The sequence below is a fragment of the Lygodium microphyllum genome, chromosome 19 (assembly GCF_053477565.2).
Source record: "Lygodium microphyllum isolate KBCC chromosome 19, Lygodium_microphyllum_v1.1.10, whole genome shotgun sequence".
Classification (NCBI taxonomy): domain Eukaryota; kingdom Viridiplantae; phylum Streptophyta; class Polypodiopsida; order Schizaeales; family Lygodiaceae; genus Lygodium; species Lygodium microphyllum.
This window is the reverse complement of record NC_141153.1, coordinates 15,720,832-15,792,920: the sequence shown is the minus strand read 5'-3', so window position 1 is coordinate 15,792,920 and position 72,089 is coordinate 15,720,832. Positions and strand designations below refer to the sequence as shown.

At 40.3% G+C, this 72,089-nt stretch overlaps 1 protein-coding gene across 1 annotated transcript; it reads right to left on the bottom strand.

Moving 5' to 3' along the window:
* Window positions 1–14,598: 14,598 nt before the first annotated feature.
* On the bottom strand, window positions 14,599–46,017 carry LOC148019599 (PX domain-containing protein EREL1-like). Its single transcript, XM_087699603.1, has 10 exons — window positions 45,735–46,017; window positions 45,443–45,568; window positions 43,646–43,744; window positions 43,421–43,513; window positions 43,146–43,254; window positions 17,627–18,339; window positions 17,377–17,541; window positions 17,050–17,292; window positions 16,658–16,876; window positions 14,599–15,571 (listed from the first exon to the last, which is right to left on the bottom strand). Exons 1-10 carry the CDS (start codon window positions 45,825–45,827, stop codon window positions 15,263–15,265), a joined length of 2,169 nt encoding a protein of 722 aa, XP_087555729.1. The 5' UTR covers window positions 45,828–46,017; the 3' UTR covers window positions 14,599–15,262.
* Window positions 46,018–72,089: the final 26,072 nt, after the last annotated feature.

The following is a 72,089-nucleotide window of genomic DNA, read 5'->3' as shown; positions in this document are numbered from 1 at the left end:
TTTCCGTTGCTGCCGCCATGCTCATCTGACAGAGAGCTCTCTGTTTTTTGCCGTGGACATGGGCTCCAGGTAGGTGCACCCTGTGGCCATTGACACACAGGGAGCCGTTGATACACAGGAGCTTCCCTGTGTTGCCCGTTTCACCACATGCATAAATGTATACATCGTGAAGGTTCATCTCTCTGTATTTTTCTGGATTCATCATCCCTCTCTTTGCATGAAAATGTTCACATCATGAAGGTGGGAAGGCATATTTCAATCTGATGCATCCAGCCAGGTCTCTCTCTCTTCCAGAAACCAGTTCAAGGTTTAATCATGGCCAGCTGCTTGCATGTAATTTAACCAGTTCAGAGTTTGATCATGGCCAATTTCTTGCATGTAATTTGTAGGCTTCGCAGGTGATTCGCAAGCTTCAACCGAGGGTTTTCTCATATCTCTGGCTCGAAGGCAGAGGTCTTTATCAGATCGGTACTTCACAACATTCATAGGTATGCTCTCTCTCTCTCTCTCTCTTTGATTGCCCTGGTAATCATTAGTTATGATAAGAGCATTAGTTATAAGGAAGGTATGATATATAAAAAATAAAACAAGGCACAAGGAATCTATAGATTGTGTAAGTCGGATGTTGAAAATGCCTTTGACATATCCATTTTGTCTATAAGATAGCACTTAGGGCTTTTAAGAAAATATGAACTACCTTGAAGGCTGAGGACATCTTTACACACATAATGTTTTGTAACACTCGAGAAGTAGAACTTAATATTTGATGAATACATGCCTTCTCATTGGCCGGATTTAGTATTCGTGGGCGGCCGCGGACCGGTGTGTAACGGGCCTAAGATTTGATGAATACATACCTTCAGCACTCAACCCATACTCAAACCACTAGGCTATAACCCCATTGGCTCTCTTGTCCTTGAGAACCACTAGGTTACAACCCCATTTACAATCTTAAGTGTAAAAGGGTATGGGCTTGAATGGGGTACACACTAGTTATCCATATATAAAAGGGTATACTTTAAGTGCATGTGGCTCTCGGGTTAAGAGTATCTATATGAAGTCTCGAGTGATCGTCACTCGAGTCAAGAGCTATCCTACTATTTTGGTGGACTTGAGTTGAGCACTTTAGAGATGTTCACTTGAGCACATGACTTGATTGTGTTGTGGCTCCTCTTATCTATGGTAGTACTCACACCCTACAAGAAAAATGTGCTCTCTTCTTGCCTTTTGCTTGATTGGTCTATGTGTGCGAAGAGGAAGAAACATTAATTTCTTTTGGATTCTATGCCATTGCACGTAATGGGTGTAATTAAACTTTAAGTTAAATTACTCGAGCAGTAAATATGATGGTGATTGTGCAAAGGTTGTGGTTATACGGACAAGTAGTGGTTGTATGGCCTTAATTATTCTTTATTGGAAGTAGTGACTGTTATTGGGTTGAAACATGATTCACTAGGTACTTGGGCTAAATTACTTGGCCTTAATTACGTTGCGATGAATCCTTTCTTAGTTCCGCTATATATGTTTGGCATCTATTACAGGTTGACAATGGCTAAAACATCTTGTCTATTTGTACATCCCATCATTTTGTTTGAATCAATGTATATGTATAACGTTTCCTTTTCTTTATTGTTCTTTAACCATATTGTTTGATATATGTTCATCGTTGCAACGAATCCTTTTTTAGTTCCGCTATATATGTTTGGCATCTATTGCAGGTTGACAATGGCTAAAACATCTTGTCTATACATACATCCCATCATTTTGTTTGAATGAATGCATGTGTATAACATTTCCTTTTCTTTATTGTTCTTTAACCATATTGTTTGATATATGTTCATCATTGCAATAAATCCTTTCTTAGTTCCGCTATATATGTTTGGCATCTGTTACAGGTTGACAATGGCTAAAACTTCTTGTCTATACATACATCCCATCATTTTGTTTGAGTCAGTGTATATGTATAACATTTCATTTTCTTTATTGAAATCAATTATTGAAATGTAAATTTAAAAAAATGGAGTGCATTATGTGAAGAACAATAAACTTGTCTATACCTCACAATCAATTATTGAAATGTAAATTAAAAAAATGGAGTGCATTATGTAAAGAACAATAAACTTGTTTGTCCATTCACATAGTGTAAATGATGAATCAATTTTCATGCGTAAGGTGGACGATTGGAATGGATTCTCAAGAGAGCACTCCCATGGAAGAGTATCACCAGTTCGTGTCTCAAATGAGCCAAGATGCAATATCCAATAATGACTTCATGTATTTTTCGAGCCAAAGTGTGGGTGTTCCAAACCACATGCAAACCCACACCGCCATTGGCAATATCCCTGTAAATGTGTTTCCAAACCGCCCTCCTTTGATCAATCCTCGTCCTCCTCAATTCGTACCTTTCCAACGACCAAGACAATTAGGTATAGAGAGACCCACAACAGTACACAATAATGTATTTCTTCGTCCAGTTGCACATAGTCCTCAACATGGTCTCTCAACACCACGACAACAAGAACCACAAGCAATAAGTTCTTGTGATGCCAACCAAGACTCATGTGAAGAGGTTGACTTGGTTCAGGCTCAAGAACCAATGGTTCCATCTTCTGAGAATGCCACCAAACAACGTCCACGACGAACATCATCGGAGTCTGATGCTCCTAAACCTCCTAAACCAAAGAGGGCGCGGAAAAGAAAGAATCAAAACGACGGTCTTGAGACACAAGATCATACAATAGCCACAAAAAAACCATTTGCGCAATGGAAGGATGCATGGACAGTACAACTCATTCACATCCGAGGATCCATGAGCGTGGAGTTCTCAAAGCCACCGAAGCAAGAAGTGGATATATGGTCCAAGGTTGCCACCCAGCTAGCATCGCTATTTCCAAAGTTTGACAAAGATGGTGAGGCATGCAGAAAACGTTGGGGACGTGTTTATGAGTCATACAGAAAGGATAAGGCCCACAATGCCATATCAGGCAATGATCGCAGAATCATTTGTCAGTGGTATGATATTGTGGATGAATATATGTGGAATCGTGCCAATGTTGTTAGCGATGCACATGCCTCTTCTGTTGGTGGGTTGTCTTCATCAGAAGACAACAATACATCAGTCTCCAATGATCAAGGTGACCACACCCAAGAAGACATTGGCTCCAATGAGCCTTCGAAGATCGTGCATGATCAAACAACCAACCAAGGAGCACGCAATAAAAAGGGTAGAAAGATAGAGGAGTCTCTCAGTGACATGGCTACCACCACCCGATCAATGTTAGCCAACCAAAAATCAAACCTTGAGGAAAAAAAAACATTTGAAGAGCGCAAGCTTGTTATCATGGACACACTTGCCTCCTCAGTATCTGGTCTATTAGATGTAATCAAAAGTCTTAAAAAGGAATGATGAATTCAACTGTAGATGAATTTCGAACTTTTTAAAAAACAAGTTTTTTATTCTGCCTTCACATCTCTCTTCAAGTGTCTCATAAGGTTTCGTCTAATATTTTGACAGGTGAATGGACGACGAAAGTCTTTTGATAATGTGTGTCATCGGTGTTGTAGTCGTTGTCATAGCAATGTTTCAACTTTTGTTGAGTGATTTGGATGACGGGGACGATGATAGCATGCTATTGCATACTTTGATGGAGTGCATGGCTCGAGGTTACGTTGCACGTCGAGCCAGGATAGGTCAGCGAAGGCACGATCGACGGTCATGTTGGGCTTATCAAAGACCACAAACTTTTATGGAGCAGGGGCTCATGGGGAGTTATACAAACCGAATGTTTAAAAGCAGGTTACGAGTTAGCAGGAGTACATTTGAATATCTCGTCGCGAAATTAGCACCACAAATGCGACGCAAGAATACGAACTATAGAAGGGCAGTACCTGTGGAGAAGCGGGTCTGTGTCGCTCTGTATCGCTTGGCAAGCGGCTCAAGTTTGGGACTAATAGCCGATTTATACGGAGTCTCAACTTCGTTTACACAACTGGCTGTTTTGGACTTTTGCGATGCACGGGGTGCTTCTGGGTTGCATAGTATGTATGTAAAGTGGCCTTCCCCACAACAAATGCAAAAATATGCTGGTGCATTTCAAGCCCTTCGAGGCATACCATATGTTATTGGTGCAATAGATGGTAGTCATATACCCATAATTGCCCCAAGGGAGAACCATGAAGATTATTTTAATAGGAAGGGCTTCCACTCTATTATTCTACAGATAAGCGTGGCTGCCAATTGTGTTGTTTGGGACTATGACGTTGGCTGGGCAGGTTCTATGCACGATTGGAATGTTTTTCAACGTTCAGAACTAGGAAAACGATGCACAAACAAAGCTCTGGGACAATACTGTCTACTAGGCGATTGTGCTTATCCTGCACGCTTTTGGATGCTTCCTCCTTTCAAGGGTAGTAAGGATGGGCTATCTCTGGAACGTTATTATTGGAATTACATACAATCAAGTACTCGTATGCCAGTTGAAAGGGCATTTGGCATCCTTAAAGCACGATTTCGTATATTGTTAAAGAGATGTGACATGCTTTTACAAAATGTCCCAAAGATGGTGGCAGCATGCATTGTTCTACATAATATATGCATTGTGCATGGAGATGGTTTTGATGATGCATGGATACATGAAGCGACAGCAGAACTTGATAGAGAAAGTAATGCGGCTCATCAAGACATGGACCAGCAAAATAGTTTGAGGAATGGATTAGCGGAGGTTGCTATGCTAACTAACACAGGTACCACACAAGCAATACAAAGAGCTCAAGCAGCAGAGCCAACACAAGAGGCAATCCATCTTGGGGGGGCATCTCGAAGAGATAACATTGCTCGAGCCATGTATCAAGAGAGGGAGAGCGCAAATGTGAGAACAATATTTGGTGATTCTGACTCTGCGGAGGAGATGGACGACGAAGACAATGGTGAGTAAACACAATCACATCCAAGTAAGTAATTTTCAGCCATCCTTGCATGTTTTTTTTAAGTTTTCTGTCATCCTTGCATCTGCAGCGCAGGTGGAAAGGTGGAAAGAGGGGTGGTGTGCTAAAAAAATTTCCCTCTTTCCACCTTTCCGCAGAGAGCTCGGTAGAGCCATGCCTCAACAACATGGCGAAGGGGTTCAACTCCCCTGCTCTCTTGGAAGCGAGTGAGCTTCCAAAAACATGAATAGTAGTCACCATAGAAACAAATATATTGGCGCAGAAAGCAACGACGCAATAAGGTCATAATCTTGGAGTTCTTTGGTAGGAAAAACCTCAGATTCATGTTTTCAGTTTTTTTGGTGACTTTTTTTAAAGGTTTATTAGTCGATTTAAAGTGTTTAATCAAGCATTCTAAAAATAATTATTATGAGAATGATGATCAACATTCGTAGCGCCCCTTCATTCTCACATACAATTCAGGAAGTGTCCGCTGGTAGGTGGTGGCCGGTGTGTAAACTATTGTGGACGGAAGATGGACGGACACTTATTGATAACGAAAAGTGTCCACTGCCCAGTGTGTAAGCAGGTGGCAGACAGGTGACCGCCCAAGTCAAATTTTCCTGTGCCCACAAACTGGGCACAGATTGGGCGGGCAATGGCGGTGTGTAACCACCCTTAGATAAGTATGTGTTCATGTACTCAATAGAGTATTGCAAGCTTGGACCATGCCACAATACCATACCATAGTACTTGATATTGGAACAAAAATTTGTAAAGATCTAATCTCCCTGTGAATTTTGTGCCATGAAGGAATTGCATAAAGCTATTAAGAGTGTGATCTGTCATGGAAGAAGGGGTGTAGGAGGCAAGTCCAAGGGTGCTTGGGAGATGAGAAGTGGTTGGAGAGTTGAAAAATGAAAATAAGACCAAGTGAATGGTTTTTATAGGTCATGGACTTAAAGATTTAGTTTTTAAGAATCCATTAAATTTTTATAGAGTTTTGAAAAGTTTTAAAAATCACAAAACGATCCAAAATATAGAATGTTAGAGAATCTAAAATATGTATAAATAATCCAAAATATAGAACGTTAGAGAATCTAAAATATGTATGAACAATCCAAAACATAGAATGGCAAAGAATCTAAAATATGTATAAATCATTAAAAAATGAAATCCCTTGATCTATTCATTGTTAACTTTTTACACATCATTTTGCACGCAAATTCTAACTTATTATTATAGAGTACTCAATAACATATAATTCTTATCTATTATTTTGCCCATCTGAAATTTAAAAAAATAGGATTTGAAATACTATGTCCCAAGTAAAACAAAATATTCCAATATTAAACAAGCTCACCTTTCTACCACCAATACAGAAGTTAAAGCTCTCTGTATGAACGCTTCCCAAGACAAGATGCTCCGCAAATTTAGGAGACTCCAACAATCACTCGCAGTGATTAACTCGATCATTCCACCTGACATATGAATTTGAATATCAAATGCTTGTCCCATGTCTTTCATGGATTCCAAGGGAATCCATTGTCCTACTTTCTTCATCCAACATTGACAATAAAAGTGCATGTATAATTATGAACATGAAATCAAGTAACGAAAGGTAACACTAGAGACCACCACTCTACACAAAAAGATATCACATTTGTGCACCCCACCAACTTCATTCCGTTCTTCAAAATTAGAATTAAGAAGGTTCTCAATTATGTCCTTACAAATGAACATATAGAGACATTGATGCACATTAGTACTTTTGAATATATATGTAAAAACATGAATTGGTACAAACCAGGAGAGACCCACTGATCTTGAAGCTCTTCCAAATCTCAATGAGTTATGAATCTCATGTATGATCTTCATTTTTAATGTGTGAAGCGTCCACTCATCCAAAATGGACCATTCCAAAGATTTGAGAGGTGGACAAGGAAGTAATTTAAGAGAACCATACAAATCAACTGATGCAGGCACTATATACATGAACTTATAAAAGAAAATCTTATGATGTAAAAGATATTGTGATGATTTTCCAATCATTGTTGAGATTCAGCAATCACACTCACACTGACAGCCTCTTTGTATGGAGCTTCAGGGCCAAGGACATGTAGGCTTACCTATCCCATATGCGCAGTGGTGCCTACTGCAGTTTCCTACTTTCCTATAAAGCATTGTACTTGCTTCCTTTTCTTAATGCAATGATAGTACTCTTTTCTTTCCAGTAAAGTGTCAGTGTCATTGTCCACACACAAGACTGTGTTTATGAGTTCAAGTCTCAATCTTGAAACCTAATTCACTTGTGTGATAGTCAGTGTCTAAGTCATGTCTTCATGAGTCCTCTCTTCACTTTCCGTCCTCCATAACTCTTGCCATGCTCTAGATCCATGTACTTTCACAATCATCACTATCTCACCCACATCCACATGCAGAGCTTTGTATGCCCCCCCAAACAAGCTTCTCAAAGGGTGATCCTCAACAATATTTAAAAGGAAAATGTCTGTGACCAGAGAGGAGGTAAAAACCTCAAAAACAAGTGAGAAGTTAAGAACATAAAAGTAATGACTTATAATTTGAAGGAAAGAATTGTCGAATAGTTTGAGGAGGTAGCTTCAAGTCCTTCACACCATACACATGTTGAACTAATACAACAAGACCACCATCTCAAGCCTTCTGAAACCCGAGCACTTTGCCCCTCCAATGATTTTGTAGTACACCATGACAACAAACTTGATGAGGCCCTATTGCTGAAGGCGGCACATAGACCCATGAATCCTTGTTGAACAATGATCCTTCCCATTTTCTATGTTCATCCTTTGTATTGTGTACATAGACAACAAATATGGAATCACAAGGCTACCTTTGCTAACATGTAGATGCCATTGGAATGGTAATGGAAGGAGGGTTGTGCAGCTATGGCTGTGTGAGCACAAAAATATGAGAAATTTTGTGTAATGGAAGAAAGAAAATTACCACATAAGAAAGAGAAAAGTTGGGTGCTAGGTGGTTGTGATTGGGTGAATATGGGGGCTATGTGGCTATGGCTATGCTCAAAACAAAGAGAGAGGTTGGGTGTTGTGTGGCTATGGCTAGTAGGAAAAGCTGGGGGTTGTGTGGTTATGGTTGTGTGAAGATAGAAAGATGAGAATATTTGTGGAATAATGGAGATAAGAGAATTTCCCTAATGAATAAGATATAAAGATTAGCACAAAGTATCATTATCTAGTTGGTCAAATTAGTTGCTTGGGTGATTAAAATAATACAAAGGTTATATAGCTAATTAATAGTGTAGTATTGATGTCAGAGGTTAAAACTTTACTTAAGAAGAGTTTTTCCAACACCAAAAGTTATTAAAGTTCAAGTTGTAACATTAATCAAAATAGGTTAGCTAGTTAGCTGGTTAGCTATCTTATGTAGTAAATTAGTATCAATAAATTAGAATTGAGGCAAGTTAGTAAGTTAAGTTTCATAATATAAGGTTCTATAAACTTGCATAAACTGAATATATTTCTATCACATTGTAACGCACGGGCTCATATCATCTCTATCTCCCCTATCACAATTATGTCACCTTTCATGGCATAGCTATCTTCGCTAGGGGTGGGTATATTGTAGTTGATTTCAACATGTAAAAAATGTTAAAATTTTCCAAAACTTGTTGCATGCTTTAGAGTCTAAATTGTATAAAATTTCTAAGAATCAATAATTGCAACAATAATTCATCGATTTATCAACCCATACATAGTTTTGAATAGAATATTTATAAAACTACTTAGATATATCAAAATATGACTAAATCTCTCATGTGCACCTTGAAGTGATCAATAGATCACAAATATGTTTCATTTAAAACATGCCAAGAAGGGTTTGGGCCTAAGTCTATTGTATAGACCAAGAAAATGTCTCCAAATGCCAAACTTAGCCAAGCTCTTCATAGCTTTTCTTTTTCATGAAATAAATACATGAGCTATTGGCCACCTTAGGAGTGTGCCTATGAAGTTCCCTTGCATTCCAGTAAAAAATGGAGCTTTATAACCACATGTTCATTCGTGGATCAATGCTCCACCCCTCATGTAACTAAGTAGGTTATTGTTGTCTCTATTTTTATGAGTCCCACCATATGAGGAAAAGGCATAGGGGATTGCCAACCTAGCTTCATATATTTTCAAAGGGGTGCCTGCCCTTGGTCCTCCAAAGAGCAGCCATTACACCAAATACCATGTGTAATTCATGGACCTACTGGATATACATTTTGTGGTTAATCTTAATTGCATGCTTAAAAAACTATACATGCAAGGCTCTATTTATCATATCAATATGTGGCTCATTTTAGTAGCTACATCTATTTAGTGTATCGATTTGTAGCTCATTTTTAGTCACTACAACTACACTTTTATGTATGCATAGCCTTTAGTCTCATATGTTTCTTGTGTGCTATCAAAGCTTCCTAATAGAAGCACCCAATTGGAAAGCATAAGTTATCTATTGTACTCATCTTCAAACATTTTTATTCTCCATATTCTCTATTCATCACTTCCTTTTTTTTTTGCACTCACTGCCATCCTCTTTTCTTACAAATCATACATGTGAAACTGCATTTAAGTGTCTTAAGGTATGAAAGGGTTAATAGTTCATTTTCTTGATTTCTAAGGATCAATAATCGCAATCATAACTCCTGGATCATTAGTCCATGTAAAATTTTGAATATAATATTTTTAAAAATACCTAGCCATATCAAAATGTGACAAAACTTCGTGGATGCACCCATGAGGTGGTCACTAGCTCACCCTTCTTTTTTCATACATAGGCACAAGTCCTTCATGGCATATCTTTTTCATGAAAGAAAATAAGTGAGTTAATGACCACCTCACATGTATGTATGTGAAGTTTTGCTAGGAAAATGACTCCAAATGACATACTTAGGGCCCAAGCCCTTCATGACAATTTTTTTTCATGGAAAAAAATAAAGTGAGCTACTTGTCACCTCACAAGTGCACCTAAGAAGTTATGTCACCTTCTGATCAAAATTAAGGGCTTTACAATCACATGACCAATCGTACATATGAAATTGCATTTAACTACTTTAAGGTATCGAAAGATTAATAGCTCATCCTCCTTCTTGGTGCATTAAAATAAGTTGGCTTAACTGCATATCTAAGTTGAAAGGGTTAATATTGTGCAATTAAACCAACTTAGATGCACATTCTCTGAGAGGTAGTCCATTGGGCAATTTGTATAAATCAACTTAGATATCCATTCTTTGAGCTAGTTCTTAGCTTTATAGAGTTCAATATGTCCTATAAAAACTTTGTCTTTTTATAATGCATAGGTAATAATATTATTATCAAATAAAATATTTACCATGTCTCTTTAGGTAGATTTCAAGGTATGATGACCTTATGCCTTGCATAAATCTTTGTAGAAATCCCTATAGTAAGGAGTTTATCTAACTTAAAGAAATGTAATTCTAAGAAATTGAACTGTATGGATAAGATACTAAGGAAGAATCAGTAAATTAATCAAGATACCTTCTCTATATGTTTTTTATACGAGAGAAGAAAATACCCATTGATTAGTAATCGAAGATAAACCTTACAAATCAACAAAATACCTTACAACTCAATTATGGCTTTGAGAAAAATTAGTACTTTTGTAATCAAACATAAACATCGAAATAGAAACATGCATATATCTACACCTAATACAAAGTACAAATTTGCTTTAAAAGCATCACATTGATCAACATGTTAAATATGACTAGATAATGGTGCAAAATGAGCAACCATTGTAACAAGTAGTCTCTATGACTCAATACATTGCAATAAATGGATAATATACCACATGAGTTACATGGATGGCAGCTACAACAATATGCGTATCTAATTAAACACATTAGGCCAACACTCTAGCTTGTTTATGGCCCTTAATATACCATGATAGTTACATGAATGGTAGCCAAATGGCATCCAAAACCAAAGAGACACATTAGACTAACACTTTGGTTGATTTGTGACTAGATAATGGTGCAAAAGAGCAACCGTTGTAAAAAATAGCCTCTAATCTGACTCGATACATCACAATACATGGATAATATACCACATGAGTTATATGGATGGCAGCCAAACAGCATGCATATCCAAATGAGCACATTAGGTTTTTTAGCTAATTTATGACTCTTAATATACCATGATAGTTGCATGAATGATAGGTGAATGGCATGCAAAACCAAATAGACACATTAGGCCAACATTTTGGATGATTTGCTACTAGATAATGGTGCAAAAGAGCAAGATTTGAATAAATACATTAGGCCAACACTTACCTAATTTATGGCCCTTAACTTCCAGTTGACTTGGTGTCTCTAGCAAAGGAAAAAGTAACCACAACAAAGAAGATTATCTTCACAAGAGTTTTATGCTTCAACATTACCTTGTATTATACCTACATATTGTTAAACCAAGCACTTCAATACAAAGTAAAATAAGTAACCATTAAGAAATAATTGATCAATCACAAAACGATAAATCTACCTTTAAGGAAATAGGCATGAAGAGAAGGTGGGATCTTTGCCTTGTTGCCTAGAGTCGATTGGTGCAAAAAGAATAAATTCTAGAGTCATTGTTATTACTCAAAAAACTCAATTCTCTTATATGACACATCAAAGCCCAATGAAAAAGTGATAAAGAAGTTTAAATAAAGATTAAGCTATTTCCTCTTAGCATCAATCTCTAAATCAATCCAAGAATTGGTAGGATAATGAATGAGGAGGAGAAGTTTTCCCTTATTAATAATATTCAATAATATCAAGCTCTTTCCTCTTAGCATCAATCTATAAATCAATCCAAGAATTGCTAGGATAATGAATGATGAGGAGAAGTTTTCCCTTATCAATAACAACAATAATATTCACCACAACAAAGATACTCCTTAAGATGGGTAAAAGCTTCTTTGTGACATTGTATTGCATGTGCACTGTATAAGTCAAATACTTGACTAGAAACCCAAAAATGGTAATCAAATCCTAAAGCTTCATCATTAGGAAGTGAAAACCTACGCATACAAAGATATGGAAAGGAGAAAAGAAATACTTTACTCAATGTTTGATTGTTGCAATAAGAACAAAGGCAGGAGTTCAAATCAATGCTCAAAATGTACATTTTTCTTGAAATCAACATCCAACTCTACTAAAAAATAACAAAGAGAAAAAACAAAGAGAGAGGCAAGCACTTATGTTTTACCCAAAATCTTTTTTTGCAACTAGAAAAAATTGAAGAGTGTTTGAAACCCTCATTTCTCTTATACAAAGCTCCAACACAAATGAAAATTTACCAAATTAGAGAAAAGAGAAAAAGGAATCTATTGCTCAATTTCCAGGTCAAAGTGAGTTCATACAAGTGAAAAATATCAAAAGTCACCCTTTTCCCATCAAATGCTATATATGCTTTGGGCTGGGCAATAATAATGTCTCCTACCATGCCAAAACTTGCTAGTCACACCACTTGTAGTGGGATAAGTAAAAACTACACTATATAATAATTTATTATGGATTTGATGAATTTGTAGAGTCTGCAGAAGATATCTTAGCCATTTGCATTGGATTCAACATTCCTTCTGTACAAGGATAGAGATACTCAAAATCTCTACATTATTATTTTTTAAATCCCCTCTCTTTTTAAAATCAAAACCTCCAGATTTGGTGAGAGAATATTCACCTTCCATAGATATCAACATCTTGCCTACATATTGGACAATCGAAAAGACCTCTCTCTTAAACTATAATGCTCAAAATCTCTACATTATTCTTTTTTTTCCTTTTTTAAGTCCCCCCACTATTTTTAATATCAAAACCTCAAGATTTGGTGAGAGAATATTCACCCTCCATAGATGTCAACATCTTGCCTACATATTGGACATTCGAAAATGCCTCTTTCTCAAACTATAATGTTTTTTAAGTTGCCCATTTTTTAGTCCATTTTTTCACTAAAGTATTGAATCCGATACATGTCTAGAAGGCCACCCTAACATGTGGCATGAAAAAACAAAAGGAACTAGATGATATACAATGTCAAGAATGTGAAGTGTCATATATGCTAGAGACTAAAGTAAGGTTAATATTGAAAAACCAAGGGTACTATTGGGTAACACTTTGATACATCATCAAACAAGGTAATATTCAAGCAACTTTGGAATTTGAAGTTAAACAATACAACGTTGAAGAACTGAAGCAATTAAAATGTTTCAAAGGGAACTAAAATGTGAATCACAATTATACAACTCAAAGCGAAACCAAGTAAGATCACCAAGATGAAGCCATTTAGTTCGTATTAATAGGATCGGTTGGTGTTTTGCCTTGTAGTCTTCTCACCAAGAGGATTGCAAGTTTGGCTCGTAGACATTGTACTAAGAGTCACTTGTATTTTATGGTTTTGCATGCATCTCACATGCACTCCTAAAAGCATTCCTTGGTTACTTTTAAGGACGTTGGTAAGCTATTAAGAACCATCCTCACATTACTTCTCAACTTGTACAAGATTATAGGCAATCATACCATAGGAGGTCACTGGAAATCCTGCTCAACGTTATCAAGGTACCCAGAACGATCATAGAATGACAACTACAATTTTATGGCATTGATTAATCTTGCTAACATCTATTTTGACATTGATCAAGTTCACTATTTTCCATTTTCCACCACTATTGATAAGAAAAATTCAAGCATTCAAACTGGTGGTTTCACCGGACCAAGTGTAGATTTCGTACAGCTGCTGATTATATATCCAACATTAGGTTATGTAGATTATTCTTGGATTGACTCGACTCATGAACAGCCACATAAAATCAATTGAAGTAATTCTGCATGGTTGGTTTGGACAATAGCTCAGTCAGCCTCATCTTCACTCGTTTTATACATCTACTTCACATACATGTAGGTTATTGCTGGAAAAAAGGTGCAGCTGCATGATGTTTATGCTGGATAGTACATCGGTCCCATATAGAACAACAACATATTAAATAGGTTGCAGTGAAGCTGCTTAATTTCTGGTGTCTAGGTGGTGGGCCTCCACATTATCCATTTCACCCACTTGTAATTACATGTACAAATGCACACGTGTTATATTTCTAATTACTTCAAAACTTCAGTTCATCCGTCGTTACAAATTTTGACGCTGAGTTTTGGGCACTTTCAAATCACTTGCTTGCTTCACAAGCACATGAATTTGATCCTAACAGGTGCCCATCAGTGTAGATGATGGGTGCCACATACAACAAACACCAAGTACTAGCATGGCAACGTGTGTACACAAACCACCCCACATCCCAACAGGTAGTGTACCATTTGAAAGCTAAATCATCCCCTGTTCCTACGCGCACAAAAATCGTTCACCTTCAAGGTAAGATACTGACCCCACTTCATCATACATTTTGTGAGCACGTTTTTTTGACTGTGCATGCAAGCACATGTTCATACAATATTGAAACTATTGATACTTCAAAGGCAGTGCACACCTTCACACCACACGAGTAACAACTCAACTCAAGAGGACTTGGGCAATTATTGAAAGTCAGTAAAGTTAGTATGATAAATTTTGAGGGAACCAATGTCATTCAGTCCCTCAAACTGACTTGACATATTTACAGCTCGACTACATCAGATGTTACAAGAAGAATCTAAAGTTGAATCATGTTGAAAAGATAGCACACTACTCAAAATTGTAGGCTGATACACTACTCAGAGGGTGACTGAGATAGGAGGCAGTCTATTGTTTTATTGTTTACATCCAGATGGTCGCTCAGACCATCTAGTAACACTTGAATTTTTTGGTACATGATGTACCTTGCAATTAAGAAGCATGACTTTGAGATGCTTTGCTAACGTCGTCCAGATAGGTATGAAAGTCCACATCATGTTACAGGTTTGTTTACATAACTTCAGACAATTCCTATATGAACATTTCAGCCTTTCCTGAAAGGTGGGCATATCTATGTTGCAGCCTCAGCCAAATATTGACAATAAAGTGGCCCCAAAATAGAGTTGTGGCTTTCAGGAGCTGGATCGTAAAATCAATCAAGCACTTGAGCTTGAGCTGTTGTGTCCATCCACTTTCAGATGCTTGCAGAAGACAAGGCGCGCAAATTCTCTCTTAAGATATCTTGATGAAACACTTAAATTCCCTAACAGAGAATTGTACCTTTGTATGTGAGCCTGTGTGTGTGTCTCTGCGTTGCACAAGTATGCTTCACTTTCCTGGATCTTCTCCCCTTATATTTACGGTGCTCTGTGTCAATGCTTTCCAGGATGAGCTTGCCAGCCAATAATATGACACAAAAATTACAAGAACCTGTTCAAAACACTCAAACTTTTTTTCACTGGAGCATCTTCTGGTCCAGCTTTATCCTGCTTTGCATCCATAACAGTGGCATTCAAAGTCATGGAATTGACAACTTTGTACAACTGGATATTATCCATAAATATTTCTGACAGCATTTTCCTGACAGCAGCTTCACTCCCCGGATCCTCATCATGGCTGTTCCACGTTTTTGGTTCACTGCTAGCAGAACGACCATTTGGTAAATCGTCTCTTTGAAAAGACTGTAGGGGCATTTTTGCTTCTCCCTTTTCCTCTGCCAAGAGTTGTGCCTACACAGCACTCATTTCTCCTTACTCCAAGATAATGAGAGGCATTTACTTACAAAAGCCAGAGAAGTTTTAGCAGATCTAACATCATGCATTTAAAGCTATCTTTCATGCACCATAACCTTTTATGTCTAGGCATATCATCACTCCGTCCATCTTCAATATGCGAAGCTCAAACAAAAATATCCATTAAGTATTATTAATAATTTGAGTAATAACAAAGCTGCAAAACATCCAGCAATACAAACAACAGTCAATATTGTAGTAATGTCTCTTCACTTTGCAGATTGATAGTAGAGGTGCTTACACCTGCTATGCATTGATCTGGAAGATAAAGTTGCTTATGTTCAGTGAAGGCCTGTGTAAGATGTCATTCATGACTCCAGAGAGATTAAGAGAAAAAAATGCCAAACAATGGTTCCAAACCCAAAATGACCACCACGACTCTAGTTCAGCTCTTAAGTGGAGATGGCCTGAAGTCCCTCCTAAATGTGATTCTGAATTATATAGAACACTGGACTCCATGAACGGTCTGTACAGGATGTCATCAGTGTAAAAGGATACTTCATAGTTCTACAAAATTGCTATGCTGAGGGGGAGGCTAGAAAAAATTCCAGTAGCCCAAGTGGTTAGAATATGTCATCAAAGCCCATAGCGTGCTTGGTGGGTTATATGTCATAAAACCAATGTTCCTAAGTGGTATTGCTACCCTGGACTTTGTCTCCTCTTTGTATGAACCGATCCAGCCACAAATTGTCTCGTGGCATAGTACCAACTCAGGATTGGTTCTGGGTGTGTGTGGATTTAGGTGGGTGTGTGTCAGTCTTGTGTAGTGGGTGGGTTAAGGGTGTGAAAAGTGTTGTTAAGAGCAGTTTGATTGTAACTGTAAACATGATCGTGAGCGTGTGCTGCATGTACATTTGAAACATGATGACCTGCTAAGGGAGTAGATTCTCCAATTCTCAAGAAAAACCCAGGCCCAATTGAGAAATTGAAAGATGGCTCTACTTATGCATATACTATGTCTACCCTGCCCATATTACAAGGCAAGCAAACAATCATAAATATTTTATCATTCAAATAACACACCTCTGCTGCCAGCATCCCAATGCGGTTGTCAGATGTCATCAAGAGATCCATTACATCTGTAAGAGCAGCACTTTTTGAAATCGACTTATCTTCTTGCTTTGCCAAAAACTCCACACTGCATTCTTGCAGTCTTTTACGGAGAGTTCCAACTTCATGTAAAAACTTTGCTCTGTCTACCCTATGTTGTTCTTGCCATTGTCTGTTGTTCTGAATCAAAGCCTAGAAATTCATAACAGGAAAGGCTCCATTACCATTCACACAAACCTTATAAGCAAGAAACAATAAAATGCACTATCTTGTTGTGCGGCACTGCATGACCTCACATGCATCATCCAGGTAAACTCAACCCAGACAATGCAATACCTTCAAAGCGAATAGTAAACCCTGATTACCTCTAGTTTTGCCTTGTCTTTCAGGGCCACCTCTAGTTCCTCTTTAAGTTCTGGCTGAGATTTTCTCAGAGCCTTGATTTCCCGAGCAAGAACCTTCATCTCAGCCTTTGATTTAGCTTCAGCAATGTCTCTTTCTTTTTGCAGACTTTCAAGCTTCTCCTTGAGCTCTATGACCTCCTGATCTGCTTTTCCTTTCTCAGTCTCAGCTATTTTTTGTTTTTCTTCTGCCTGAAGCCTGGCTTCCTAAAGTACAGAAATGTATAATTCTCCTTTCAGGAGAATAGTAGATATGAAGTCTCAACGTGCAGTAGATCTATGGTCACATACCTGTTGCACACGTGCCTGCTCGTCTGCATTGAGCAGGGCTGATCGAGCTTCTTCTAGCTCCCACTGTAGGTTGTTCAGTGTTTCTTGTTCCATGGACATTGCCCGATGTAGCATCTCCTTGCTCTTCCGCCTTGTGCTGTCAACCTCCCCTTCTAAATCCCGAACCTTCAAGGCAAACCACACACAATTGTTCAGGACTGAACAAAACTTTTTATAGTCAACCCTAGCTCAGGCTGATAAAGACAAGTACCTTTGCTGCAAGAAATTCCTTAACAGCAGTCTCCTGATTCAGACGAATTATTAAATCCTCCATATCGACTTTGGCCATGTTCATCCTTCTTTGAAGATTTGCTAGGACTCTTCTTACATTCCCCCTCTGATCAGCTGGCAGAGTCGCCTGTACACCTTTCAGAACTTCTGTACACAGGGAGGACAGGTTCTCTGAGACACTGCTGTTCATGTTGTCCCATGAAAAATTCTCTGAATGTCCATCACCAGTAGCCGCTAGAGAAAATTCACTTCCTCTTCCAGAAATCTCACTCCCAACACTTTCAAGAGAGGGCCTTCTCGCATGCCAAGCATTTGCCACCTCTTTGCTTAAGTGCACAGGTTGCAAATTATCTGCATTATCATCATTTGGTCCATGACTGTCTTGGCCCACAGTAAGGCCAGCGTCCCTAGATGAAGCTTGAAGAATTGTATTTCCTTGATTCCTTCCCACTGGTGGATGTGGATCGTGAGCATCATGGCTCACTTCCTTTAGCCTCTCTGTCTGTTGTTCCCGTCCAAGAGTTTCACTTTCTAAATCTGAAACTACTAACGAGGACACTCTTGGAGTATCGCTAGTTTCACTCATTATTTCAGAAGCAACTGATGAGCTTCTCTCTGCCGATGAGAGCTCAGAATTCAGGCCTGGTTCAGTGGGAGGTGTAGACAGCCGTGCTTCTTTCATTACCTGCATAGCTGCATACAAATATTTTCAAAGGGAAAAGAACTGTACCATCATTTGACTAACACAAAAGCATGTTCAAAACAAAAAAACTCCACCATTATTTATTCCTTTCAATCACTTCTATTGAATTATGAATACCTGTGAGTAAATCTTGGTAACAATCACTTAGCATTGAATAATGTCTCTAAATATTACAAGTATGACAATCAGCAGAAATACAGGAAGCAAGCTGTCCAATAGGTGGCTTGCTAAGGCACTGTCTCCCACATAGCTGCAGGAATAGGTCAGCAAGATCATTCTAGCTCATGTGTTGATGAGTTTTCAGTTACAAGTCACTATGCACCCAAACTCACAATTCAGGCCAAGAACAATTTTCTGGAGTACAGATTTGTTCACACTGTTGGTCTAATCAGATTTGTCATGGGAAAAGATCCATCTCCCATGACTTATTCAGCTATGAGCGGAAAACTGCAAGGTTCGTAAGATACTGGAGATGAGTGCAAAAAATTGGATTTTATATGGCTTGTTCCTCTAAGGCATGGACATTGCTTGGATCTAATGTCTGTCAAGTTGAGGCCTTTGGAAAATTCTGAATACCTGCCCATATGTAAGCTGTTTAAATTTTCAAGCGGTAACTGTTGATTCCCTAGAGCACAAATCGACCTGTTCAACCAAATTTCCAAGTTGCTACCTTCAGCCACTGCATGTACAAAATGGTAAAATGTCTTTTCGGGACTGTTTTAATGAGCTGAAAACGCTAGAAAAATATGACAATTAAGAGGCAAATTTTGGCCACTCAACAACAGGTCATAGGAACACAGACAAAGTCCCAGAGATCAAATGAGTTGAAGATGTACTCAATTTTGCAAGAAAAGTCCCAGAGATCAAATGAGTTAAAGATGTACTTGATCTTGCAAGACGAAATGGCCCAATTTGATCTATCCAACTTGTCTTTCTCCAAGAGGTTGGGGAGGACAGACACCTACACAAACTTTGCAGTGATGGCCATCCACAAAATAGAGGATGTGAAAGGTGAAGGGGGAAAGCTAAGATGAAGGGATAGAGGATGGGAAAGAGACCAGTCACAGCCCACATTTTGATCCATAACATGATCCTTCCAATCTCCGCAGTCTTCACACTGTTCTTCAGGGTCCTCACAATCAGAACATTGGTCTTCACAGTCTCAATCATCACTTTGGTGACACTCACAACCTAGGTTGTATTCCCCATGGAGATACATGCATTGGTGGTCTTCACAATCTTTGTTGTATTCCCAAGGAGATACACAAGGTTTTGCAAAGGAAAACACAATGTACAACCATGACTGAAACACTTTGAACTCAAATACTAACACAAAAACGAAAAAATGCAAAATGAAGATAACTGAATAGTGAATGAATAAATGAATGAAAATGTACAGAATGCTCTAGAATATGAGAGAAGAAGAAATCTGAAGGAAAACACTCTGATCTGAATACAGTGCAAGGATGTGAACAGTCAATTCCTGCACACGTACCACGTAAATGAGTGCACTAGACTGGTGGCAAATGATGAGGATGATGTAAGAGAGAACATGACAGCTGAGGCGAAAGGCTGCCGGAGTGATGAGAAGACTGAATGTGGCTTCCTTACATAAACAAGAACACGGTGAACAGGCTGCCCTACTATCACAAAATATGACCAGCCTGCTGCAGCCATCAAATCTAGCCAAGCTGCTGTCCAGTACATTGGTGACAACTCAAAACTAGACACCCATGATGTGAATGCCGCCCAAGCTGCAATGTGGCAAAAACTGAAATGCACCTCTCATCTCCTGGTTGTGAGCTCTGTTAGAGTTTGATGGAGATAAGGGGCTCTTCACAATTTCGAGCCTTGCATTAGTGTGTGTTTTAGTTTGGGACTGTTTTTAGCGTGTTCACACTTGCTGCCAAGTGAACTAGTTCGTTTGCATTCCGATTTTACACTGCCCAAACTGGTTTTACACTGAAGGAGGCTCCCAGCTAGAGGCTAGCGGCTGTCTTTCACTACATTTAATGCAGCAGCCACTGCTTTAAATGCCACCAATCAGCAGACTGCTCCATAGCATGCCTATCCAAAAGATCAATTGGATACATTGGGCCTTGCACACCACCCATTGGTTGCTACATATGATGATGAGTTGTGTCCTAACTCCTATATCCCCATATGTGGTCCCTAACCCACCGTAGCATGGAAACTAGTGCCATCACTAAAGTACCCTACCTACCCCACAATTCTCAAACTGCCAAAAAATGCTGAGATAACTTAAGGGATGGCTGGGGAATGAGAGAGAATGCTGTAAAGAGAGAAATTTCAAAGTTTCATTGCAAGAAACGCTGAAAAGCTACTGTTGCCCTGCTCAAACAGTCATGGAAGCTGCCACCTACAGCTTAGGACTATCAAAAAGACTCTTGCCCCCTCCTATATGTTGTCATTTGCACCAAAAAGAACCTTGGGCTGCTGTCACTTGTGCCTAGAGGGCTCCAAACTGCTGTCACATGTTGTAGGACTAATCCTTGGTGGCCGCAAATCACATAAGCAGCCTCTCCTTGCTCTCTAACAATCTCCGTCTCTCTCACAAGGCTAAAATAGACTTCCACCAGCCCCTAAAGACGTTTATTCCACTTGTATAGCCAAGTTTTGCCAAGTAGTAGCCTTCTAATCCAATTTTCTAACATTATCCAGCTTATTAAATTAATTTTTAAAATATTAATTTAATAATTATTATAGTGCTCAAAAAAGTAATTCCACCAATCAATAATTAAATTGGCTAGGTCAATTTGTCTTGCAAGTATCCCTGAGTAGTTATTAACCCTTAGAGTTGCATTAATTAATTAATTAATACCTAGTCTCTAATGTCACCACTAACATTAGTAGCCAATAAATTGGTCTAAGCCCGAATCTGACACTGGATACCACCTAGTACCTGTCAGGCATAACTTGTTGTAGGTTAGTCGTTGGGTCCTAAGGGGGAAATTGTGGTGAGGAATGGTACATCTTGGAACGTAAAATATTGGTACCTTGAGAGGAGTTTGTGCTCGTTTGTGTTATATGTTTAGCAGTGCATCAAAGGGCCAATCCCTGCGATGTAGGAGAGCTGCAGCGGGGCTCCGACTATTAGTTGGTGGAGTGCCTCCCATATGTGTGTGTGACGAGGCATTATGCCTATGTACTTTGGCTTCTCCCTTTGAGGAGTTTAAGGAAAACGTTGGACTATAAACTATAAACGCATAAATTAAGCTTTAGGGCAGTTTGTCCTTTAGCATTAGATTGATGCTCCTAGTCCGCGAGGCCGTGAGAGTGTTTGTATGTCATGAGCATGAGGCCCGGCTAGTGCTATAGCTAGTGCCGGCCCATTTCAGGTCCCATCACTTATGGTAAGAGGAGTGTCAAATACTAGGGGAATTCTTGTGAGAGAGGCAAGTCACGCATAAAAAATGATGATATCTCGAGGTCTTGGGTCCCACACTATAAAATAATTAACTAGCACCTCACATGAACGAGTGACATTAGCACATTTGATTAACTTTTAATCAAACGCTAATCAAAGCAATAAAAATTCACATCTTCATGACAGCATAACTATAACATGTCTCAAAGATCGGAGCAACTTTCTCCTCCTACTGATTCTTTACATGTCTCACATAGGGCATATCCTTCTAGCCCTCGTATTTTTCTACAAGTGTCGGTTCTACCTTCCTTACCCAAAGAATATCAACTTGACGAGTCGAACTACTCCCCTTGATTCTGCATGGAATCAGCTTAATTCTCGAGCTAGGTCCTTTCATTTTATGAGTCTACAAGATGCTACCCTTGTTCATACATACAGAAAACAAGGAGGGGGACTAAAAGGCAAACAACAATAAGAAGAAGGATGAAAAGAAGGATGAGAAAAAGTCCCAAGCCTAGGTGCCACATTGTAGGAAGGGCAGTTGTCCAAAGGAGAAGTATTGGTAAAAGTTACCCCATTTAAAGCCAAAGAAATGTTCTAAGGACTCAAAAGCTACCGCTGCTGCTACTAAGTCTATCTTTGTTCATTTGTTTAAGGTTGAAGATACAGCACTTACTTCTTCCACTAAGAAGAAGCCATGGCTCGTTGACAGTGGGGCCTCTTCACATATGACCTTCTGACAAGATTGGCTTTAAGATATATGTTTCAAAGAGGATTCTGTCTTCACCATCAGTATCAACTCTTCTATTTCACAAATATAGGCAAGTTTCATCTGCCAAAGTTCTTTATCTACCAGATTTAGGTTTTAACCTTCTTTCTATCTACAGTTTCACATAGCTAGATACTTGCGCAGCCTTTACACAAGATGTTGTGATAGTTGAGCACTCTTCTACATGTTCTATTCTTTGGATAAATACACAAGAGGAGGGGCTTTACAAGCTCACCAACCTTTTCGCACGGACTTACCCCAGTGATTCTACAACTAGACTGCACCCACATAGTCCACCCTTGGTTATGGCACATTCATTGTGCCATCTTTTCTTTCCTTAGCAGATTCACACTTAGTGACCACATGTACATACATTGTGGTACTTTCATATTAGTATTTTATCATATTGTAAACTTGGTTCTCTGAAGATATGCTAGAGTTTGCACTGAGGAAACACACCATGTACAACTAACAAAGACTTAGACAAGACAAGCAAAACTAAAACCCTAAACTCAAAACTCAAACATAGAAATAAACATAGAGAGAAGAAACTCTAAAGTGAAAGAATGATGTAAATGAATGTAAGAGTGTACAAAATACCTAAGGACAAAGCAATGCAATGTCGGAGAGTGACGTCCACCGGAGATAGATCCCGAGTGTTGTGACCACCAATCGGAGTGTTGTGGGAAATATCAAACACTGATCACCAGAGTGTCAAGGCATTGAGGTGGCAACAGGAGAGGTATTTGCTGATGTAGACGGCCTGCTGGACAGCAAAAACGCAAGTACTACGACAATCACCTAGTGGGAGAGCTAACAACAACCTGTCACTTGACACTAGATGCTGAAAATGAAAGCTGATCAAGTGCTATAATAACACAACAAATGGAGATCTCCAAAAGTAGGGTGATGGCTGAAAACAGGCCACCTAGGACTGGATAGTGATGGGCTGCAATTGATGATGGTTGGACAGTAGATAGTAGGTGTCTAGTGGCTGAAATCTACACAACAGGGTGAGAAACCTACACAAAAGGATTAGGCTAAATGGTGGACAGCCTGTATATTTATAGATGTTGAAGGGAGTCCCTAAAAAGTAGGGTTTTGGGAGACCACTGAAACTCTCTCGAGCCAAGCACCAAATTTGTGTTTTTCATTAATTAAGCATGTTTTGGAGCTATTTAAAAATGCTAATCAGCTGTAAAGCATGTTTTAGCTCAACATCCCCTCTCAAACCCAAAACTAAGCCTAAAAGGGAAGGCCTGCAATGTTTACCCAAGACATCCTATCCCAAAGTAGCCACGGCATTGAACAAAGGGTGCACGTTGGCTGCCCAATGGCCTACCAAGACTACAGAGGCAATGATTATCTTACCAAGGCGTCCTATCCCAAAGCAGCCAGGGCATCAAACAAAAGATACACATCGGCTGCCCAATGGCCTACCAAGACTACAGAGGCAATGATTATCTTACGGAGGGAGTCCAAGTAGTCACCCCACAGAGAACAAGGTATCAGATAAAGCGTGCTCATCGGCTGCCTAGTGGCCTACCAAGCCCTACAAGGACAAATGGAACCACATTGAGCTTTTTTTGGTTTTTGGTGAAAAGTTAATTTTAGGGGTGGTGGCAAATTAAGTAATAGTGACCCAGAAGACGAGAGTAGAAATGGTACACCCAACAAATCAAAAACAATACAAGCTTACCCAACCACTCAAGGATGTCAACGATGAGGAAAAGGTAGTGAAGTATCATGTGAAAAAGAATGGTGGTGTAATCCGCCAGTGAAAATGGCATAGGATCCGTCCAGTGGTGCTCTACACAATGGAATGCATAGTATGCTATATACCGAAGAACGCTCATGCAGCAGGTGCTACTTAGACAGTGTCTCATGGCGAAATTATTCGCTTCTCCCAAGTGCCCTAGTACAAAGATGATAAAAGCACAATCCACTGTAGGAGGGAAAGCCTTCATGCTTGTAGAATAGCAAAACTCCAAGTAGATGGAACCATGAAAGGAACGACGCCCATCTCCTCTCTCCAAGTCAGGAAGGACTGGTGCAAGCCTACATGTTAGCCTTGCACTGAAATACAAAATCCTGCAAATGAGAGAAAATTTACAAGCACAAAGATGAGTAGTGAGATGTTCCAAAAAATAAAACTAAAAATAAAATAAAATAAAGCAAAGCTAAGTGCAATGCAATGAGTATGTAAGTATACATCGGAAGTCTAAAAAGAAAAAGCCTAAGTGTGTGGCACCATCACGTATGGTGAGGTGGAAAAGTGATCCTAGAAGATGTAGTGGATGCCCTAGGAATGGATGCGTAAAGTGCAATAGGTGAGTTACTCGCAGACCAATCAAACAATCCTCCAAGAGTAGTAAAGGAGATAGGTTGCTGAGGCTGTCCACGTGCCACATATCCAGTAGCCATTGGGATAGAGTGTAATACACTAGTTCTCACAAAAAGTCAAATAACTAGAAATTTATGAATTACACCATACTTGCAAAGAAATATAAGAAATACACCATGTTTGCAAGGAAGCCATAGCCAAGGTAGCTAGACATGAAATAGTATTGCCATGGAAGGCTGAGAATCATAGATGTAAGTTGCAACATGAATACTCACCTCATGTCAAGGTGGGACATGGTATGCACCCCATATCTTAGTGGCTAAGAGCATCCACCCTCTTAGATGGTGAGAGGAAGGAACCTCAAAGCATGTATTGCTTTGAAATGGCAAAAAGATCAAAGGATGATTTACATTGGCACCCTCTTACCTTTTATACTTTAGTCCAAACTAGGCTAATTTCCTAATTAAAGCAACATGAAAATTGCTTTATTACAATCCATCCCTGTCCAAAAGTTTTGTCCTCAAAACTTTGAAGGGTGAAAGGACAAATGAATGATAAGTGTGAAGAAATGAGAGACCAATGTTGAATATCCTTGTTGAAGTTGTCCATTGAAGAAGATAATCTGCCATTGAGAAGAATCTCCAAAGTAAGCTCAAAACAGTGAAAATCTAGAATGATGTCTTGAACAGGGTAGTGATAGTAAATGACCCATAACTTTGGACTGAAATGTCCAAATTCAGTGTTTGAGATGTAGATATGAAATATGTAACCCAAGGCATCAACCTATACCCTCAAACCCATATTTTTTATTGCGTCAAAGCAATCTAATTCATCACAGAATTTCTAGACAATAAGCTATCTCTTGTTCCAAGACACATGAAATTATCCCAAACTCAACCCGGATCATAAAGAATCCCCAAAAAATGGTTGTCATCCATCAAAGCACTGCTAACCTCACCTGAATAAAATGAAAAACCATCATCAAAGCTTTCATAAGTGAGGTATTCTGTATAAAAGTTATTATCACCTCCAGGATCAAAAGGATGTGATAAATCCCGTCCATAATCCATAGATGCATTCATGTAAATCCCTGGATCATATGGGAATGAAAGATCAACAACATTATCGTCAACACCTCCATAATGCAAGGTATCATCCCCATAATCATGAAGAAAGCCTACCGAATCATTATCATAATCAATAGGTGCTGAAAGTCATCATCTGCATGAGGTATGAGCTGCTGAAAATAATCATGTAATGATTCCATATCCTCAATGCTTGTTTGGTCAATTGAATCTTCTTCAGCCCTTTCATCTTCAACATTAGATTCATTGTCATATGCATCATCTTGGTTGATTGCATAGTCCTCTTGATCCTCACTGACATATATACGCTCTTGTTCTTCATTTACAACTGCATCTCTTGGTTCTTCATCTTGGTCACTAAAAACATTTTCTTCTTCTTGTTCTTCTATACATGATTGCTCATCAACTACATGTGTTACATGTATGGCATTTAGAGCAATTTGCCCTTGCTGCCCAATCACATCTTCAGCCTAATTTTCAGCATAGGCATCATCTTCTTGCTGCCCATGACTATCATGTCCTTGCCCCACATATACATCTTCCATTGGGTCTTCCAAGACAAGAGATATAGCAAAATGTTTATTCCTGCAATAACCCTCATGATGAGGTGACCAATGCTCATTACACTTGTAGCATATCAGCTGCCTTTGCATTTCCATCAGTTGTTGATGAGGAATAAGCTTTCTTCTAATGCCATAAGGAGTATGGAACTCCAGAACAACTAATACATTAATATGCTTTGCCTTGCATACGTTGTCATGCCCAAGAGTATTCTTCTCATTGCATTTATAACATAGGCCTTGGAAGTTATGATATCCAAGATACGACTTGACAAGTAGATGTCATGTACACCACTGAAAGAAAATTGATGGACATTTTCCCCATCTATCAAATGATAACCATAACCATGAGCTTGCTGTCCATGGTTTATTGCATAAGGCTGCACATAAGCATTTCCAATCCTTTGTGGCTGATGATAAAACACTTGTTGTCCATGGCTTATTGCATAAGGCTGCACATAAGCATTTCCAATCCTTTGTGGCTGAGAAGAAGAAGTATCCATAACATAGGCATGCTCTTATACTTCTTGTCTATGCATAGGGACCTGAATTTCTATAGGAGCATTTGATTGCAACTGCTTATAAGAACTATGCCCATACATTCCATCTTGTGCTGCATATTCATGTCTAATCATGCCACCATAATCGAATCCACAACCAATCATTGGGGTAGCAACTGATCCCGACATATGCTGTTCATAGACATTACTTCTACTTGCATTAAAGTCTCCACATGCATGAGTTTGATGGTGCCCAACATTGCTACATAAGGTACAAGCACCATGTTGTCCATAAGACCCAAGACATGCATGATTTTCCATGCAACCATCAAAATTTTCATGTCTGTCATCCCTATGGTACATGCTATCCATAGTGACTTGCTGGTACAAAATCAACTCTATCTTGAAAAATATGAGTTCAAATTACGTGTATGATAGCTTGACCTAGAGCTTAGGATGTCTAACATCAAGTAGAAACCCTGGTTTGAATTTAGGAGCAGCAATACCTCTCTCTGTTTAGGAATTCCCAGAACTGTCAACAGTAAACTGCTAGTGAGCTATTGGAACAAAATAGGCTCTAACTTGAGAAATATGTATCCAAATGAAGCATTTGTTAGCTCCAATCCAAGCTTATGATGTCTAATAACAATTCCAATTGTCCGTTTATCGTTGGAATGATGCTACTAATTTCTGTAGCAATTTTTCCAAATCTGTCTCTGTTTGGACTGCACCCTGTTTATGCTCTGTTGCAAATGTTTTTGGAACTTCTTATCCAATTTGAGCTAATACCCAATACCAAGTCACTTCAGTGAGTAGGAGGGAGTTGTAGAATGTTGAAGTAGGTGGAAACATCCCCTACAATATCCAAGATTGAAGCAATTCTTGCTTATGTGAAAACTAAAGAGATAGACAATATGAAACCAAGTCAAGATTCACTGCTAATGATACCCATTGTCCATAAGAATGCCAATGAACATTTATGTCCTATCAACCCCACTGCATACTCCAAAGTACAACCCTTTCTAAGCATAGGGCTAAAATAGATTGCATCATTCAATCATTGCAAATACAGATCAAGGCATACTGCACTCAGAGAAGAACAAGAAACAGGAACAGAAAGAGGAAGGACCATCCATCCCATCACCAGCTTGCCATGCCCTGATGCTTGCATCTTTTGACCTTGATAATCCCCCTTTGATGGTACCTATACTGTCCAGAAACTACCACTCAAACCAATTTTCTGATAGTAGCCTCAATGTGTTAGAGCACCAAGGACAACTTAAAAGAACAGAGGTTCCTGCTTCTCCAACTAAGCTGGCTAGCAACCTTAGCTCAAATCAGACCAATGCTGTGCAAAGAGTGCTTAGAGATATTCCTGATAGTCCTCATACAAAGATTGGCATCACTACTTTTGATAATACTGTACACTACTACAATTTTCACCAAGCTTTGCAACAACCATCAATGCTTGTCATGCCTGATGTTCAAGATGTTTATACACCATTAAAGGCAGGGCTTGTTGTATCAATTACTGAGTATCGTCAGCAATTAGGAAAACTCCTTGAAAATATTCCAATCATATTTCAAGGAACTTCAATCCCTGATTCAGCTGTTGGTGCTGTAATGTCCTTTTTTTGTATTTCCTCTCGACTTCTATCACTGCTGCTCAAGAATGGTGCAGCTCACAGCAAGATTGGTCCAGGTCACTGCTGCAGTTCTTCTTCATCCACCTTGTATTGAAGAATCAGGCCCTCATCTTTGCTGTTGTTTACTAGGAATGAAGCCAATCTTCACACATTTGGAGAGCTTGTATGCATCATCCATCATCTTTATGTCAGATTCCATATCGATTCCACTCAGCATCTGTGATGTTTTTGACCACTGTTCTTCATTCACATAAAGCTCAGCAAGACCTTCGCAAATAGGGAAAGAAGAGAAGCTTGCAGAGGAGGTAAAAATGCAAGCAGGAAGACGGCATTGATTTCGTCTAAAGGAGGAGCACCATCACGAATCAATCTTGCAGCTAGTGATCGGAACCGCTTCCTGACTTCGATGGCAAGGGCTTCACTTTTGAAACTGCCTAATCTAGCTTGAAACTGGCAACTAACATCCACAGAAGCTATTTTGTAGAATCTATTCCTTCAACAACAAGCGTAAGCTAAGCATGAGGGAGCACGTGCCGGTGGTCATAGCTATTCAACGTATTCTGTATGCAGTTGATGATAGTCTAGCTATCATGGATCTTCTGGTTTCATGGTCATTGATAACCTTGGACTCCAAAACTTCACCATAAGGACGGAACACGTCACGCAAGGCTGTGGTCATCAGTAGCCCAGACCAAGCCACCGACGAAGCAACGGAACTCCACATCTGCAAAGGCCATGGCGAGTCCTCAAAAGAGGAGGAAAAAAATGGAGAGAGGAAACCACATGGAACGAAGAAGAGGACGGAACCTGGACTTCCTAAAGCTAAGCCCTAACCCTAAGTCCTAGACACAGACAGAGGACAGCCTAACCGTAAGAAAAGCTATGGAGGAACGGCAAGAAGCTGTTTGCCCTCCTTCACGAACTGGCACCAGGAAACAGAAAGAACGGGGGCTATTTCTGTGTTAACTACACTCTGCTACTGACTATCGTGGTTGCATTCAGCCTCATATCGAATCCTATATCGCTTTTCACTCTGTGGCCTCCTTGGAGCCTGGATCTATATGTACCTCATCCGAACAGGACCATTGGTCTTATTCAACAGAATCTTGAATGAGAGAGAGGTTGCTGCTCCAATGGAAATACTAACTGCTGTGATAGTATTCTTGACAAATGTTGGATCTGTGCTCATTTCATGTCTAGCCAAAGCTTATATTGACTGCAGATTTTCGTGGAGGAGGAGAAGATCAGATCAGCGTAAACAACACAAGCTCAGCCTCATGTACCTCAAAACGAAAGTTGCCTTAATCAAGGCATATGTCTACTCTTTAGGAAGCTTAATACATGAAGAATCAAGCTTTGGTGTCTCATTAGGAAGTAAAAACCATTGAGAGAAGATAGAAGCAGTAGAAGCCATGGATTCTTGGAGAAAAGCTTGAGAAGAGAAGAGAGAAAGTTTGCTTCTCAAAAGTAACTCTTCTTTTACATCATTTAGTCACTGTAGGTTATTCTTTTGTCCAAGAAGACTCCAAAATGACTTCCAAATGGACCACAACCTCCTAAAATGGCCTTGAGCCCACCATTTTTCCTTCCAGACTTCTTCAAAATCCACCAACTTGGTCCTGAATTGCTGAACAACACTTCCGCTAGTCACAGTTTAAACTATGTAAGACCTGTGACCAAATTTTGGTCTCCCGATTACCTTGTAACCATGTTGTGACTAGATCCACCATGAAAATGACTTGCCACATGGATCAAATCCATGCTCTGATACCAATGTAATACACTAGTTCTCACAGCAAGTCAAATAACTAGAAATTTATGAATTACACCATACTTGCAAAGAAATACAAGAAATACACCATATTTGCAAGGAAGCCATAGCGAAGGTAGCTAGGCATGAAATAGTATTACCATGGAAGGCTGAGAATCATAGATGTAAGTTGCAACATGAATACTCACCTCATGTCAAGGTGGGACATGGTATGCACCCCATATCTTGGTGGCTAAGAGCATCCACCCTCTTAGATGGTGGGAGGAAGGAACCTTAAAGCATGTATTGCTTTAAAATGGCAAAAAGATCAAAAGATATTTTACATTGGCACCCTCTTGCCTTTTTACTCCAATCCAAACTAGGCTAATTTCCTAATTAAAGCAACATGAAAATTGCTTTATTACATAGAGGGAGTAGATGGCGCAATAGCGGGAGGCGTAGCCCCACTAGACTGGCCAACCAAAAGATAGTCTTAACAATTTGATGTGGTTTTCTATTAGGAAGACCTTGAACCTTGGTACGACACTCCTCATCCATATGGCCCGATCTCTAGCAGTGTATAAAAAACCTATTTTTGTTAGGAATTTGCTGCCAAAGGGTTCGTGTTTCTTTGTTTCCGTTGGAGGAAGTGTTGCCACCCTTGTTTTGGCTTGCCTTCACATCATGCGAGTTCTTGCCACTATTGGTTTTCCCTTCCAAAGAAAAGGCAACCAATCCTAGCCTCTCTGAATGGATGTGTGTGGAGGATTTCTTATGGACTTGATCGTGCAGCCTCATAAAACGCAAGAACTAATACTCAAACTCGTAGAAGATCGGCAATCTAGGTAGTGAGATAATATGCTAGATAAAATGGAAGTATTTGTCGGGCAACTTATTTAAGAAAAATGTGACCTGATCGTCCTTTGACTTCAGGAAGCCAATAATAGCAAACCTAATGAGTAATCGCCAATATGCAACCAACTTGACTTTCAGACCATTCCCTTTCTTAATGGAGAACTCTTGAAGCTCAGAATCGAGATTGACACATGGAGTGCAATCTTGAGCCGCATAGCGGTCAATGAGATGACTCCAACTGTTGAAAATAAAAGACCATCGTGCCTTTTATATGTGCACAGGTGTGAACACACCCTTAGCACATTGTACTTTCGTGTGTGTGTGTGTGTGTGTGTGTGTGTGTGTGTGTGTGTGTGTGAAAAACCTGAAGGTACACTCGTCATTGTACCAAAGAAACATGCTCACTCTCTACTCTGCTCTCTCGCACTCTCTCTATCTCTCACAGCAAGTAACGACTCTCTGCCTTGATCTCTGTGCCTAATCGGTCCCTACAAACTGGTATCAGAGCTAGCAAGAGACGGCTCTCAAGTGTTGCAGGAGTCCCAGGTGGACTCGATGAGCAGGAGTTGTCACAGGCGAGCAGGAGTTGTCACAAACAGGCAGGCTTGTGAGCAAAGGAGACAGTCGACTGGTGCAGAAACGTGAAGGGCAGTAGCAATCAACTAGTGCAAAAGTTTGAAGGGCAGCAGCAATCACGACGGACCAGGCTCACGGACGATGACTGTATCTGACGAATGACTAGCGGGCTGCACGGATGCGCTGACGGAAGACCACGCGATGGGACAACGGGCGTGAAGCACGGACAACTAGAGGCGACTGCTGCGCGACACGACGTCGGGCTCGCACGCAATGGAGACAAATGACCGGGCTGCACAGACGACGAGCAGCAAGTCAACGGCCTTTTTTTCTTTTTTCTTTTTTACTTCTTTTTTTACCCTCTTTGCTGGGTGTTCACACCTACAAGCACAGAGTGCAAATCTGTGCCTTGAAATTTGGGGGTTTTTCCAAATTTGTGCCTGACACACATTGCAATGTTCTCTGGACCAAAAATTGCTGACATTGAATGCAAGTGAGATTTTTTTTTCTTGGATGAGTCAATTTCACTGAAAACTATGCAATCTTGGCCCAAAAATTTGGGGCTTTTCCCGGATTTGGGGATTGTGATGCAGGACAAGACAATTTGTCTCAAAAATTGCAGGAATTTGTGACATTTGTCCCCGACATTTGGGGCTTTTAATGTACATGCACAAATTGGGCTGAAATTAACCCAATTTCTCAACATTGAGGCACATTGGACCCCGTGCAATTTGGGGCTTTTGCAATTTGGGCAAAATTTGTGCAACATTTGGTCATTTTATGTACATGCAAGTTGAATTCCGCACAATTTGGACATCAACACTTGGTAAAATTTGGGGGTTATGCTGAAATTTCTTTATTTTGGCAAAATTGGACAGTCCTATGCATGACAAAGGAAATGCAAATGTGTGTTTGACGCTTTGAGCACAAAATTTTGGGGCTTTTGACCGTTCATGTCAAATTTTATGCCTGTGGGCACATGTACAACAGAAATTGCAGCTGAAATTTTGGGATTTCTCATGTAATGTGATGCACATGCCCTTGGAATAGCGGTAATCAGTTGGATAATGCTGTAGCACTTGGTTTGGTGCTTCTGAAAACTTAATTACAGATCTGAAATCTGTACTTCTGCATGGTCATTTATTGCTGATTAGTACTTGTTTGTACCTTGGTCACTTGGGTGACAGTTTGGGCCTGCATTTGCTGGTCTTTTTGTCACATTTGGGCTGAAAATCATGGCTGGCAGCAATGATAGCAGTAATTTGATGCACATAAAGAAGCTTGACGGCACACATAATTTTGCAGTGTGGCAAAAACAGTGCTACAATATCCTGTAACAAAAGAAGCAGGCAAAGCCAATCAAAACCAAAGGGGCAAAGCCTACGGACATGGATCGGGACGATTGGGATGAGTTGAATGAGCTTGCACGTTCAACCATAGAGCTATCGATTTCTGATGCCTTGCTCTTCAACATTGAAGGTTTGGATTCTGCATATGCTATATGGACTAGACTAGAAGAACTGTATGCACAGAAGAGTGCTGCAAGCAAAGTGTATTGGCTGAAAAAGCTTATGGATTTGCGTATGAAAGAAGGTACAGCAATGTCTACTCACTTGAGTGAGTTTAACTCCATTTTCAGCCAACTGGTTGCCTTGAAGTTCATGATTGATGAGAAATTTAAGGCTACTTTCTTGCTTTGCACTCTACCAAAGAGTTGGGATACATTCAAGACTGCTATGAGCAATTCTAATGTGATCCTTTTGTGTGTTGATGTAGAGAGTGCTCTACTTATGGAAGAGATGAATCAGTAGAACAATGCATCCAATAAGTCTTCCAGTGCTTTGCATACTAGGGGCAGATCACAGCAAAAGGGCAAATATGATGGCAAGGGACGCAGTAAATCACGTGGCAAAGATGTTGAATGCCATCATTGTGGCAAGAAGGGTCACTTTAAACGTGACTACTACAAATGGAAGAAAGAGAAAGGAAAAGGCAAGAAGACAGATGATAGCAAGGAAGAGAAGAAAGACAATCAGCCTAAGAAGAGCAGTGTAAAAATTGAAGAGGTGAATATAGTGGGAGGATGTACTCTTTGTCTCTTCACACTTAGGTGCACATGCTTTACTTACAGATACAGATGATGACATGCATACCTGGATTCTTGATTCGGGTGCTTCCTTTCATGTCACCCCTCATCGTGAGTGGTTCTCCGCCTATACAGGGGGTCGACATGGTGTTGTCCATCTTGGGGACAACTATGCATGTGAGATTGCAAGTATTGGCGGTGTGCAGTTACAATTTCAGCATGGCTCGGTCTTTACACTTCAGCATATACGGCATATACCTCAGCTCAAGAAGAGCTTGATTAGCACAGGGCAACTAGATGATGATGGTTTTCATACCACGTTTGGTGATGGAAAATTGAAGATTTGTAAGGGATCTAAGGTTATTGCCAGAGGTTGCAAGAGTGATACTTTGTATTCACTTCATGTATCTAGTGGGCGTGACCATGTTGTTGCCGTGACCGAGCAGCCAAGCGTTTCTTTGTGGCATGGCCAGTTGGAACACGAGTCAAACAGGAACGAAAGTGTTTTCTCGTTTGGGTTACTTGCCTTATCTTCGTTATGCTGATTTTTGAGCATTGTGATCATTGCATTTATAGCAAACATGCATAGACGTCACATAAAAAGTCTCTTTCTTTGAAATCTTCTCCTCTAGAGTTAGTACATTCGGATGTATGTCAAATGCCAAGATTATCTTTAGGGGGGAAGAAATATTTTGTCACCTTTGTCAATGATGCTACACGGAAAGTATGGGTTTACCCTATTCGTAGCAAGGATGAAATGCTTGACAAGTTTAAAAATTTTTTGCCATTGGCTGAAAATTAGACAGATAAGACACTTGAGTATCTTCGCTCTGACAATGGTGGGGAGTATGTGTCCAAGGCCTTTCACGCATTTTGTGACAGCAAAGGGATAAAGAGGAAGCTCACTACCCCTCATAATCCGCCCCAAAATGGAGTTGCAGAGCGTATGAAACGGACCATATAAGATAAGGTCCGTACGATGCTGTCTCATGCTACATTACCCCATGGTTTTGGGGCAGAGGCTGTTATGACAGCCGTTCACTTACTTAATTGATCACAGAACAGGTCTTTGGGAGAGGGAGTCCCCCAAGAAGCGTGGTCGGGCAAGTCACCTTCATATGCTCATCTGAAAGTGTTTGGCTGCGAGGCTTTTGTGCACAGTCGTAAAGAAAAACGCAGCAAACTTGAGCCAAAGTCCTGTAAATTCATTTTCCTAGGATATGGTGACGAGGGTGAAATGGGGTATAAATTGTGGGATCCCGAGAAAAGGAAAGTAGTACGCAGAAATGACGTTATCTTCCGGGAAGATCGCATACACAAACAGCCCGAAAAGACTGAGGAGGTCCATAAGGTTGTATTTCGGGAAGAAATACCTTTTGGACAGCAAAATGTGCCCGCTGTACAGCAGCAAATACCTGCTGTAAATGAACCTGTGAATGCAGGAAATGATGCTGGAAATGATCAGCCAGCTATTGCCCATGAAAATGAGCCATTACATGAGCAGAAACAGCCAGGACAGCAAGCTGTTAATGCTGATCTGAAGGCTGAGATGCCAGGACAGCATGCTGAAAATGGAAATTTGCAGGAACAGCCAGCAAACAATGACCATTAGGTTAGGAGATCATCTAGAGCTACTAGACAACCTGATAGATTTGTTCCTGGTGCAAACAATGTGGCTGATTATGTCGTGTTGACAGACTGTGGTGAACCGTCTTGCTTCAAGGAAGCAACAAATGGTATAAAGCCATGTTGTCAGAGATGGAATCTCTTGAAAAAAATGGCACTTGGGACTTGGTGCAGTTGCCTAAAGAGCCGGAAACCCTTCCGTGCAAATGGGTTTACAAGATAGTCACTTCTGGTTCCTCACCAAAGTACAAAGCAAGATTGGTTGCAAAAGGGTACAAGCAGGAGCATGGAATTGACTTTGATGAGATTTTCTCTCCTGTAGTCAAGATGACTACATTGAGAACCATTTTGGGCTTGGTTGCAATTGAGGATATGGAGCTCATACAGATGGATGTAAAGACTGCGTTTTTACATGGTGATCTGTATGAAGACATCTATATGCAGCAACCTGAAGGGTTTGTTGAAGAAGGGAAAGAAAAGATGGTATGTAAACTCAAAAGGAATTTGTATGGGCTGAAACAAGCACCAAGAGAATGGTATCATAAGTTTGATACATTCATGCAGTCCCAAGGTTTTCATAGAAGTCAAGTGGATCACTGCTTGTATACCAAGAAGGCAGCAGATGGCAGCCTGATTATCTTGGTTTTGTATATAGATGACATGCTGATTGCTGGCAGGGATACTCATGCCTTGGATTCACTGAAGCAAAGTCTTCATAGCAGCTTTAACATGAAGGATCTTGGTGATGCAAATCACATTCTTGGCATACAAATACTCAAAGATAGATCGAAAGGCTTATTCTATCTATCTCAGCAGGAGTATATCTCCAAAGTTTTGCAGCGTTTCAATATGGAGGGGGGGAAAACAATTGGGGTTCCATTGCCTCCATATGTGAAACTCAGTGCAGAGGACAGCCCTACATCTGATGATGAGAAGGCTGAAATGGCCAAGATACCATACACGTCCTGACATTGTCTTTGCAGTGGGAGTGGTTAGCAGATACATGGCAACCCCTAGCAAGAAGCATTGGGATGCAATGAAAGGTATTATGATACACCTCAAAGGCACAAAGGAGTTGTGCATCTGCTTTGGAAAGCAGAAGGCATCTGTTGTTGGCTTTACGGATGCAGACTACGCTGGTCATGCGGACTACAGGAAGTCCACTTCTGGGTATGTGTTTACTTTCACAGGAGAAGCAGTCTCTTAGATCTCCAGGCTACAAAAGTGTGTTGTATTGTCTACTACAAAGGCAGAGTATGTGGCTGCCACTGAGGCATGCAAGGAGGCTTTATGGCTTTCACGTCTGGTAGGAGAGCTTGGCATCTCAGAGTTACCTGTTCTCCATTGTGATAGACAAAGTGCTATCATGCTAGCACAGAATCCTGTCTTTCATGCAAAGACAAAGCACATACAGGTAAAGTACCACTTCATTAGAGATGTTCTTGATAGCAAGAGCATTGAGCTTGCCAAAATGCATACAGATGATAACCCTGCAGACCTTCTCACGAAGGTTCTTCCAGCAGAGCGGTTTGCTCATTGCCGACAGATGATGGGAGTTGGATAGATATATTTATTTCAGCTTTGTACATACCTAGACATAGCTGATTCTTTTCTCCTCTTAAGGCACATTGCCTTTAGGTGGGAGGTTGTTGGGAATAAAGGGCCATCGTGCCTCTTATATGTGCACGGGTGTGAACACACCCTTAGCACATTGTACTTTCACACACACACACACACACACACACACACACACACACACACATATATATATATATATATAAAAACCTAAAGGTACACTCGTAATTGTACCAAAGAAACGTGCTCACTTTCTACTGTGCTCTCTCGCACTTTGTCTCTCAGAGCAAGTAACGACTCTTTGCCTTGATCTCCGTGCCTAATCTGTCCCTACACCAACACTCAGATGCGAGGGAAAAATATTGTAATTGAGAGTGGAATTCAAGAAGCAATCCCTGCATTAACTCAGCATTGGTTATGGCGTTGCGGACACTCCATTGATGAGTATGATCAAGGTGAGCTAATTAAGGGTCCACGCTCGATATCAATAACGAAGTCCCAAAGTCCCTGAGATTCAAGCACTTGTTGCACGAAGTTCGACCGAGTGGTAAAATTTGACCAATTAAAACATGTCTTATCCGTAATGGTATTCTTGGCCATTGCAATAAGAGTGATAGTGCTAGGAGATGGAGAAGATGTGTAATGGGAATAGAGTGAATGGAGAGGATAGAAAGATAGAGAGTACACTTGGGAAGTAATCCCAAAGTGCCCACCATGCATACAAGAAGTGCGCATAGCGGATTCAAATATGGAAATGTGCAAACTAGGGAGGGGCATGGTAACCACCTGAGGAGCCCATGGTGGAGGAATAGTGACATGGGGAGTAGAGGATGGAAATCCCTACATAGGAGTGATCCAAGGGATGTGGGACAACAGTCCATAAGCAGAGAATGGAGATCCTTGCATCTGAGAGGTTATATGGGGGGTTTATGAGTGTCCGGGGATAGTGAGGGGATGCCCATCACAACCATCCCGAAGTGCAAGGATGTGGTAAACTGGGTTATGTGAAAGGTATAGTGTTAAAGGGTGGCATTTCCCCTAATGATGCACCAAGAGATGGAGTGATTGGAGGGTAGGTAGATGGTGGAATGGAGGTAGGGAAAGTGTTAGGAGCAGAAATGGAAGATCCAACCCCTAGTGTGCTCTGAGCGAAAGTGAAATGTAATCCAAGATTTTGGAATGGAGATGTGAGTAGATCAGAATGTGGAAAATATAACGGTGGGATGGAAGCGAGTTGAGATGTGTGGTTTACTTGCTCAAATGAAATAGATAGTACAAAATACCTGATGAAGAATATCTGCTTCGAGAGCCTCCTCTATTAAAGTTAACATACTGAAAACCATCCAGCTCCTGCACACCAAAAGGAGAAACAAGAAAGGGTTTTGGCTCATACGACCCAAAAGGGTTGTACGAACCTGACATTAGCCTAGCTGAGAAGAAGATGGATCGCCAAACGCACCAAATGTCATAACCCCCCCAAGTCTAGAGAGAGAGCCAGACTCACCAATAAGACTAGACAGAGTAGTAGCACTCCTTGGATGAGTGTAAACCAAACTATATGTGATGCGCAAGTACTCCAAAAACTCTTGATCTATAAGATAACAAAAAGAGAAAAAGAAGATGGTAAAGGTGAAGGTGTGTCTACCTCCTCCTCCTTGAGACCATAATACCTTCTCAGAGCCTCCAATGATGGAGAAGCCTAATAGGACGTCATAGGGTCCGAAGAAGAAGGTGCTAGAGACATTATGAGTCAAAAACGAGTCATGTGTAAGTCTCACACAAAGACAAGCCTCCACAATCACCGTAGGATACTCATTAAAAGAGCACTGCTCTGATACCATGTGAAAATATACTAGGATTTGCACTAAAAAAACACAACACATACAACTAAGACTAAAACACAAAGACCTAGAGAAGACAAGTAAAACTCAAACCCTAAACACAAAACCCAAAACGCAAAACGCAAAAACTTAAAACTCAAACACAAAGACAAACACAGAGAAAAAACTATGAAGTAAATGAATGTAAGAGTGTACAGAGTGCCCAAGGGAAGAGCAATGCAATGTCGAAGAGTGACATGCATCGGAGACGAATCCCAAGTGCTGTGACTACTAGTCGAAGTGTGGAAAACACCAAACGCTGATCACCATGTGTTATGGAATTGAGACGACACAACAAGAGAGATGTTTGCCAATATAGATGGCCTGTTGGACAGCAAAAACACAGGTACGGCACAATCACCTAGCAAAAGAGATGGCAATAGCCTTTTGCATGGCACTAGATGTTGAAAACGCACACTGATCAGGTGCTAAGTAGAGCAATGTCTAAAAACAAGCCGCCTAGGGCTGGATAGTGATGGGCTGCAATCAGTAATGGCTAGACAACATATGGGAGGTGGCTCATGGCTGAAATCTACACGATAGAGTGAGAAACCTGCACAAAAGAATTAGGCTGAATGGTGGGCAACCTGTCTATTTATAGATGTTAAAGGATGTCCCAAAAAACTAGGGTTTTGGGGGACCACTGAAATTCTCTCGAACCGTGCATCAAATTTGTATTTGTCATTAATTAAGCATGTTTTGGGACTGTTTAAAAATGCTAATCAGCTATAAAGTGTGTTTTAGCTCAAGTTTCAACATGTTCTTTTGTGTGGAGACAAAAGAAGAAAGAAAAATAAGAAGATTTCAATCCTATCTCCTTGTGTGCTCAAGTCTCCGTTGCTTTTGAGTGTATACTCGTGGTTTCTTCACCCCTCTCCCTTGTTGTCTTTTTTCATGATAGGCATGCGATATACATATAATAGATCATACTCTACGTAATAGGCACTTGTAACCATGATTGTAGACACTCTTAGATACTAAGTACACAGATCATTCATAGACACACTAGTACCATGAAGCACTTGTAGTTTACCCACACATCATCCCAAGAGCTTGGATTGCATTGGCATGCCCGTTATGGGCACCTAAATTTTGACTCTATCAGGCAGGCTTCTCAAAGAATTTTGTGGAGGGCTTTTCGATTTTCCCCCCATTTACATATCATGCCCTAGCTACTAATAGGGCACACAGCATAGGCAACCTCATCCAGAAGTTGCTTCTCGTAGGGCTACTACTCCGCTAGAGTTTGAGCATACTAAATTGAGTAGACCTATGGTCATTGTCTCCACTAAGAAGGCCAAATATATAATGCTTAATATTGATGATTTTAGCAAGTATATATGGCTATATTTTCTGGGGTACAAGAGTGAGGTATACTCTAACTGTTGTGATTGGAAAGTGTTTGTTGAAACACAAACTTTTTTCAAGATTTGTGATGTAAGAGCTAATCATGGTGGAGAGTTTTGCTCCAAGGCATTGGTTTTACAAAGAGCTCGAGATTCAAATGAAGTATTTTCATCCGAACACACAATATAAGAATGGCGTGCTAGAGTGTGCCAACAATGGCATGTATGATGTTTGACATCGCAATCTTCCTCATTCCCTTTGGGGTGAGGTGGTTCATATAGCACTACATATCTACAACAAGTCTCCGACTTCGACAATATAAAACATGACTCCATATGAGGTTTTTTATCACAAGAACATGAAATTTTGAGATGCTTTAATCTTGTTGATAACATTTGATTAAGTTATTAATCAAATGTACAAGGTTTGTTTAGCACATGTGATGCACATGGCAATTATTTCATGGTAATAAGCTAAGAATCTCGAGGATGGAACGGGTGTCAAAGGCAAAAGTTGTGATAAGTTATGCCAACTGGGCTTTGGTGTGGTCAGTTGATGTCACATTTGATCATAGAACAATTGTTTGGCTAATAAGTGTCAATGGTGACACTAGGGACTAGCATTAATTAATTAATTAATGTCAATCTAAGAGTCAAAAGAGATTGGAAACTACTCCAAGTTGCAAATGGCCTAGCCGATTTCATTATGGATGGGTACATTTAATTTTGGGCAAGGAAAGAATGATTGAAATTAATTTTTAAAATTATTTGTATATTAAAAATTAATTTAATGACTGGATAATACTTAAAATTGGGTTTAGAAGGTTGTTGCTTGACAAAAATACCCATGCAAACTAAGAAAACGTTTTTGGAGGTTGCGTCTCAACCATTTAGTTAGTTTTCAACTGGTGAAAGAGGGAGAGAGAAGGCTTTGTTCATTCTACCTATGCAAAAATCAACATTGACAAGCAATAACCATCTAAGGCCTTCAGGAGGCAGGCGAGAACAGGGAGACACCTTCCAAGGGCTGGTGATAGCATTGTTGATCAAGCAACAGCATTTTGGAGATACTTGCCACTATGTGACTACATTAAATACAAGCTAGAGCAAGCAACAAGCAAATTTTAGGGTTTTCCAATAAAGAAATTCAAGTTTTCTCTCTCTAGCATTGTCTCATCTATTCTAGCTCATTCTTAAGAGATCTCAGCTTATCTCAGCCATTTGGAGTAAATCTCAATCAGATTTGGTAGACAACAGGAAGATTTCTGCTGTAAACCCTAATTTACAGTAGTAATTAGAGTTCAACAACCACCTTGGGACCCATGCCATCAATTAAAGGCATCATACAACATTGAAATCAACACCTACAATTTGAGCTATTGCCAAGGATTTCAAATGCTAGCCCATCCATTGTAAATTTGGGGTAGCATTTGGCCAATTGGGGTCCAATTCAAGCAAGTCTTGGGTGAAATTTAAGAGGCAAATCGCCTAATTCGTTTGCTGATTGTTGGATGAGCAAGGGGCTTTTCGATCAACCAAAGAGATTGAGGAATCTCAACTTGTAATAAATCCATTGGCAATTGAAAATAAAGAAATACTGAGAGGGCCGCTAGTTTTGGGCCAACATGGTGTCCATTGTCCAAGAATTTTAAAGATAAAGTGTGCATTTCAATTTATGTTTGTTTGCTAATCATTGTAATTTAGTCCTTGATCAAGGAATTACCACCCTATCCGAGAACGAAGGCTAGTTTCACTTTCTTTGGAAAGAAGCCTTACATGTCTCACTTTCACATCTTTGGGAAAGATGTCTATGCCATGTCGACAACAAGAAATGCAACAAGATCACTTGATGTTAAAGAAGCTTATTTTCGTTGATTATAATACAACCAAGAAGGGCTACAAGCTCTATAACCCCAAAGAAAAAAAAGTTTCAGGTAAGCACAAATGTGGTATTTGATGAGGTAGCCACCTCCAATGACCTGATTGATAGTGCTTCTACTGCAGGCGGTTCTTCATTGGCAACTGACCCACCCAAACAAACCATCAACCCCTCCCCTTCCTTCTAGTTTACCCATCAATACCCCTTCATCTCCAACTCCTCCCCCTCCATCCCCTCTTTCTCCCCCTTCAATTCCCCTTCCACCCTTGATGGTGTTGAGCTAAAAATGCATTACAAACTCATTAGCTCTTTAAAACAGCCCCAAAACATGTAAATTACCAAAAGTTTCATTAAATGTTACATGGTCCTACCACAAAACTCTAATTTGGGAGGATCCTTCTACGTCATAAATAGACAAGCTGCCCACCGTTCAGCCTATCCCTTGTCTCGCAAGTTTCAACCATAAGCTCTCCCTCTAGTGGCTGTCCAACCCATCGCGACTGCTGCCATGTCATCACTAGCCTATCAGTACATGTTGGATTCTGCATTACTTGGCTTTTCTAGACACTCTCTAGTTCTACTCTACCTATCAAACACTCAAACCAACACAATTGTCAGATCTAGAGAGTGAGCCCTCTTTGCTATGATCTATCTTTATACTTACATACATATATACATAAACTTTTTTATTAAAATCAACACCATGTTGCTGCCCCATATCCAGTATTTCATGTCGGTGATCAGCCCCTTCATACATACTCAACCCACATGTGCAATCAAATAGTTGCCACAAATAGCACATAAAGAATACATATACCTTGTGAAGTTATGAGTCACTTGAACACTTGGAAAGGCTATAGCCCTTCAGAAAAACTGACACATTGTTTGCTAAGAAAGAAATAAAGGGGGCATTTTAAGTTACTCATCTCACCTGTCCGTGCAGCAGCTTCCAGTTCAAGAAATGTAGCTACTGGAGCACTGCGAGAAACATCAATATCTCCAAGAAGTTTGGCCAGCCAGTCTAACAAAGCAAGCCTTCTCTGCAAAATATTCAAGCAAGGCTCAAAATGGAGTGCTTCAAGGTCCAACTCTTGCATGGACACCAGCAACTATAAAGCATTTCTGTTTAACACTTCTAGCAGGAACAATTTCCAGGGTCACAAGATCTTCCAAACACCAATCAGCAGAACAAGCCAACAAATTAACCTCTTCCAGATGAGTATCCTTTGCATTCATCCATAGCATGGAATTCTTGGGGGGAGCAATTGGTAAGTGCTTTCCAGGAAATGCCTTCTTTACCTTCATTTTTAAAAAAGTGAAACAAGTAAGTAGTCTTACAAAGGAAACTAATACATTCTAGTCATAACAAAGGAGTAACTCCTTACTGCAAGTGTGTTTCCAAAATAAGGACCTAAAAAAAGTAAAGTGTACCGCTGCATGAAGTTTCAGGAAGTCGCTGAATCGCCTCAAGATTTTCCGCAAACTACTCACCCCTTCTGGTGATTGTATCCCAACTTGTACCCTATAAAACTGAAATGGATAATCAGTAAGAAACTGGCACATGATTTGGACAATCAATTGAAGAGCTGAATACCTCTATCTAGCATGATTGAAAATCTAGCACAGGAAAAGTGACCAAAGATTCTCATCAACAGATGACTCTTTTGGAGAGCAGCAGACAATTCTCAAGCCATGCAGCATCCCTAGAACAACTGGCTGTATGTAGTCTTCAAGGATGTCCTTCACAGTCTTCTTACTTATATACTATGTTTAAGCAACACAAAACGGAAAAACATTTGCAGAGTATAATCCAGTTCTCTCTTGTGGATCTTTTATAACCTGAAGAATCCCCAATTGACCACCACATGGTCGGAAGTGGTGCAGAATATCCTATCAGACTCACTATCTCTTTACTAATATAAAGTTCACACCAGACTATGGCCAATGCTAAAAGGCCAACAATTCTTCTCTTTATACCTATCTTTGACGAGGAGGACATGTCATCATTTAAAAGGTAATGTATCACTTCACCTGTGATCGACAGGGATTCACTCATCTGTCTGGTGTGTGATGCAGGTACTTTGACTTGAGAGCTGTTCAAAGGTTCTCTCTTTCATTGCATTTTTTCAAACAACTAATTGTGGTTGCCTGATGTTACATGTTTTTTTCATTTCTTTGCTGTGTAGGCATAGTGTACTTCTAGCTAAATGACCGAATGTAGTTGCCTGATGTTGCAGGCATTTTCATTTCTTTACTCTCTGTGGGGTACTTCTAGCTCTCCTCTTGCATGCATCAGTTAAGGGTGTCTAAAATGAAACTGAAACTAAAACAGACTATTTTCTGTTTGATGATGTTGTCCCTAGAACCCCTTGAATACAACATTTTTCAATGTTAAACAGAAGGCAGGGATATACTTGACAGAAGAAAATAATTAGCTTGCAAATAGTTGAGTGAAACAGTAATGCTTCACTCTGCAAGATAACTGTACAATATCACATCCTTATTAATAATCCCAAAAGAGGATCTCTAAACTGGCTTGTCATTCATAATGCACAGTGAAAGTGATGCTAGTTTAATTCAAAAACCCCTCCACCAAGAAGTGAGGGGAACTTATTTCTAAACTACTCCTGTAAGGAAGCTCACACACATAATGCCCAATCTCAAGTTGCCCGTGCATCAGTGATTGCCCAGCTTTTCACCACTCAATGGACACACCATCTGAAACTCTTCAATCATGGGATTCACAACAAAGAGATGGTGTCCTTGATGCATTCTTTTCAAGATGTAAGCCATGGCATGTTGACTCTATGAATACCAAGTTTCAAAATAGCAACTCAGTCATGACAAATATGTTGCATCCTTCCACTGTTGCTCGATTGCCATTTTACTGAATTTGATCCAAAATTAGCATCACAATGATAAAAAGGAAACAGAAAAACAGTTGCTAGCTATGATCTGACAAACATTCCGTATTGTCAAACAGAAAACTTATCATAGTCTCAAAACAAGTGTACAACGTCATCTTCTCAGAAAAACATTGGCTAAGTGCTCCCCTATGCCATCATGAACAATAGAGTCATGGCTGTGATAATACTGATGAAATTTTGTTTCTAAGCATCTAGCAGTCCTCATTACTGCACGAATGTTATATTTCTCCAAAAAAGTGACCTGCCTGTTGCGGATAGAATTTAGGAACGAGACTTTGATGCAAAGGATCGAATAACCAACCACAATAGGGCTTGCAAGGTGCCCATCGTTCGCCTTGGCATCCGGGAGCATGGTCCACGATGGAATCATGATGCAGTAGCTCCATCCAGTGCGAGGGTCATGCGGCCAGGGGGTGTGGGGTCCCATCTGGATCGAAACAACCCAATCCAATAAAACTGTCAGCACTTAAGAGCAGAGCAATCCGGGGGGAATAATACGCGATTAGGGTTTTCTGATTGAAATTCGATGCGAAGGCTCGATCAGAGATCGGAAGAAGCAGATAGAGAGGGGAGGAAGGGGGGGTGAGGCTTACCCAGCGAGCAGGGGCGGGGCTGTAGTCCATGCCCAGGGGAAGAGGGGAGGTGCCGTCATGGCGATGGCGAGGGGAGCCGCTGCTGCCCACCATGGGAGCTTCCGCAGATCGCCAATTGTGTCTCCTCCTGCTTCTCTCACTTTATTATTCCTCCTCCTCCTTCTCCTTCTTCTGCTGCTGCTTCGCTTTTCTTCTGTTCTTCGTTCTTTCTTCTTCTTCCTGGCGATGATCACATCGTTAGCTCCATCACCTTCTTCCTTGCTGCTCCACAAAGCTCCTTTTGCTTCCCTTTTTTATTTCTATCAGTATAATTCATACTTTTGTTTTTATACTTTTCATTTTATTTTCTATTTACTAATTTCTATTCTCTATTATTAATAATAACATGTGTTTTTCCGTTTTCTGGCATCTCTCATTTTGTCATGCTCTCGTTCGTATGCATTTGGGCCGCCCCCCCCCCCCCCACATGTGCCTCGACGCATTGTGAAAATTTGGAACCAAGTGATACATTTTATCACAAGAACTTGCCTTTGTTGGAACTCTAATTATGATTTTAATTGCATATGTCATTTTGTTTATATTCGTTTATTCTAGGCACTCCTTGCCTAGATTCCCAGCACTTTGCATTGATTTTAGTAAAGGTTACAGTTCACTTTCTAAGGCACGTTACATGTGGCAAGAGGGTTCACACAAAATTATCGGATTTATCCTCTCTTGTTTTCACTCACACACACACACACACACACACTCTCTCTCTCTCTCTCTCTCTCTCTCTCTCTCTCTCTCTCTCTCTCTCTCTCTCTCTCTCTCTCATAGGCCACACTCAACCATTCCTCAATGGCACTTGCCCACAACCACCCCCCAAGGTGGCACGCAACCATCCCTCATCCTTAACTCTGTGTGTGTGTGTGTGTGTGTGTGAACACCAAGCAACCATGGCCAATGTCAATGAATTTTCAACTCCTAGCTTTATCTAGCCAAAGAAGAGACATTCAAGAAGTTGACTTTAGAGGATGGACCTTGATGTGCCCTCAGGCATGGCATCTAATGAGCTCGTAGAGCTCTTTCATGCATATGCTCATAGAAGGTTCCAAAGGGGCTTGAAGCAAAAGCAAATGGCCCTTATCAAGAAGCTTTGCAAGGCTAAATATGAGGTGCCTACTAGGAAGAAACTAAAACATGTCAAGACACATTTGAGGAACATGATTATTGTTCCTAAGATGATTAGGAGTATCATTGGCCGAAGGGAGGTTTGGCTAGGCAACCAAGCCCAACATGCAAGGCCCATAGTGTATTGCCATGCAAGCCCATTCTATCCACATCACCAAAGATTATGCCATCACAATCTCCATGCTATCCACATGCAACCACATCACCATCCCCCTATGCCTCTCCTCCACCAATTGCCACCAACCTTGCCAAGGCCTATTCTTGAACATGAGGGGCAAAATTCATAGGGACAACAATGGTAGGGGAGGAGAGGGACTGAGATTGAGAGAGAGAGAGAGGAGAGGAGAGGAGAGGAGGAGAAGTAGCACTGAGTTGAGTCCAAATTTTTTGACTGCTCTCTCTCTTTCAAGGTTTTTTTTCAATTTAAAACTCTCTTATTGTTTTCTTTCCCTCTCTTACACATTTAAAACTCAAAAAGTTTCTCTATTTATGAATTTCAAAAAATAGAAAAAAAAAGAGCCTCCTTAAGCTCAGAAAGCCTTTTGGTGCTTTGATAGGAGGTTTGGAAACCTTGTGGTTTGTTTAGGATCCCAAGGAAAACCTTTGAATAATATATAGAAAAGATGTGGGAGAATAATCAATCGAGTGAAAGAATATGGTGCATATTTTATTATTTTATATGGTGCTCTCATTTCATGTATGCATTTGCCCTCTCTTAACCCATTGGGCCAATGTTCATGTATTCAATATTAGCCAAATCAAAAAAATCTCAAAACAGGTGAGAAAGTTTATCACCGGATCTACCTTTGTTGGAACTATGATTATGATTCTAATTGTTGTGGGTTTAGTGAGAGATTGTGTTGCTTGGCATCTATAGAAAGTGTTCATTAGTAGTCTATTTGTCCACATGTCATCTTGTGTTGAAGTTGCATGCTAAATTAGCATATGGCATTGTTTCCTAATGAGGTATTGATTATCATTTATGCAAAAGATAAAGTTGTTGGGACTTCTAATCTTAATTTAATTTGCAAATGACTAGAGAAGAGCTATGTTCACATGTAATGATGTTAAACTATTGTGTGATTTCTTCATTCTTTAAACACCAAATCAAAAATAAAATCCAATGTAAATGGATGTAGGTGCTCATCCATCATGTATAATCATATTTGCAAGTCACAGTACATTGTACTTACTCAAGGTCCATTGAACATATGAGTTGTTGTGATGCTTATGACCGTTGCTCAATTTTGTTGCAAAAGGCATTGTGTGCTATTAGATCATTCACAAGGAAAAAGTGTTTGCATGAATGTGTGATGCACAAAGCTTCATAAGTGCCATACAGTATACATAATAAAGAGGTGGTACAATTCTCTATGAAATATATTAAAGATGGGGGTTATTCCCTCCTTCGTTCACCAAAATGTGTATTGAACTAAGATATTCACATAAAAACTAAGTAATAGCTAACCAACTTAGTATTTCCTCTTGGTAGCTCTTTCCTCCTCTTGCTCAAATTTATGAGTACTTGTGATCCTAATGTTTCTTACTTGATGTTAAGTTGTTATGAATCATATAGCATGAGTGGTTAGATCACTGGATAATGGAAAATTAAACTAAGATTTCTGTAAATAATAACTAGGCACTTAGTGCCTAGATTCTCCTAGTGCTTCTTAACTAGATGTCTCCTATTGCTTAAGTGCATTTCGTGATGCAAGAGGGTTCATGGGAGATTGATATAAGAAACATATTTCGAACATCAAAGCTTTGGCAACTTAATATACAATGTTGAATACACTAAAATGGAATATATGGGGATGTGGCACTCATTGATATATAAGGAGTGGAAGACCAACATTAATATGATCAAAATCAAACTATATTTCCAAACAATCCTTATGACCATTTCTCAAAGTTTCTCAAAGACAAACATACTTAATGGCGATTTCCATTCACATTGAACCCATCATGGCATGCATATTTATCTTCACACAAAGAGCTTATGATATCATATTAATTCGACAACCCATAAACTATATTGAGAATTATTCTCTTCTTCTCTCTCTCTCTCTCTCTCTCTCTCTCTCTCTCTCTCTCTCTCTCTCTCTCTCTCTCTCTCTCTCTCTCTCTCTCTCTCTCATAATTAATAGATACTATTGATTAAAATAAAATTGTATATCTCTTATTAATAATTAATTGATATTTAATGGTTAATTATTAATACTTAATCAATTATATAAATATATCATTACATGTATTGATTAATTGAGTATATTATAGTATCAATGATTATACTGTGTATATTACAATTATCATTAATAAAAATAATACATAAAAATAATTATATGTAATAATATTAGTTAAATTTTGATTAGATATTAGTCATTAATTGTTAATATGTCAATGAACTATTAATAAGAGATACTTGTATTTCAATTAATATATTATACAAATATATTTATGTATATATATTATTAATAAGAGAGAGAAAGAGAAAGAAGAAGAAGAAGAATATTATAATTCTCAATAAATTTTATGGGTTCTCAAAATTATATAATCTTGTAGGCTTAGTATGTGAGGATAATATGCATGATAGCCTCAATGGGAATAGAAATCATCATTAAATGATAAGCCAAATGTGTGAGAATAAGATGATGCCATGAGGCATATTTCACGGTGGATTCCATGCCACAGTGGATTTCATGAGGTTTTACGATGGATTCCGTAAACTTTGTTGACCGGAGCTCATACACAAAGTGGATTCTTTGTGCGAGAAGTTGATGGGGACGCCTATCCTTTTCAGGTGTTTCATTAATTTAGTGTGTACATGGGTGATTCCATAGCGGGTGATTCCGCAAAATACATATTAAATTAATAAACATTTATGGGTTTAGAGTGCGCACTCATGATAAATTAAGGTTAGGATTGATTTCTAACCAGTTGATTTATTTATGTAGCTGAAGACTGCTAGGTATTCACTTTTGTCGGTTTAATTGTATTATTTTATTAACGATTGTGAATGCTTCAGTTGATGTGTAGAGATAGCAGCAGTGGCGGAGGAAAGCATTGGAGGATAGTATGTATTTGAGTTATCACTTATATTTTGATGGGCACATACCTTAGGCATGGCGCCTATATTTTGTCACGCCTATTTATTAAGGCGTGGGATATTTATTTATTATTTTGTATGCGCATGGGCACATGATTATGATATTTGTATTTGGACATTGTATTGGGTATGCCTGACTCTTTGGGCGTCCGCCCTTTAGCTTTATTTCTATTTTGTGCTAAAGCAAACTCAAAAGCCAAAAGCATTCTATTTTGTAATTTGGGTTATTATTTGAGCTTGAAGATGATTAATACATTAAAATACATGCTTTGTGGAGCGCTCACACAAGGCATGGGGGGAGATTGCACCCAATTGGTCTCTTGTTCATGTCGTGTATGCTTTCTACCTTGAGTTTTGTGCAAAAAGTAGAGTATTTTTGTTCTTGGGGACCTTTCGACGTTCACTACGTGAGCATACGGCATCCGATCTGTACATCAGTGGTATCAGAGCGAAGCTGAGATTGAGAGCTTCCAATCGCTATCCATCTTGCGCGAAGGCGGAGCTCCTGGAACGATCGAGCTCTACAATCAGTTTCATCGCGAACGGTCGATACGGGTGGATTCCTGGCGGTCAAGAACCTCTGTCTACAGCCATCGCGAAGGACCAGCCTGGGAAAGCGGAGGACCACAAGGAAAGTTCCTTCTACAAGTCGTTTATTTCTCAACAGTCTGACAGTAACTCCATAGCCCAAAAGCTCAAAAAGTTTAATTGAAAGTTTAAAGGCTTAATAGTAAGCTTAAAAAGCTTACTTCATCTATTTTTTAAATCGGCGGCATCAGTATCTTCACGCCGTAAATTTCGCGGCAGAAAAACGCCCCCCCCAAAAATTCGACGTGACCTTCATATTAAGCTTCAAGCTTAATCACTCAAGTCTCAAGCCACAAAAATCTTTCAAGTTGGACAAGTTCAATAAGTTGTGCAAGTCAGCAGAGGTCAAAACTGATTTATGCTAAAAACTCCCATAAGGAATGTTCTTGTGCAGAAGCACTGAACTGCAAAGTTGTTCCCTGGAAGACTCTGTTTGCATACGCAGACTTGCTGAACTAGTTTCAGCACATGCAGAAGGTCATACGTAGATTTTACGAAGATTTCAAATCCTGCAAACACAAAAGTCAAAGACCGTGAAAGCCAAACAAAAATCTATAAGCCTTGTACACCCAACTTTGAGCTACGCTCATCCCACTAATTGGATTTTGAGAGTGTGAGGTCTTTTGAATTTTTACAGGATGATGGAACAAAATATGGATGATTTAATGGCTGAAGGCGATCTTCCTGAACCTACGATGGAACAAAAATTGGATTTAATTATGATGCAGTCGGATGAAGAACGAAGAGCCCGGCAAGCCTTGCAAGTTCAATTGGCCAATTTACAATGATCAACTACCGACAAAGATGGACCACAACCCGAAGATCTTATCCGACGAACCATCGATGCGACCCTCGAAGCTCAATCTATTTGCAAAGAAACAAAGATAAGTAAAAAAAAATTCAAATTCCGTACTTTCAATGGCACTCGAGATGGAAAGACTGTTCTTGCATTCATCAGTCAGTTTGATGATTACTTTCATGAGAGACATACGCTAAAAAAGATAAAATCAAGTGTGTCACTAATCATTTAGTGGATAGAGCATCTCTTTGGTGGACCATGGTTCGTAAGAGCATAGATTGTCCCACTACCTGGGAGAGTTTCAAGAAGAAGTTTATGCAGAATTTCCTTCCTCCACAATTCCATGAAAAAGTCATAAACTCCAACTACGCATGCTTGAAGACGTACCTGAAGCGACTCACAAGCGCAAGTTTATGTTTGGATTACTTGTGCATTATTACGCTGAAGTCAATATGTTCAAGCCTACAACTCTTGAAGATGTGATTAATTTTAATTGAATGCGTGGAATAATCTATGTCAGGATTATGTTGATGACGCCAAGGCATACCTAGGATAATATCACTCGACTGTAATGGTACAACTAGAAAATTCCTTCTTTCTGTGTATTCACCAATTTGAATTTCTAAATCATGTACCTCTTGTGTTCCATTATACCTTGTGCCTAAGAATGCTACTTTAATGCGATAATGCATAGGAACAGTTTGTAATTTCAATTCTTTCACTAACTTTGCAGAAATAAAATCATGTGTACTACCATCATCATGCAAAATAATCTTTTCTTTTCCATGCACTAAACATTTCATTGTCAACAAAGAATGTGGAGTTGGCATACCTTGTAAAGTATCCGAAGGAGTAGTAATGTCGTCCTCATCTTCCGTAAAGTCAGGGATTTCCTCATGTTCTTCATATTCCATTGCTCCAAGATAGTTGATATGGACAGGTGGCTTCTTCGATTTGGCAATTGGCTGCTAGATGTCCAGGTTGATGGCATTTGTAACACACTATAGGTTTGGCTTTAGATACATTGTTTGCAATGGCAGGAAGTCTAGGAGTATTAGGATTTGGCTGTGAGGATGGCTTAGGATTTTGATTGGTATTTGATGGCAAAGCAGGTGGTTTTGTTCAAGACTTACGGAAAGATGATGAAGGAAATCGACTTTGATTGAATCTTCTTAAATTTGAATTGAATTGCTTAGAACCATAGTTACCATTTGCTTGAAATTGTTGTGGATGCTTGTCTCTTCCTCGAAGCTTGTCTTCAGTGTCAACGATTGTGAATGCTTCAGTTGATGTGTAGAGATAGCAGCAGTGGCGGAGGAAAGCATTGGAGGATAGCGTGTATTCGAGTTATCACTTATATTTTGATGGGCGCATACCTTAGGCATGGCGCCTATATTTTGTCACACCTATTTATTAAGGCGTTGGATATCTATTTATTATTTTGTATGCGTATGGGCACACGATTATAATATTTGTATTTGGACATTGTATTGGGTATGGCTGACTCTTTGGGCGCCTACCCATTAGCTTTATTTCTATTTTGTGCTAAAGCAAACTCAAAGCCAAAAGCGTGCTATTTTGTAATTTGGGCTATTATTTGAGCTTGAAGATGATTAATACATAAAAATACATGCTTTGTGGAGTGCTCACACAAGGCATGGGGGGAGATTGCACCCAATTGGTCTCTTGTTCATGTCGTGCATGTTTTCTACCTTGAGTTTTGTGCAAAAAGTAGAGTTCTTTTGTTCTTGGAGACCTTCCAGCGTTCACTACGCGAGCATACAACATCCGATCTGTGCACCATAAGATGCATGTTGTGATAGGCTCAATGTGAATAAAAATCACCATCAAATGTGTTTCTCTTTGAGAAACTTTGAGAAATGGTCATAAAGGTTATTTGGAGATATAATTTGGATTTGATCCTATTAATGTTTGTCTTCCACTCCCTATCTATCTATCTATGAGTGCCACACCCTCACATATTGCATTTTAGTGCATTCAACATTGTTTACTAAGTTTCCAAAGGTTTCAAATGTTTGGATTATATTTCTTATATCAACCTCCCATGAACCCTCTTGCAACATGAAATGTGCTTAAGCAACAAAAGAACACTTGTGTGAAGCACAGAGAGAATTTAGGCGCAAAGTGTCTAATATGTCTTTTATATATATATATATATATATATATATATATATATATATATATATCCTCTCCATGATCATATCCTATGTTTAATTGGAGAGAGAGAGAGAGAGAGAGAGAGAGAGAGAGAGAGAGAGAGAGAGAGAGCAAGCATGTGTGTGTCCGCACGCATGTGTTCAATTGTGTGTGTGTGAGAGAGAAACACACACACACACACACACACACACACACACAAAAGATGATAGAAAATAAATGTAACTCCTACTCACCCTTCAAGAAAAACCCCTCTTTAATTTTTGAGTGCCAAACCTGTTCTCCTTGTGCCACATAGGCTTGGAAGCATTTTGGTTGGTTCAGTATCCCCAAAGGCAAAGCTCTAAATAATATATAATATAGATATGCAAAGCTACATGGATGCCATACAAAATGTATGGTAGGTAGTTGGCATGATTCCCTCCAAATTTTATAATGACAAGGGTTGTGCCCTCCCTCATTCACCAACTGCACATTACCCTAATACTCGTGCTTCATGACTAAGTATTTTGTTTAAAACCTGATTTTATGCTAGGACTTATTTCTTTGTGACCATGTTCTATTTAGGCATGCTAGAATTGTGTTGTTAGTTGACATGGCTAGGTGATACTTCATGGGGCTAGCATATTCATTATTTTGCATAAGGGTCTTCCTCTTGGATTTTTTTTTTTTTTTGTGAATCGTGCTACCAAAATCTATGTAATCCTTCCCAAATACATCGTCATAGAGGATTCCACATCGATGTCCCCATCAAGATCTCCCACAAGTTGATGGCCTCTTTGCATCAAAATTTGTAAGATACAAAGCTAAAGAAAGTATAAACACATACCTAAAGAATATGAAATTCCCTTGCCTACATGGAGAAGACATTCATTGAATTGCTTCTTAACATGTTATGCTTAAGCAAACATTTGTCCATTGACTCTCAACAACTCTCAAATTGGTTTGGAGTTTGGTGAACAATCTCCTCTACAAATATTTAATGCAATGCCTTGGGGAGTGCTAGGGCAAAGGGTGGAGGGTCTATTGTATACGATCTTATAGGCTCTAAATGTCCTCCCCTACTTGCTTTTCTCCTAATGAGATGATGATTTAGTGTTTTTGGGCACTACTGTTTCTCTTGCATTTGATTCTTAAGTTTTTATATCTTGTTTGGTCTTTTGGGATTGGATAAATGCCATCATGGGTTGCTTGACTTGCAAAGATCAATTTAAGGCTAACCATGACATGAAGATCTCATGTTTGATTGGGATTTTTTTGGGTTTTTATCAGTGTAATGATCAATATTGTTGAGGGTTTGTATAGAAATATGAGATTTATTTTGTTGTGTACATGTGACGTGAGTGTATTTTGAATAGTTCAATGTCATTACTAATGTTACAACTTGAACTTGTTAGGAGTGTTACAAAAATCATCATGTAGGGCATTTCCATGACCATGTGTGAAGTTATTAAGAGAGTTAACTTTGAGGAATTAGTTTGTGTGCTATTGAAATTACTTCAAGTAGATATTGTATGTGTGATTATCTTACTAGTATCGTTTTCTTGGTATTGTGAGAAGTGCCTGGATATGCTTCCTTTATTTGATTTTGTATTCTATTAATTTTTTGTTTGAGAGGTTGTGTTTGTGAGGTGCCAAATTGCTTCTATTTCAAGTTTACTAATCACTAATTTGTATTTATTCTCCAGTGGCACAAGGATCTACAAATGTGATGGACTTAGAACTCTTTGTGAGAGTTATCTACGGGTATTACTATTCAAGAGATTGAATTCAATGATCAATAAAGTTAGACCTTGTGTTCTATGGATTGTTTATGTTATTGTTGGTTTCATAGGAAAATGGATTATGTGAATGTAGCTATTGTCTTGCCTAGATTTTTTAAAATGCTCATTCCTTGTTTTAGTGCCAAATTGTGTCTCACTTGTTTTAGATGTAAATGTGGATATTTAGTTTGTAAGGCAACTTTGGGATTGCTAAATTCTATACAAAAGATATCATTGTCTACATCCTTATGCTCTTCTATTATCTCATTCATTGTACTAATGCGACCATCTAGCACGTTGATCTACTTGCACATATTCAATTAGCATGTTTTATTTTTGGAAGTAAGATTATGTGTAGTCTAGTTGTTACTTTAGGATCAAATGGGATATATAGTAGTTTTAAACACTATGGTAATTTTTTGCCTTTGGTTTGTGATATGATAGCTTATCCTTGTATGTAGGAAAATGCTTGTTTGTTGTGTTCATCTTTTTGTTTGTTTGTCTACACCAAGTTATTGTGACAAATTTTTGGTAGTTGTCGATATGTTGCATTGAGGAATTATATGTTCTTGACTTTTTGTGTGTATGTGTGTGTGCACACGAGTGTGCATGCATGTGTGTATCCATATTTGATTTAACTTGATTATCACAATTAGATATCATTTCAATGCATGGTTGTATGAAATTATATAGTTTATCATGCACTACTAGAATGAAGAGTGTATAGCTCAAGGTTTTTGCTTTAAAGGAAAATCAAGTTGTCTTCAACTAGCCTGCTTGATATAAGTCACCACTAGAATTATATCAAGATTTTCTAATGGGTTATTGTGATCATGCAAACTAACATAAATGTGTGTTAAGGATTCTAAGGATGTTGCTTCCAACTAAAGAAATATAATTGAGAATGAGCATGTATAAGTGTTTATATATAGAACCTATGGTGATAAGCTTATGAAATTGTATGTGATGAGTGGAGATGCAATGTTGAGTGTATGGTTGTGACTTCTATATTGAACTTTTAATAATGTGTTTGGGATCTATGTCTCAGTTTCTACCAAATTATCTTGAGCACCATCTTATCAATGTTAGTAGTAGAAATGCTTTTCTAGTCTTGTAACTCCAATAATAAATAGATTTTGAAGTTGGGGTTTGATAATTTTTAAAGCATTATGTCACCAAAAGTGCACATTAATGTTTTCTCAAGCAACTAATTGCTTGGTAATAGGGACCATTTGGTTCAATATAGACGTGTTCATATTGTATTCCAATTTCACGATATCGGGAATCCTCCTTACTAGACTAATCAAGCTAATACCCAAAGCCCTTAACAGAACCAAACCATCACACTTGAGGCCTCTCAATGTGCTATCCTTTACTTATAATTTTTTTAAAAAAATCCTTACACTAAGGATCAAATTTCTCTTAGCTAAAATAGTTCACCCTTGTCATTTTGGATTTGTTTATGGTAGGAAGATCTAGGGTGGTATCCTCAATCTTGCCACGTCCCTTGATCATACACTTACCATGGATGTAGATTTTGTACTAGCAAACATGGATTTGGACAAGGCATATGATAGGATTAGCTAGAGTTTCATTATATTGACACCCACAACACTTGGTTTTGGCCCTACTTTCATCAACATGGTAAGAGCCCAATTCAACAATGTTCCAACTTCTATAATGGTGAATGGACTAGTTTCTTCCCCCTTCATGCTTTGAAGATCTATAAGGCAAGGCTGCCCTTTGCCGCGCCCCCGTCCCCCCCCCCCCCCCCCCCCCCCCGCCCCTCTTTGCTTTGATCACAAACCCACTACTCAAACATGTGGACAAGAGAGTAGTTGCAAGCGAGCACATGACGGCCTGATTGGAAACCTAAAATAGTATTTGTGGGATGGTGGCTAAAAGAGGCCATCAATTCTAATGGTAGTAGTGGAGTAATATAAGGTGAAAAATTAGCCATGGATTATGGTAGAAGGAGTTTATGATAGCACGTGGGTCAAGGAGGAAGTGTTGTGGTCTTCTCCTCCTCTCGTCATTTCTATTGGACTCTTCCTTGGTTACCTCTTGCTCGCCTCTCTCCTCTTGACTTTGCATCCATTCTTCTTCCTCTTTACTTCCTCCTTTGACTTGCTGCTTGGATCTTGAACTTTCCTAAAGCTTGATGATCACCATACAATCCTTCAATAAAGTATAATGTTGCGAGGGTAACTGAGTAAGTCCAGTCCATTGTCATGTATTTCTTTTGAGTAGTTACCTCCTAAGATGTACTTTATGTTTCGATATTATGTTGCCAGAGACCCTATACGCATTATATGTGCATTCTCTTTTCTTGATTAACTATTTGTCACAACAATGCAAAATGGTAGTTAACTCTATCGGTATGCTCTATTGTTAAGCTTATGATGCTAGTGTATCCTTGTGTCAAGTTTGTGTATGGTAAGGCTCTGTCATCCTGCAAAGCTAGTGTAATCAATTTGCACTTGACGATGACAATTGGAACTTGGACCCGATTACACATGGCGACCATGTTGATCTCTTTCATGTGCATTAGTATATATATGCATGTGCTCATAGGGTCTACTGGGGGATGTCCAATTTGTGTTTTCATGGTAGCCTAGGCATGAGTAGCGGTGGTAGATTCCGTCTTTTGAGGACACTTAATTCCTCAACGACGGTGCTTTTTGAGTGAAATAGTCTACTTGATAGCCTAACAAACAACGCTCGCGCTTTGTCCCCAGACCTTGAGATGTGCACCCTAGTTCATCAATCATCCTTGTCATGCCATTAAAGCTAATAGGGTGACTATTTGCATTAGCTCACTAGTAGTAGTTTTATATGTTCCACCTTGTGGTATTCTAGTTAATACTTGGATAGCTACTCATGCTTGGGTTCCATCTCCAATGTTTACTGGTTTTCTAGCTCATCAGAATAGGATCCGGGTGACTTTCTTAGGCAAATTGAGGTGGCATATGCAGTTAATTTTCCCACCCATAAGGTGCACATGTTTGAGTCATCAATGCAAAAAGAGGCAAGGGCTTGACTCATAGCATAAAAAATTGGGCAACATTTAATAATGCTTGGACAACATTCCATTCTCGATTCCAACAAGACTGGTGCCCAAAAATTAGAAAGATTGCATAGGCTAAAACAAGGTAGTGCCACAATCTAGAGCTACGCACCTTGATTTAAAGTCTTGAGAGGATGTATGTCCCCAAACACCCAACCCAATGGTGAAATGCTACATTCTTTATATGTACAAGACCTAAATAGGGAAATCCAAAAAGCCTTAGCTATGGAAGACCTATCAGTTAACTCTCTAGATTATTTCTACTGATGCACTCTTTGCATTGAGATGTTTTTGGCCAAAGAGAAGTTGAAAAAAGGGAGGAAATCGTCCAAACCTATTGACAAACCCCATTGTATGGAACCTAGTGACTTTGATATGGATTTGGACCTAGATTAAAAAAGTAGTAGTGAGGAGGAGAACTTTGAGGAAGAGGAATGCCAAGATCTAACTAAGTCCAAGAGAAAGGATGAGGTCCACAAACCCTCAAAGGGCACTTAAAAACGTGCCATCAAAACCCTTTGGTGTTCCAAGTGTAGTAATCTGAATCACTTGCTACCGAATGCGATCTAAATCAACGGTGGTGTGGCATTTGCCATACAGCCACATATAGTACTAATGTTTACTGATATAATGCCTGAAGTTAGATGGGAAATGCTGGGTCCTAGCAAGGCACAGGATGAGCATAATTGGCCAATTGGAATTATCGTGAATCATCTCTTATCATGACCCCAATATTGTTCAATACACAACAAGACTTTCTGTCTCCTCGCATAGGCCATGGGGGACAATGAAGAAATCAAGGAGGTTGAGAAGGATGTTATCACCCCCCAAATAAACAATGTTTCTTTTGTATGCAAGAAGGCCATTGAAGATCCAAAATGTATCAAAGCTCAGTAGTATGATGCTTAGAAACGATAGAGTCACGAACAGACTCCATTGCCATCTATCAATACGATGGAAATCAAAGAGCTCCTTGAGCCAAAGGTTAATCTGATTACCCAGTCAGGCAAGAAGCTAAAAGGCAAAGAGGATAATGTGAGAGCTTCTTGCTCAGCTGCCAAGACCCATAGACCGCTTATTGTTTCAAGTGTTTCAAGCCAAGTACAATGGCTATCTCTCACATAGCCATATGCACTTTCACATATATGAGTGTAGTGAGCTTACCTTCATGCTGCTCGATCAAGTTGCCTCCTCCACAAGCTCTTTGGTAGCTCCACAATCCAAGGTGTAAGCTCCAAGCAAGCTCGATTCTCAAGCTCCAAGCTCCATGCTCCATTTCCACACATGAGACAAGAGAAGAGAAGATAAGAGAAGAGAAGAAGAAGAGAGGAGAATATGGAGAGCTTCTCCACCACAGTCCCTCACCCTCATGCACTCACTCTCTCACTCCTTTACACTCCCTCTCTCAAGCACAAGCTCAAGCAAGCAAGCAAGAAGAAGAAGAAGAAGAAGAAGAAGAAGAAGAAGAAGAAGAAGAAGAAGAAGAAGAAGAAGAAGAAGAGAAAAGCTAGTTTTGGCCACACACAAGAGTTTCTTTATTCACTTTTAGCCTTATATATAAAACTCTAATCCCCTTTGGACACCCATCCCTTTTTTACATGCCCAGCCATTTTAGCCCAGGTCCTCTTTTCTTGGTCCCTTCCTATTTACATTATTTCTTCACCCATGCCCATCTACATTTACAAATTGCACAGGAGGGGGAGCACATCGCTCTTTTACAAAGATTTAGAATGCGCTTTTATATTCAAAATGTGTCTTTCCTCTTTTGCACTTGCCCTAAACTGTTAAGGTTTCCCTTGTGCTTGGCCTTTTTTTCTCCTATTTTTTCGATCAAGCCACCTTTTTCTGTTTTGCCCTGCATCTTTTTAATTTTCTTTTTGCTTTCTTTGCACTGGGGTTAACATTATCCCCATCCTAGCCGAGTGCCAGTCCCATGGCACTTACAGGTACTTGTTGATGAGGGCTCTTGTAGTTGAAGGGTTGCCATGTGGGTCGGTGATGGGGCTTTGTAGAGATTGGATAAGGAGAAGAAGCATCACAAAATTGGATGAGAGATTGCGGAGATCGAGGTTAGATTTGAATGGGTAATGGGGGCCTCCAATGTGTTAGTGGTCGATCACAGTTGTTGAGTGTATCTGAAAAAGAAAAAGGAAGTGCACTACTTGGAGGTGTGTCTACCTCATCGTGCAGTGCATGGTGTCTATACTAGTGAGATTGGGAGTTGGGTTGAATTGCAAGGGAGCCTATGGTGTTGTCCCATACTTGAGGGCCCAGTTTGTGTACGAGGGGAGGTGTTGTGGGTGTGACATAGGGAGACATGTCTACTGTAGGCGAGCACAAAACTCCATGGGTGTGTCCTGCCCTTAATGTGCCCAAAGGGTGAAGTGGGGAGATAGGGAGGGCTAGGGGGTTAGGCACGGAGCTGGCTGACCAAGGCCACCGGATGCACCTAACTTGAGAATCCCTAGGTGTGGTGTTTGTGGCACTTCGATGTTACATGAGAAGCTCTTTGTTCCTTTCTTTTTTCTTCATGTGGATATTCACTTTGTTTTCTCTTCTTTTTTTCATTTTTTCTTTTTTTGTGAGATATATTGGGAAGGAGCACGCTAGACATCATCATGATGCTCTTCAGTAGTAGCCACATTTCGAGGGGGCCTAAGAGACTTGCTAAGGAATGCATGGCCTTGCATGTAGCCCTTTTGGTTAATCCTTACATTGAGAGGGGTATTAGAGAGGAAAGGATTATTACATTTTGAGAACCTGCTATCACTCATATCTTCTAAAAGACTCATGCAAAAAGCTAGGAAGAGAGTGGCCCTTAACATTAGGCAGGTCATTGCACAATTGTTTATCCCTACATTGATATCAAAATAGAGGGGTGGTAGGTGCTCTTCTTGGGCTACTGGTTTTTGTTTTAGTAGAATTCATAAGAGGTGGAGGTAATTACAAGTGGTAAGGAAAGCGGGGTTAGGGCATACCGTGAATTTGTCCAAAAAGTGGGTAATGGAAGGTTGGAGGTCTTGTGCTCCAAAGGTCAGGCTTTCTTTAGGAGTGACAATATTGACATTGTGGATCAAAGGAAAGTTATAGCTGCCATGCTTCCCTTGGTCAAAATCCACACCATGGCTCCTTGGGTAAGCCATGTAGGTGGTGGGCCGCTATGGACTGCAGGAGTGTGGCTCCCCCAAATCAAGATGGCCCTCCGATAGATATTGGAGCTCACCCAACTCTCCTCTTAGAAGACCCCCCCTAGATGCAAAAGCTGCCTGGATTTAAGGCTTCCACCCAACTCCCTACCATTGCCATCCCTTTCGTATGGTAACGTGTTGCAAAAAGCCATCCATGCCTCAAAATTGGTGTCCTAGATTCTTCATCGCCATTTATGTTAGATTTCATAGCCTTTGACCTTTCTTGGCTCTTTTGTGGCCTTCTCCTCCAAGTACCCTGCATGCTCTCTTCTCCATAACATGGGATTTCAAGCCCTCTCATGGAGCCATCGCTTCCCTAGCCTCTTCGCAACCTGGATGGCTCCTTCAACCACTGGAGGGGGTAGCACTCGATTCAAGGCACAAGGGTAGAATAATTCAAATTCAAATGGTGTGCACCCATTCTCCCACTACTCCCGATGGTTTAATTCCAGTGCCCAATTGATAGGCAGTTGTTCCTCGATTTGCGGCATCTGGACATTGGGCATGTCTTGTGGTCTAGCATTAAACTTTCTCCTTGTGAAGTCAACTCTTTGTGTTTCCTTTTGGTCTCAATGATTCTTTCGGTGGTGATAGGATCTTCTTCTTCTTGGCCTTTGGCTTCTGTTGTCATGGGGAAGGCTCTATTCACTAGGATGTGCCTCTATGTTAGCAGGTTGCTCAAAATCGGGCCCTTCATACCTCGGTGGTTTTGCATGGGCTATTGTAGTTGGCTGCTCTTGGTGCTCTTATTCTCCAATTCAGAGCTACTCTAACTCCTCTATTGAGAGCCTGCTTGTAATAAAAGTTGCCTTTGTTGCGCCCAGCTTGAGCTAGTGTTGGTCCTTAGGGTGTGCTCTTGGAGGCCATACTTTACGGCTCTCCTCCTTGAGATCTCCAACTTCCTCTTTAGCCCTTCCATAGGGTCATCATCCCCGGCCTGAGTTACATGAAGTATTGTATTGAGGAAGGTATGTTTCTGGACCTCTAGCCCTACCGTCACTTTTAGCCCTTGCTTCCACCATGATTCTCCTGCTTTCTACTAGCGCAAGTCATTCGTTAGCTAGGTCCTTGACTCTTCCAAGGTTCCTCTCTTCCCATGCATTGGCTTTCTCCTCCATCTTGCCTTGACTCAACGGTAGCTCTTGTGATAATGTTTTCACAACCTCTTCTTGCTCTTTCCATATTGACAGTGTCTTTTCTTTGTCATGTTTATGGCAATTTAGCTCTTCTTTTAGCCGTTTTTCTGCTCTTGGAGGGTCCCAAGGAGTCAATTCTTCGCCTTCAGCAACTTTTTTGTTGACTTAGTATTCTTCTGGGCTCTAACCTCTTGCAGTTTCTTTCGTATTCATTCCTTTTGTTTCCTCTCCCTCTGGAACTTGCACGGGCTTGTGTCTTTACCCCCTTCAACTCCTCGGTGAGCTCCTCTCTTAGGTTTTTTAATTGTTTGAATTGCTTCTCCATATCCCCTTGCCCCCTATATGAGCCTTGAGAAGTCCATTTATAGTCCCATTTCTCCCTCTATCTTTTCCAATTGTAGCTCTTTTGCACTTTCTTCTTCCTTCTCTGCCTCCATTTTCGTCCTTACTTCTAATTATTTCTTTAGGTTGTTCACTTGTCTCTGATAGATGGTTATTTGCTTTGTGTTCTCTAGTGGTAGGAAACGAATACATTCTTTTGTTAGATATGATCAATGCCCCACCCTCATTAGGTGCCACCAATGATCCATGGTGCTCAAAGTTGTAAGGCCCCCATTATGAGGAGAAGCCAAATGTGAGCCTGAACATTGGTTGAGTCCTGACTTGTATATGAGACGAGGTCTATGTGACCAGATGGCAAAAAGGTGACCGTTGTGGGTCTAATGTTTGGGTTAGACGGAGTGGTTAAGCTGGTAGCAACTCGAGGCGCATTGCATTGAGTTGCGGGGTAAGGGATTTAAAAGGGGCCCCTATTTTGGGATTCGAGGGCCACGAAAGCGGCCCCTGGCTGGGGGGTCCTAGGGGGGCTAGCGACCCCCCGGCGGGGGACTGGGGACAGCGCCGCCGGCCCGATGGTAAAGGGAATATTCCCTGGCCGACTAGTGGAGGCTTATATGGTAGGTCAGTCAGGCCAACCTAACGGCCTTCGCGGGCTATAAAAGCTAAACCCCTTCACAGCCATCCATCATTCATCTTTCACCCACTCAGAGTTGTTGTTCCAGCTAGCCTTAAGCTCTTCACCTATCTTCTGTCTAGATCACCATCTAAGATTCACATAGTGGAAGTGCACGGGTGGACAGAGCCATCTTTGTATCAGTTGTTTGGAGCTAAAGAATTTACTGATTCTCCTTTTATCTGTTGTGTACTCTCTATCTCTTTCTCAGATTCTGTTCGCTGCGCTGTGTAATTTTTTACATGGTATTAGAGCCCAGGGGGCTCTAGAGATCAGAGAGTGTGCAAGAGGCAAAGGCTTCAACAGCAAAGAGAAACCATGTTGACTTTCGAAAGCGGTTCTGGCGCATCAGGAAGCGGTGCAAGAGGTGGTGCTATTGTACCGACTATTCAAACACTAAGGATTCGTCCACCAACCTTTAGCAAAGGCAAGTTAGATGGTACAAACTACACCTTGTGGAAGTTCAAAATTACAACTATCCTTGATTCTTATGAGCTTCTGGAGACTGTGCTGGGACTAACGCAGAACCACAGCCTACCCCCGACACCCATCAAATTCTAGTGTGATGATTCCTCCGAATGCAGATCTTCTACGAGCTTGGAAACGAAGGAATACAGATGCATTGTGTGCTTTAGTTACAAGTTGTTCTGACAGTGTTCTGAATTTGCGTTAGAGGCTTGGAATGTACTAAGGAGTCAGTATGAAACACGAAACCAAATAAGGATTCAAAACTTGGAGAATCAACTAGTAGTGGAGAAGTTTGCTGAAGGAGAGACAGTTGAAGCATTCATCACTCGGATTAAGAATCTGCGCGACTAGATGGCTGGCGTTGGGATACAAAAGACTAGTGAAGAGCTAGCTCGGAGGTGTCTTTGGATTTGTCCACAAAAGTTTGATGGACTAGTAACTGCCCTTAATACTCAGGTAAGACCTCAAGCTTTGACTTTTAAGGAGTTTTGTGCATTATTGATGGAGGAGGAGTTGAGGCTGAAAGCCCGAGAAGGAAGCAACAATGGAGATGCTGGATTCTCTGCCAATGCAAAAGGCAAAGGTGGTTCCTCCACAAAAAATGATGGTGACAAAAAGAAGAAGGGTGGCAAGAAGAAGTTTCAAGGAGAGTGCTTCTATTGCAAGAAGAAAGGACACGCAATTGCAGATTGTCGTGTCAAGAAGGCAGATGAAAAGAATGGTACCCTTAAAAGTAAAGGGAAAGAGACAGCCAATACGGCTGAAGCAGAGTTGGAATTATTCATGGAGACCATCGAGGAAGTGTGCTCCTCGGTGCAAGAAGAATCTACCACTGACTCATGGGTGTTGGATAGTGGGGCCTCCCGTCACATGACCAACAAGAAAGGTCTATATAGCTCTATGTAGCCTCTATAAGAATCCATCACTGTGACGGTTGGAAATGATGCTAAATGCCCTGCTGCGGGCACATGTACTATTTCTTTTGTTGTTGCAAATGGTGAAGTAAAAAAGCTTTCAAATGTGTTGTATGTTCCCAAAATCAGGAGAAATCTGTTATCAGTTGCTGCTATAACTGATCTTAGTCATGAAGTGAGGTTCAAGAAGACAGGTGCAGAAATTCTTGATAGTGCTGGCACAATTGTTGGCAAAGGAGAAAGAAGGAACAACTTGTATGAGCTAAGTGCTCTTACAGCCACCGCTGGAGTGGGTACAAGTAAGCTTTGGCATGAAAGGTTTGGACACATCGGATTTGCAGTGTTGAAGGAGATGCAAAAGCAAGGTATGGTTGCTCACCTACCTACAATAACTTAATTGAAGGAACCATGTGAAGCTTGTATGATGGGCAAGCAACAGAGAAAGGCATTTGCACAAGAAAGCAAGAATAGAGCACAGGCTCCTCTAGAGTTGGTGCATGCTGACTTGTGTGGTAAGATGTCTACACAGGCCTTGGGGGGATCTTCTTATTTTATGTTGATTGTTGACGACTACAGTAGGAAGATGTGGATGTACTTCCTTCGTGATAAGGCTCAAGCTTTTGGTAAGTTTAAAGAATGGCTAAAACTTGTTGAGAATGAAATAGGGAAAAGTGTGAAGAAATTTGGAATAGATGGTGGTGGTGAGTTCAACTCAAGGGAGTTTGAAAACTTTGGCAAGAGCAAAGGGATCAAGCGTCAATTGACGACGCCTCACACACCTCAGCAGAATGGTGTTGTGGAATGCATGAATCGCACCATTGTGGAGATGGCAAGATGCATGCTAAAGGGCAAGGGATTTCCTAACCATTTTTGGGCGAAAGTTGTTAATACTGCAGTCTTCATTCTAAATCGAAGCTACACAAAGGCTCTCAAGGGAAAAACACCTCATGAGGCTTACACTGGTAAGAAACCATCTGTCTCACATTTCAGAATTTTTGGATGTGAATGTTATGCACATGTTCCAGATGAGAAGAGAAACAAGTTAAAACCAAAAAGTAGAAAATGTATCTTCTTGGGTTATAGTGATGAGCAGAAGGCTTACAAATTATATGACCAAGAGGCAAAGAAGATCATCATGAGCTGTGATGTGGTGTTCAAGGAGGAGCCGCATACAGTGGAGGAGGAGAAGGCAAGTTCTTCCACTTTATCATCAAGCGAAGAAGTAGTCCACTATAAACCTGTTCTGAGAGCTGTTCCTATCCTTAAGGAGGAGGAAGCATCATCTTCAGATGATGAGGAAAAAGTTCACCAACCTGACATCACCCCACCGAAAAAGCCATGGCCGCACTAGGTGAAGCAGCTCTATGACCACAATAATCCTATGCTTGCATCTGTTGAGGAGAAGGTAGACGGACCAAGGAGGTCTCAGAGAATAGAGGATCAAAGGAGGGCTTCTGCTCACATAGTCAATATGGCCTTGATGGTTGAGATTATGAGAGAAGTAAAGGAGCCAACTGACTTAGAAGAAGCACTTGCAGATCCATCATGGAAGGCTGCTATGCAAGCGGAGTATGACAGCATAATGAAGAATGACACTTGGGAGCTAGTGGATTGACTAGCAAAGCGGAAGGTTATTGGCACCAAGTGGATCTGAAAGGTAAAGTACAAGGCTGATGGTACCTTAGAAAAGTACAAAGCTAGACTGGTTGCCCAAGGATTTTCACAAGTTGAAGGGTTTGATTTTCAAGAGTCATTTGCCCCAACTGCCAGAATGACCACTATTCGTATGGTACTTGCAGTGGCTACCCCCACAAGAAGTGGCCAGTGTACCAAATGGATGTTAAGTCAGCGTTCTTCCCCTGGTGGGGGTTCAGGGGCAGCGCCCCCGGCCCGATGGTAAAGGGAATATTCCCTGGCCGACTAGTGGAGGCTTATATGGTAGGTTAGTTAGGCCGACCTAACGGCCTTTGCGGGCTATAAAAGCTAAACCCCTTCACAGCCATCCATCATTCATCTTTCACCCACTCAGAGTTGTTGTTTCAACTAGCCTTAAGCTCTTCACCTATCTTCTGTCTAGATCGCCATCTAAGCTTCACACAGTGGAAGCGCACGGGTGGATAGAGTCATCTTTGTATCAATTGTTTGGAGCTAAAGAATTTACTGATTCTCCTCTTATTTGTTGTGTACTCTCTATCTCTTTCTTAGATTCTGTTCGTTGCGCTGTGTAATTTTTTACATCTTTTCCACCTCCAATTCTGACATGGTGGTCTTGTCTTCTTTCATCTTTTCAAGTTGGCCTAGGAACTCCTACATGTGATTGTCATAGTTGGTCATAATGCCAACATGGCCAATGGCATAGACATTGTGGATGCTTTGACCTTAGACTTCTTTGGGTCCTTTCTAGATTATGTGTCCATGGTAGTAGGTCTCTCTGTCCCTATTATTGGTGCTCCACCAACCACTGGTGTGCTGGGCCAAGCCGCTTCACATCGAGTTCAGTAGGTATTGCACCGACACCACCATGTTGCTTTGGTCCACTCCCCCTCTTCTTTGATGTCTCTTGGGTGGTGACTAGTGTGGCAATCACGGCTGCTCTGGTGGTGGGTTGATGAGGGCCTTTCCCTTGCTTGGCACAATATGGGCCCTTGAACTCTTTCTTTTGCTACTACAGTGCTGGAGCCTGGGCTCATCACATGGGCTTCTCCTTGTGAGTTCTCTAGGTCAGGAGGCTTGCTCTATTGACAACCACAAGGCTAGGGCCATTTCTCGTCTTCTTCTTTTTTCAGCCTTTCCTCATTTTCTATTTGCTTCCTTCTTTGTTCCTCTTCCTCCCTTCTTGACTCCTTTTCCATCTTTCTTACTTGTTGTTCTTTCTCTTCCTACTTCTTTCTCCGTTCATTTTCTAATTCTCTCAATTCCTTCTATTTGGCTTCTACTTCCTTGTCTCCTTCTGCCATGGTTTTTTTCCTCTTTGCTAGGATGTTCAACTTGAGTTTTCTTTTTACACCTTGGCTCAACAGGACTGAGCTCTCCTTCCCTTTCCCACTAATGGTTCTCTCGCTCAAGGCCTCTTGTTGCTGATGGACTTGGGGTGGAGCTTCCCTATTTTTACGTGACTGCATAGGTGATTTGTGGGCTGGTGAGTGCTCGAGGGTTTCTTTTACCACTTCTTGTCTTTCCAAGTCCCCAACGGCCTCCTAGATGATGGCGGTGAGCACACCTCCAAAACCTATGTTGAAGGCTTTAGCTACTGGCTTTTGCCTTGCCGTCTCCAACTGTGGAAGCCAAAGATTCCCCGCTTGTTGCTTTGGCTCCTCTGGCTAGCGCTTTTGCTAATTTGGTCTTGCATACATAGCCATTCCAATTGATTTTGTCCAATGACTTGTCTGCAAGGCTCTCGAGTAGTGGCACTCCAATGCTGCTAATCAAGGAATTGTACCTCTAACTAGAGAATAGAGCATCGATTACCTTTGCTTCCAGTCTGATGTTAGGGTCGAGGATGTCAGCTAGGTTAACTCCATCATTCGTGTGTACATTTGGGCCTTGTCCATACCTAGCATATTGTAAACATCTCTCTTGGGCTACCTCTCGAGCTTGTTGACTAGCCCTAGAGCTCTTTCTACTATTTTGGGGCTCAACTCCACTTCTACTCTGTGAGTCTCTCCTCCTTATCTTACTGCCACATTGTCGCAGTTCTTGTTCACATCAAAAGTTCGCACGAATTCTGTGCACTTGTTGTAATCGATGGCTTTTGACCAACCTTCTGTTGAGATATCGAGCTCCACTCGTGATATGCCAGGGTGATCGTTGTGCATTTATTTCATCGACTTGTCAGTTGTAGATGCGATTGGTACACCGCCCATGAATAATAGCTAGATGACATCTATCCTTATCTACTCTAGTTCGTGGCTCAGTTAGTATGCCACCTTAGTTAGTTGTCTTTGGTTTGAGACCCATATGTAGGGTTCTTCTATTTCTTTGTATGAGAATTCTTTTTGGCTTACACAACTAAGAAGAGGAAAACTGTTTTCAGCCTCCACCCTTGTGTGTATTCCCCCATTGTGCAAGCAAGAAAGCTACAAGTGAGACTCCTTCCTTCTCTCCCAAAATCTTGACATGGTATCAGAGCCTTGTTCGTGGTAAGGAGCTCAAGAAAGCAAGCCAAGCTCGCGGTGTTCTGGTAAGAGGAGTAGTGTTGCTTTCATTTTCTGTTTTGGGAGCAGATCGCTGCAGGTAGCATAGCCGAAAATTGTAAGAGTGCATTGTCTCAGGTTGAGACGCCCTTGGCAATTTTTTTGATTTGAGGCCATTTCGGGGCCTGTTTTGGAGGCGGAAGTTTTCTGCATGCACTCAGGAAAAGGCCTTGTTTTATGCTGTGCGACCACTGTTCTACAGGTCGGTGAAAAGTTACCACAGAAATTGCATCGTATGCTTGTGTGCAGAGACATTGGGAGTTACAGAATCATCCTTGGTTCCTGTTTATGCAAAATCGTCACTACGAAGTGACTGTGTGGTCAAATACCACTTTTTCTAGTTTTGCAAATTTGCCCTTGTGAGGGTGAAGCTGTGTTTTTTGCAGTGACAGAATTTTTTGCAGTGTTCTGTAATGGCATCTGATCCTCTTTCACAGATTGTAACTGAAAAGCTTGACAAGAACAACTTCCAGGCATGGAAGTTTAGAATGACGAATTTCCTTATGGGAAAAGGATATTGGGAATTTGTTGCAGGAAATGAAGAAGAACCAGTTCTTCCTGATGTTCCCAATCAACAGCAAATGTAGGCATTTAAGGCATGGCATGAGAGAGCCAGGAAAGTTATGTACTGGCTGTCTATTAGCATTTCAGACTCTATGATTGTGCATATTCAAGATGCAAGTACGCCAAAGGAGGCATGGGATACTTTGTCAAAAATGTACAGCACAAATACGCAAGCCAGGAAAATGCAGCTCAAGCAAGAGTTGCATAATGTGCAAAGAGAAAATATGAGCATCATGACTACCACATGAAGGTGAAGAAGATTGCAGATGCACTTGCTTCCATTGGGTCGCCAGTGGAAGATGATGATTTAGTATCTGTGACCTTGAATGGTCTAGGAAAGGATTATGCACAGTTTCGGACATCCATTTCAGTTCGTGAAAGATTTCCTGATTTTGAGGAGTTGATTGCTCTTTTAATTTCTGAGGAGCAGAGAAATGGTGGTGCATCTTCTTCAGGAGGAACTTCAAAGGAAGTTGTCTTCTACTCAAATGTTGGAAGAGGTAGAGGAGGCCGATCTGGAGGCCGTGGTAGAAATCAGAATATGCAGCAAACTCAAGAAAACCAGTCCTATGGAGGAGAACGTGGTAACTCTAGAGGCAGGGGGAGCCAAAGAGGTCGTGGTGGATGGCAAAGAGGCCAATATGCAAACAGTAATGTTGAATGCTACTATTGTGGTAAAATGGGTCATATAGCTAAAGACTGCTATAAAAAGCAGAATGACATCATGAATGGAAAATTGCAACAAGGGAATTATGCATCTTCTAGTAGACAAGGTGATGATAGAAATGAGCATTTGTTTATGGTGCAGCACATGACCAATTCTGTGACAAGTACAGAAGAAAGTAACGATGTGTGGTATGTTGACTCAGGTGCATCAAACCACATGACAGGTCATGCAGAATGGATGCAGGATGCAAGGAAAATGGAAAAACCAGGATTTGTGGATACCAGTGATGATACTACACATCCTATTGTGCAGATTGGAAATATTCCTTTGTCTATGCAGGATGGGAAAAAGAAATACCTGTCGGATGTATTTCATGTTTCGAATATCACCAAGAACCTGGTTTCTGTCGGTCAAATGGTTGAGCAGGGCTTGCAAGTCAGATTTAATTCCCATGGATGCTTTGTTGAGGATATGAAAAATAAAGGTCGCTTGATAGTAAAAGGAAAGAAGAAGGGCAGAATGTTTACATTGGATGCAGACATGCCTGAATTGAGCGCAGCAATGTTTGCACATGGGACCGGTGTAGTTGCAGATATTGATATCTGGCATAAACGCATTGGTCATGCTAATGTACATTGACTTAAATCAATGCAGGCCCAAAATATTGTTGCAGGATTGCCTAAATTCAAGGTTGCAGAAATGCATAAGGTATGTGAAGCCTGTCAGTTTGGAAAACAGGCAAGGAAACCATTTTCTAGACATGTTCAAGAGAGTAAGAAGCCATTGGAATTAATCCACTCTGATGTGTGGACTACTAAAGCTGCATCTCTTGGAGGCTGTCATTATTTTGTTACTTTTATTGATGACTATAGCAGAAAAGTTTGGGTGTATTTTATGAAAAAGAAAAGTGAAGTTTTTGGGCATTTCAAAACTCTTAAAGCTATGGTTGAAAAAGAAACAGGCCTACAAATAAAATGCCTAAGGTCAGATGGAGGGGGAGAGTACCTCTCAAATGAGTTTGCAAGGTTCCTGCAGGAGCATGGCATAAAGCAGCAATATTCATGCAGTCATACCCCACAACAAAATGGAATTGCAGAAAGGAAAAACAAGCATATTGGAGAGGTATCTCGTGCCATGCTCAACGAAAAAGATTTGATGGGCTGAAGCAGTTGCTATAGCAGTCTACATAATGAACAGGACTCCCACTGCACCAATACATGGGATGACTCCAGAGGAGAGGTATACTGGTAGGAAACCAGATATTTCTCATTTGAAAAATTTTGGTTGCATTGCCTATGTTCATGTACCAGATGAGTTGAGATCCAAGTTGGATCCAAAAGCTGAGAAGTGCATCTTTATTGGTTACTCTCTGCAGCAGAAAGGGTATAGATGCTATAATCCTTCTACTCGTAAGTTTACAGTGAGTAGAGATGTTGTTTTTGATGAGATGAGTAGCTAGTATAAACCAATAAATGTGATTGATAGTGTAGATGCACAAAATGGTAATGCTGCACAAAATTCACAGCAGCAATCACAAGATATTAG

Coding starts and splice junctions, on each gene's coding strand:
- LOC148019599 (XM_087699603.1), bottom strand. CDS start 45,827: ATGGTGGGCAGCAGCGGCTCCCCTCGCCATCGCCATGACGGCACCTCC. Junction 17,293..17,376: donor AGCAGGCACGTGTGCAACAG/GTATGTGACCAT, acceptor TCTGTACTTTAG/GAAGCCAGGCTTCAGGCAGA. Junction 16,877..17,049: donor AAGACAAGGCAAAACTAGAG/GTAATCAGGGTT, acceptor ATGAATTTCTAG/GCTTTGATTCAGAACAACAG.